The following is a 56938-nucleotide window of genomic DNA, read 5'->3' as shown; positions in this document are numbered from 1 at the left end:
AAGAACGCAGCATTCGCTATGGCTCTGCATATGTTGGTGGCAAACGCGAAGTCAAATCTTCCACTTTTGGCAAAAATAAAATAGTACTGATATCATATCTCAAATCTTCCACTTTTGGCAAAAATAAAATAGTACTGATATCATATCTCAAATCTTCCACTTTTGGCAAAAATAAAATAGTACTGATATCATATCTCAAAGGCCTCGTAAGCTCGACGTGGAGACTACGCTTTTTGGAAATAGTACTGATATCATATCTCAAAAATCTGATTCGATAGAAAAAGTCTGAGTTCAGATTTGGATTCAGCAGTCAGCATCCTCAAAATAACCAACATCAGTTCTTAAAACCGCAGCATTTTTTTTGTAGATCTGTGTAATGTTGTATTTGACTGGTTGTTTGGTGCTTGTTAATTTGGTGATTACCACTGGTGGGTTTACATGCAACGACAGAACAGTCTTTCCAGACCACGTGAGATGTTCAGGTACTTATGAGTGCGAAGACGGGAAGGATGAAATTAGTTGCCATATTTCTCAGGGGATACTTGAGAGTGTGTTCAACAACACATGTTACAATGAACGTTCATTTCGATTCACAGAAGGCCAGAGATGCGATGGTGTGTCAAATTGTGACAATTGCTTCGACGAACTCGATTGTCCTGACACAGTGAACAAGAAGTATTTTCGCTGTGATAATGACAAATCCAAGTGCTTACCTGTAAATTTCTTATGTGATGGAATAAAACTTTGTGATGATGGATCAGATGAAAAACAAATTGGATTTGGATTCAAGTGCAATGGTATTCCTGTTGACCGCGTAACAGGCAATCGAATTGAAATTTCTTCAGCAGTTCCGTATCGCTGCGTTGTTCCACAACCGTTTATACTTCCGCCTCCAAGCAACTTTGCTAAAAAACATTCAGTTTGTTTCAATGATGAAGATCATTGTTACACGTTAAATGAAGATGGGAAGTCAATCTTAAACATTTCCAAATGCTGGCCTTGTCTTGACGGAACAATTATACAACGTCAGCAAATGTGCGATACTGTATTTGATTGCGCTGACTTATCGGACGAATGTTTATGCGAAAGACAATTTACCAGCGAGATTTGTGATCCTTTGCTTCGTGATAACAATTGCTCCAGAAACAAAGTTCCATGTGCATTACAAAACAAATGCATTGATGTTCATCAAATATGTGATGGCTCAAGCGACTGTTCTGAAGGAACTGATGAAATGCGATGCAAAAATACTCCAGACTGCCCGACTGCTACAATGGAATGCATAAGGTAAGAAAATCATTTTAAAACTTTATTGGAAACGGTTACAAATATCTAATTCAATCATCAAAATCACACTGACTCATGAGGTATCCTGCGTTGGATTATGGGATCATTAATTTTGCTTCCTCTATTAGGCATGTACCGGTATTGTTTTTGCTGTGATGATCAGAGATAAAAACAAACTGCACTGATTTTCCGGATTGTCACTGACACCGCTTTGTTTTCAAAGTACCCAAAACTACCAGACCTTGCAATTGACGCATCAACTGGACATAAAGTTTGAGAACAGTGTGAAAAATTTTCAATACGTTTCAAATCTTTATTAAACAACATGTTAAATAATTCAAAAAGTGTGTAACTACTATGTGTCATTGCGTCACAGTTAAAATCAAAACGCTAAATAAACAGATGACAGGAGTCTGTATATGATGTTCGCTACTAACCTACTCTGGCCTATTTATGAGTAAACAGCTTTATTAAAAAGTTATTTTGCTATAGCTTTCTAGTGACCAGCAGCGATCACTACAAAAAATACTGTCATTAATGACGTAGTTTATTGGGATGTCAAACGTAAAACAGTCAAATAAATAGTCGAATAGTTCTACTTGTGGGATGATAAATGAAAATTCTTGAAGGACTCTAAGGAACGGTTAAGCACTTCCAACAAATAATCAAAATAACTGTGAACAGCAATAAATTCCAACACCTATAACTCTTATATAATCGACTTCAACATACTTCACTCACAGCTTCTCATACAACTCTACTCTGGATCACAACTTCTAATAGCACCAACTCTCATTTACTCGTATTCAATAATTTCAGCTTCAATTCAATTCTCTATCTCAACAATAATCTCAATACTCAATTACGTAAATTACGCCACTATTTATAGTCGGTTTGTTTTGACCAGTAACTTCGAGACAGTGTGATATTGTTACGTCATAAGAACTTATTGTTCTGGTCAGGGCCGGAATTAGCTGATGGGGGGGCCCGGGGCACTTTTAGATCTGGGGCCCCCGTGCAAAAACCACCTCCACGTCTACAGTAGCATAAATCCAGCAGTGCACTGCACAGTATTTTGCAGAAACTTCAAAGGCTGAAAGAAAAAAAAGAGTAACACAAAATCACATTTTTTTACAAATGAGGACCCTTCAAAAGTCGGGGGGCCCGGGGCACCTGCACCCTCTGCCCCCCTAAATCTGGGCCTGGTTCTGGTCAAGTTTTACTATCCGTAAACATCTTTGTGACGTTATAACAACCCACTGCCTGACAAATTGCTCGATTAAGTCGGAGAACCTTCTAGTTTTGCACGTATGCAGATTCTTCTACAAGTACAGACAGTAACAACCGTACAGACAGTAACCAGTAACCGATAACAACATTTCGTAAAAATTATACAATTAAAACAGTACGCTTGGTCAAGACATATAATGTAGTTTGTCGTGTGGGCTATCTACCTATTGATTGTGACAAATGCAATCGCTTTAATATTGATCGCAGTTTGATTTGTGACTTCCAAATGAGTAGGCTCGTGACTCGCTACCTACTATAGTATCTAATTAATGTCTTATAACTGCATATGCAGCAATTCAACAGTGTACAGAAAACAGCACAAATGGAACTAATAGCAAGCACAGATCTGGCAAGTTGTAGCTACAATTTTGTTCGAAAGAAAAGTATAAAGCACTAGGTACGGAAAACACGTTGATACTAAAACAAAATAGTCTGTTGTCTGTAGGCCCTCTGAGACTGTGGGCCCGAGGGCTGTACCGCTCTTGCCTCCCCTTGAGACAGCACTGTCTGTGTCAAGCTCTCTTTCTATCTCTTACTAGGAAAAAGACTTGGAAAGGTTCAATGACGTAGTTTAATGGGTTATAACCGAAAAGCAGTCAATTAAATTCACGGATAATTCTACTAGTGAAATGATATATATGAAAACGCGTGAAAGACTCCAACGAATGGTTCACCACTTCCAGCAATTAATCAAAGTAACAGTAAACAGCAATAGATTTCAACGCTTGCGGCTTTTGATCGAGTCTAACGTGATCCACTCAAAGCTTCTCATACAATTCTAATTTCAATCAGAAATTATATTAGCATCAACTTTGCTTTACTCGTAATTAATAACTTCAGCTCTCGATCAACAATAATCTTTGCATCTACTACCAACTGCTACTACTACTACAACAATGATCTCTCATCACCAACTCATCATAATAATCAACTCATCATAATACAACTCCCATAATAATCATTACGCAAATTACACCACTATTTATAGAAGGTTTTTCGGTATAGTAACTTCGAGAAGGTTACGTAATGTTACGTCATAGGACTAATGGTTCTGTCAAGTTGCATTAAGTCGTAAACAAGCAGAAGTTTCTAGATTGTCACGTAGGGAAAATGATTCTAGAAAATACATTCCATAACAAAGATTCGCAATCAAAGGTTACTTCAGGTCATAACCGATAATAACACATCGCACCAGAATTTTACAATCAAAACAACACGCTTGTTGAAGACACAAAGCAGCCCATCGCGAGGCCTTGCACATTGATTGTGACAGTCTGCATACAGAGTGTGGAGAGATAGCGTTACAGAATCATCAATGACTGTACCATCTTCAAGCCACCTAACGGAGTGGAAGGTCAGCGCGTTATGGATGATGAAACCAAAGACTGGCTGCTCTCTTGTAGCCTTCCAGTGTAGTCCGGGAACATCGTGAATCTGGGGTGGTAAAAGGATAGACCCTCTGGCCCAGAGGCTCACACGACGACGACGACTTGTATCAAGTTGATGCAAGCTTGAGAATTGGAAAAATTCTTGTTTAGCTAAATTTCGCTGATACAACACGAGCTTATTACTGAATCCAGGGAGTGCCGATTTCACCTTGATTAGATTTACTTCGTTACCGGTACCCTGCGTAATTGCAGTGCTTCAAAATTAGTCATGCGTTACGACCTCAACAAACTAGTAGGCTAAGGCACTGCTAAGCGATGTTGCCAACATAATTGCCACAATATCTGCCACAGAGCTCTTATAGTCACCGTATTCTTTTGTATTCCTTTGAAGCGAAACATGACAAAAAATGCTTTGCAATCCTCTTCTTGTAACTGCCCCGATTTACTCTCAGCGCCCTCCAATCACCCACTTTATAGCCAGCACCCCCTTCATGGTCGCAAACATCCCCAGGGGGGCGCTGGCGCCCACTTTGGGAACCACTGCCTTAGTTTGTTTAGAGAAAGTCCAGAATTATGCTTGGACGGCCCTGACTTGTTTTCTCAGCGGCTTTCAATGAAGCTACTGTAATCTATTATCCAGACAACAAATCAGTTCTTTTTTACATTGTTTCAACGTTTGTGAATCAGTGTAAAAAGAGTTGATTTGCTGAGTAGGCAAGCCTATTTTGAACCGATAGTAGAGCGTTCGATCGTGTTGATGAGTTTCAACTAAAGCTTCACTCAGTGCAATGTGCCTGCTTGATTACACCAAAGTTTTGCAAAAAATGTAATAATATCAAGCTCTTGTCACTGCTTTGCAACTGTAAGTTGGTATTTCCAGATGAGCTCATCAAACTTGCGGTTTTAATGCATCAGAGCGATTCTCTCGTTTATTTTCTTGTAAAGTATAGACCTGCAGTTCGTACCACAATATTCAAAACACACAAACATGTTTATTCCAAGAAAGATAACTTAACAAACGTAAAAAAATCTGCAAGAAAAAGAAAGTTCTTCTCCACCTTTAAGACTACGCCCTCGGGGACTGTTTAGTTCGCCTGATGCACGCGTCGACCTTGACGACAATGATCATCGAATGAGTTTTTTGAAACTCCCAAGAGGTGTACTGAATTATAAAATGGTTGAGAACCAATGGTCTACTTGCATAACACGTTATCTCTTCAATAGCATTTCAAACCTTAAACCATATCGTATCTTTGCTTGTTTACAGTCTCTTAACACTCAATCAAATCAACGCCACAAAATGCGATGGACGTTTCGAATGCTTCAGCGGTGCGGACGAATGTGGAGCTGGTTGTCCTGGTGAGCTGCTAGGAGTGACTGATTCAATACAAGATCAAAACCAATTGGTTTATTTTTCTTGTTGAATTTTTAAAACATTTGAAAAAGTGAAATACTATCGTTGAAGTGGACTAAACTAATACAAGGTGACACATTTTGCTTTAAGCTTCAGATATTCCTATGATTTTACTTTTTTTATTTTAATTCAACAAAAGTTGTTAATAGTTGTTAACAATTTATAATTCAAAATCAAAATCAAGACGCCCATTTGCGCCCGCCGCACGACAGCTTCTGAACAACGCTGAAGATCTTGGAATAAGTGCGACACACTGGACGAACTACACATGGAACATGGAGTGGCAAAACAACACCTCCCGACTCCGTGATTTCCTACCCGACGTCGAGCCTCACCCTCCGGGAATGTCCCTCGCAAGACTTGCGTGGGTCCGGCTTAACCGCCTATGAACAGGCATCGGTCGCTTTCGTTCAGGCATGTGCAGATGGGGCCTGGCTCCCTCACCAGGATGCGAGTGTGGTGCCACAGACCAGACAGTATACCATGTCGTCCATGACTGCCCAATCCATCAACCACCCCATGGAACGCAGGGACTGAAAGCCCTGGATGATGAGACTGTCGAGTGGCTGATGACCTCATGCCCAAGCATATAGTCCGGAAGAAAGCTCATACGACGAAGAAGAACAATTTATACATTTTATCTTGCTGTTGTGTTGGATCATTCTTACACTGTTTATTTTTTGTAATGTTTGTTGAAATTATGATCTACAATAAAATGGTTAGCATGGTTCTTATCAGCAAAGCGCATATCATTACCAAGCTTAATGCTGTAGTATAGACAAATTTGGAAAGGAAACCTATTAATTCTTTAATGTTGATTATAAAATACACCATGGCCACCTGGAGATTATCTTTAGGTAGCCATGAATACACCAAACAAAACTCACTTATTCAACTATTTGCTATTGCTTGCATGGACTGGGTAGCCTAATATTTAATATTAGACTGTTGAAATTTTTCTGTGGCCTGTTTCTTTATTTATTAGGCTACAAATGCAATGAAGAAAAGAAAAAAGAACAAAAAAAGAAAATGGAGGTCTTGAACAATTATTATTGATTTTTATAAAATTTAAAATGTAATTATTTGTTCGTTTCGATCTAGTGGTACTGATGAGTCCTAATGGATGAAACATAAAGTTTATTGAAGTAGGTACATACTGTAGTGAGTGATGGCATAGCTAAATGATTGTGAGGTTTAGACTTTAGAAAAAAAAAACTATTGATTTGTTTTCAACCTTATTGTGTGTTTCAGAGAAATCGCTTTCTTGTGAAGCTTTCGGTTGTGGGCCACGAAGCAAACAAGTCTGCGGTCAATCTTGCTTATTAAAATCAATGTATTTATGCGACAAAGTTGTAGACTGTGAGGACAAAAGTGATGAAGCATTTTGTCGTTTTATGAAGCATTGTGACGAAAACGATCCTTCATCAAGACTTTATCATGATCATTGTTCTGACGACAGGTGAATGAGGTAACAATTAAATAAACATGTAAAAGGTTAAATTAAGCAGTAACAGGTTAAAAGGCAAAAACAAAACATTTATATGGTTGCTAAGGGCTTTGCTAGAGAATTTTTGCATTGGTAGGCGTACGTGTTTGTAAACAACAGCGCTTCTACCCTGAAAACGTTAGTCTTTCATTTTGAATTTTGCACACTTGTGGTTGTCTATTTCATAAAAATATAAGAAAACTTTCTGAACAAATAAGTGAAAAGGATAAGGTGATTCACGGAAGATCCTCCAGCCAATACAGCTTTCCAGACAGCCACTTTATGTGGTGCAGATCTGGTAAAGATTTGGTCAAATCTGATAAAAATCTAGACCTGATAAAGTGGCTGTCTGGGTTGTTCCTTCAGGAAGAGAAGGTCAAGGAACGGATGAAACGTTCAAGGAATGAATATCATTGGTTTTTGTTTGGTGCTGTCACTTATTAAGCATTTTCAGAAAAACGACGCCAAATTTTTAAACTATAATTTGTGGTCAGCAAAAGGGATTGATTTTAAAACAAATGTGTAACATTGTTTAAAACAAGCGTCACTTTGTGGTTACCATTGAAGGGTATATGGAAAGTGGTTTGTTTGCTTAACACTAAATTCAGTATTTTGTCATAACGAAGTGTTATTCTTGGAGACATTCTTAAAATAGCAGCATAAAGTCTGGCTCAGAGACGCATTTGAGTTGAATTCAGCCGCTCAAAAGTTAAACTTCAACTCTCTGAACAATACATTTATGTAAAACAATTTTTGCTTTTCAGATGCAATTTAGTAGCAGATTGCGAGAATATTGTGGATGAGTTGAATTGTTCATCTCTGACTCATTTTTATTGCGACAACAACAAAAAGTTTTTTCCAACTTACAAAGTGTTTGATGGAGTTTTTGATTGTGACGATTACACAGACGAATGCTTTGTCACAAGCTCAAGTATTTCATCACATACCGAACTTATTGGAAACAAATTCTTTTATGTTGCTTTGTGGATCATAATGCTATCAGCGGTGGTAGGAAACTTGATTGTAATCATTAAAACATCCGTGGACATTGGTAAAGCCAATCGAAACGCAAACGCTTCTTCAAGTGGACTCTGTTTCAACATCATGCTCTTCAACTTAGCGGTTTCTGATTTTCTGATGGGTTTCTATCTTTTATTAATTGCTTCAAAATCGCTTGAATATTCTGGAACTTATTGTCAGCAGAAAAGAAATTGGCTGCTCAGCAACCAATGTGTGTTTTCCGGTGTCCTTGCTGTAGCTTCAAGTCAAATGTCAGTTTGCATGTTGGTAGTGATGGCATCTTATCGATTGTATGTTGTAAGAAAACCATTTGAATCAATACTTATGAGTTGGAAGCGTCTCAGTCTCATAATTGCATGCTTGTGGATCTTGTCAATACTACTTGCTGCCATTCCTACTTTCCCACCAGCTACCAACAACCTGGCAATTGGAATAGTCATAGATCAACCTTATATACCACAATCTGTCAGCACAAGACAATTAGTGACCTTAGTGGAAACTGCAAACAAGCTTCCAGGTGAAAGACAAGCCATTCCAAAAGTCACATCGCTGTCCATTTCAAGCTTTTGCAGTATATTCAACAAGTCTTCGGTTGTTCCTTATTATTGTGAGGAGTCCTCCCAAACCACTTTTGGATCATTTGGATACTATAGCACAGATGGAGTTTGCTTGCCAAGGTGAACGTCAAGTTTCAAAAAGTATCGACAAAGTGTCAACATGTGTTTAACTTTCAAACCTTTTCATTTGTAACTTTGTAATTTCATTTCAATTACTTTTGCGCCGCAGCTGCGTGTATACTACTGTAGTAGCCTATGCCTTTAATTTTGTATTTTTCTTTTTTTTGTGTGATTTGAATATGGAAATTTTTGTCTGACACAAATAAATAATAATAATAATAGAAAATAGTCTACATGCAAACATTGTTTACAAGATGAAACTGTCTTTCGGATTTCATCTTTGGGTGTTGCTCTCCAATTCTGTTTGATTCTACCATTTAGTTATCTTTTAAAAAGATTAGTGTTCTTCTCGGTGAACTTTCTTTATAGCCTACTGTAGGCCTAAGCGAATCCCTAGCAGGACAACTGAAAACCATCAAACTGCAATCCGAAGGATGGTGAAACTATTTATCTTTTTAATGAAACGTGGAGTACCACCGTATCTTTAAGATACCTGTAAGTTGCACGTCTTCATGAGAGACACGTGACCACCACATGTAGGCTACGATCATTTTACTTTGCCCAACCTCGGGACTTGCCCAACCAATACAAATTACCTTCGCCACTGCATCTTTTGACTGTATGGATATTAAAAATAATGGCGTTCGTTTGTTATTCCATTCATAGCATTGAGATCTTTTGAAAAGATGTTGTTTTTGAACTTCCAAACCACGACACACACCACTGCCTGAGAATCACTACTAGCCTAATATTATGCTTTTTAAATCATTCAAAAGTGAAAAATGTTTATAGTTTTTTTATTTGCTCCACCCGATCAGGAATCGGGATAGATGAATTCAATATAGCTTTCTGAGTAAGGATGTTTGTTCATATACAAAAAATGCAGTTTAATTCCATTTTTTGTGAACATGCAACTACATGCCATCACAAATATTACCTTTCTTCTTTTTTAGCCACCATTTCTTTAGCAACCAGTTTTTGTTATTTCATATCTGATTACAAAGTTAGGAATGAAAACTACCCTCAAAAACAAGTTTTGAAAGGTTGTATTATATTTACACATTTTCTATTTCTATCAGGTACTTCGGCGCTTCAAATGAGCAAGCATTCATCTACTCATTTGTGATTGTATTGATGGATTTTGCAGCATTCTTTTATATGCTCGTAGTCTATCTAGTCCTTTTCTATACTGCAAGGACTAGGAGCCAAGGTGAAGTGTTTTCAGATGTGAACTTGGTTGTTGTGTGAGACTCACTTAATGAATATTAATTGATAAAACGTAACCAATGCACATTCTAATATAAGTTACTGTACAAAGTAAGTTTAGCCTCGCTAGCTTAGTTTGGCCGCCCCTTTAGCTCACTAGTTGCCCAGCTCAAGATCACTCGGCGCTGATTCGGCTCTGGTGGTGTGCGCTTCAGCAAATCATTTGAGAACTGCTCTCCGTTCAGCGGTACCTAGTGGATGGAATAATTCCCCGGCAACAACATTTCAACAATCGAAAACTTCACTCTGCTAAACTAGGTAACCGGCCCTGCGTCAAAAGCCTCTACAAGTGTGCGAAACTATCAGGAACTTATCAAAGGCTTTCCCAGTCCAAGAATATAGATTCAAAACCAACTAACCAAATGATATTGATAGGCTATTTACGGAAGACCACTTAACGCTAAATGCACTGTGCACATTGGAACAAACTCTAGTAAATTAAATCCCTTTTACCAAAATAACCTAAACAGTTTCATTTGAAGTATTATATTGAAAAGATTGTGAATAGACGTAGTAGGCTACGTAGTAGACTATACATAGCTGACTGTCATACACATTGCAAAAACTTTTGTATTTTAACCTGTTGGCTATATCAATTATTGCAGGCATCCCGGGGAGTGCCAACACTGCCTCTCGAAAACACGCTAAAATAAGCGATGTACTATCGGGAACAATCATGCGAATTATCATCTCAGACTTTTTATGTTGGGTTCCTATTTGTATTATGTCCTTCTTGTCGTTTGGTGGATTTGAAATACCAGGCATGGCGTACCCGATAACTGCCATCTTTCTCATCCCGATCAACAGCGCAGTGAACCCGTGGATATACTCGTCGTTTCTAGCAAGAAAGGTAAAGGAGATTCCGTCATTGATACGCATCCAAATGCAGCAAATACAAAGTTCATGAGCAACAAATCACATGAGCATGTTGATGACATAGTAAATAAAAATATGGTTTTTGGTCGTGTTTACTTGGTATATGCGTAATCAATGACATTCTGTGAAGTAATAGCGATGTTTTGTATTTGCTTATGATTTATTTCCTGGAATCATCATCATCAAGTTCCTTCCACTCGTCGAGGGTTGGAGGCAATGAGACGCCAAGTTTCTCTGTTGTGAGATTTTTCTACTGCAGTATTGTAATTGTGTCCTGACCAGTCTTCAATATGATTATTCCAAATTCTTGGTGGTCTGCCCCAATTTCGTTTGCCGTTCATGTTTCCTTCTAGTAGTTGTCTTTGAATAGAATTATTGCGAATCATTTGGTCAAAATATTTCAATTTTCTTGATTTAATATTGTTTGTAGAATTTCCATGTTGGTTTGTATTCTGGATAGTACATCTTTGTTTGTGATTTTATTCTTCCATGAAATTTTAAGCATTCTTCTATAACTCCACATTTCAAATGCCTCCAGTCGTTTAACCATTTGTGATGATAGTGTCCATGTTTCTGCATTGAAAAGTAACGTAGTACATATGTAGCATTTCATAATTCGTTTTCGAGTGTTTAAGTTTTTTATCTGTGAAATGTTTGGATAAAAAGAACACTGCTTTGAGTTTAAGTAGGTCTACCATCAGGGGCGTAACATGTCTACCATCAGGGGCGTAACATGTCTACCATCAGGGGCGTATCAGGTCTACCATCAGGGCGTATCAGGTCTACCATCAGGGCGTATCAGGTCTACCATCAGGGGCGTAACATGTCTACCATCAGGGGCGTAACATGTCTACCATCAGGGGCGTAACAGACCTACCATCAGGGCGTATCAGGTCTACCATCAGGGGCGTAACAGACCTACCATCAGGGCGTATCAGGTCTACTATCAGGGGCGTAACATGTCTACTATCAGGGGCGTAACGCCGTAACAGGTCTACCATCAGGGGAGCCACCTGTCTACCATTAGCAGTAACAGTTATACTATCAGGGGCATAACATGTCTACTATCAGGGGCGTAACAGGTCTACCACCAGGGGCGTAACAAGTCGATCATCAGGGGCGCAACAGGTCTACCATCAGGAGCGAAACAGTTCTACTATCAGGGGCATAACATGTCTACTATCAGGGGCGAAACAGGTCTACCACCAGGGACGTAACAGGTTTAACACCAGGGGCGTATCAGGTCTACCATCAGGGGCATATCAGGTCTACCATCAGGGGCGTATCAGGTCTATTATCAGGGGCATAACAGGCCTAACACCAGTGGCGTATCAGGTCTACCATCAGGGCGTAACAGATCTACCATCAGGGGCGTAACAGGTCTACCATTAGGGTCGTATCAGGTCTACTATCAGGGTTGTAATATATTTCTGGTGAAGAAAAAGCGACGCAAATGGTAGTTTATAATCAACGAACATGCTGAATCTAGATAAAGCATTGTCAATTGTGATCACTGTAGTGCCATATTTTGTTCAACTGGGTTGAGGAAAACAAATATATTTAGCTGAATCTGGTTAAAGTAAGCGAACTGCTGTAGGTTAGTGCACTAATGAGATGCACAATTCTCATCAACAACAATTCTTCCGGATTAACGTCTCGCTAGCTGCATTTTACAGAGTGGAAAGAGGGGGCAAAGAATTTTACAGGGGGGGCAATTTCTTCTCCTTGCCCCCTTGATTACGCCACTGCCTACCATATTTTTATCGCCTAAAACAGGGGTTGGCAGCCTTTTTCTAACAGCGGGCCAAAGCCAAACTTTACATGGTTTTGGCGGGCCGTAGCCTACTACCAGTTTTGATAGATTTAAATTCATGGCTTCAAGGCGTTGACGTAATGCTTTCACAATATCGGCTTTTGTAGTAATACTCTTGACAGCAATCAGCTGAACAAATTCTTCGACATCAAAATCTTTGTTTACTCCACGCACAAATGATGCAAGCTCAGCTGTAGGCCAATCTATCGAGTCTGTGCTTTCATCTATCGCCAATGAGAAGAACTGTAAATCTTCCAGATTCTTTTTGCTAGATTTTACGTTCTCAGATATCTCTTTTTTTCGTCGAGTTACGGTTCTTGCTTCTTCTTCTTCTTCTTCTTCTTCTTCTTCTTTTTCTTCTTCTTCTCTCGTTTGACTTGTAGTAGCTTAGGTTGGCAATCCCTCCTCGTGCAGCCAAGATACGGTAGTTGGGTCCAGTTGTCGAATACTAATGATTCCACTTGGGGGCCGTAAGATGGAACATTCGCGGAATATGTGTTGCATTGTTTGTTCTACCGCTCCGCAGACACATATCGGCGTATTATGCAACCCCCACCTAAACAGATTAGCTCCAGTTCCTGCTGAAAGACTTATATCTGAAAAATAGTTTGCTTTTTATCTCTAGACATGTTTTCAATAACCTCCATTATACATCTTTCTCAAATTCACCATCAGTAGGCTATACGATTTCTTGTCTTTTGCTATTTAATTGTGCTACCTTGTAATAGCTAGCAAAAGAATTTTATGATTCATTGGTTTTCCTTCCTTTGTAAAGAGAATTTAGAGAAATTTGCGGTTTTAAGCTATTTTTGAGTAGATTAAGTTTGTCGTTCTTCGTTTGATCTATTAATTTGGATAAAATAATATGTTGCTATCATTATGGCCCTTTGTGTGGAATTACAAAAACAGAAATGTTGCAAATCAAAGACCTGGGCCTACCAAAATAATTAATCAAAAAACTTACTTGTTCTTCCATTCGATTATAATATATCACTGGCCGGGCCGCGAAATTTTTTCTCACGAACTTTCTGTCTTATTTACAACTGTAGCTATTATTAGTTACCGCGTGCGTTAAAAATTTGTTGACGCTGATGCTGTTATTTTAGCCAGGGTCTCACAAAACGGAAGTATTTCAACCAAGTTTAGGCTAACAATAGCTATAAATACAGAGCAGGTATTGTGTTTTGGGACTGTATTATAATTAGCTGCTTAGCCTATTAGTTATTTACTTGTTGCAACACAAGCATTTCAAAACGTTGACCTGACAATCTGCTGAGCTTGGGACGCATAATGTCCTTTCCAAGTGAAAACATGCGTTCCACAGCAGCGCTGGATGGTATTGGTGTATTGTAGCCTATTTCAAAAACAAGCCTTGAAAACGTTTACTCGGAAAGGTATCACTGTTCCAAGCGTGCTGTGATGGTTTAGCATTATATAAATCTTTTAACGAGGTCCACTGCACTAACATCGCTCTCTTTAGGGGCATAGAGCTCTTAAAATAAAGTATCTTCAACCTCCGCAATGACATTTATTGATTTTTTGCTTTCTCTCTCTGATCCCTCGTTCTCGATACTGTTCACAATATGAGTGATCACCATTTGGCAAACTTCTTCCGCTTGTATTCCAGGTAGCCATTCCAACCAACGCGAAAGCCGGTAATTCGGATGAGTCGAGCTGGCCAAAATACATTGTGAAACTCTCATTGTGAAACGAGATTTTCCATGAAAACAAAAAATGACGCATAGCTCGTGACGCTTAAAATTGGTAAAATAGTTGACGGCGCTATCACTTCCGTCAACTAAAAAATATACTGACCGCGCTAGCCTCAGCGTCAACAAAAAGTTGACACCGACAAATGACGCTGTCAAATTGACGGCGTCAACGTTCAACACTGAACTCAAACTCGTGCATTTCTAGGCTAATTGTAACTATAGTTTTAAAATTAATGAGAGACTATTAGTTTATTTACATAAGTAATTCAAAGATTAACACGATAAGATTCAAAATTCTAAAGATTCAAAGATAAAACCCTAATCCATAAATAATACAAATTTCTCCCGTTTTTAATGCCGCAAAATTCGAATTCATATCTTAAATATGTTCTTCTAAACAAAAACTCTTGCATTGGACAAAATTGACAACTTACTTTTTCCTATATAGATCCTTGTCTAACTGGATGGCTGATTTGTCACATTTTGCAGATTTGGACTATCGCTCTGCTAGGCTGCTGTCTGAATGAAATTTTCTAAGATTTTTTACTTTTTGCTGACTAGTAGCCTAATGATATCAAATAAAAAGCATTTTGTTGCCTTTAGGAACACATTAAAAAATGAAAAGAAAAAGTTGAAACAGGTTCAATCAGATTGTTAGCAAACGGCTCACAGTCTGACTGAAATATTATGAATCAAATTGTTTTAAGTTACTAGGCCTACTAGGCCTACTCTGTGCAATGCTAAGTACAAAAATCATAGCTTTATTGACTTTTGATATTATGCAACATGTTAGCTTACTTTGTTTTTATGGTTTGTTAATCCTTTTTAACTGCCACATACAATTCTATTTGAGTTCACCGTTTGTGACCTTTCTGCTTCATACAATTGAAGCTTTGGATTGGAAAAGCAAAGATGAAAATGATCTGGGAAGCCCGAGAAGTTAAAAAGGCCGCAAAATTTTAGCCATGATATATTTGTATCAAGTCCGTTTCATTGCAATAGCAACTCCTGTTTTGTATGGGGCAAAAGCTCGAGATTATTTTACTAGTATTTATTACTTGTTTGGTATTTCTTAAGAAGTATCTTGTTTTTTTGCTGTATTATATTTCGATGCTGGGGAATGCCATTGGCAACAGGTCTAAATTAGCCCTGGGTCTAACCACCACCAGTGTTATAACCTACTCTATTCTTCTTGTTCAACGTTGCCATATCAACCAATCAAATACAGAAACCGTCAAGTTTAATCTGGAGTACTTGATATGATATGCCATTATAAACATGTTATGATACAGGAAAGTCGTACAACAGTTTTGAAGGTACAACTGAGTAATTTTGTGTGATTGTTCATCACTTTGCATCGTATTACCAAAATATACAACTAAAAAATACACGCTAATCAGGAAAACACACCTTTTTTAACATTTACTTTTAAGTATAGCTTGTATGTAATTTGCAAGCAATATAGCACTCGTTTATTGAATTATTGGAGAACGCAGTGAGAGCATAATTACAAGGTAGGCATAAAATTAAACAAAAAGTATCAAATCAATCGTTAAAATCAATTACTTTTCTAGTTTGTTTCCTTGAAAACGAATTTCATTGTAAAATGCGACAACTGCGATCTTGCCAAGTAAAATTGAACTTTGATGTCATTTGGCCATACGATAACAATTGAAGAGCTGTCTTTGAAATGTGCCAAGTTCACATTTGATAGAGCCAACAATGAGAAAGCTTTCATGACAAACTAATTGTAGACTGACTAAGTCTTTCAGCACGTAAATAGAAGTCACAGACACCTTTTTCACAAAAAGTTAGAATTTATATATCTTAGACTTTTGGGTTCTTTTGAAACTACACTCCATTTTTAACTACGGAATGCCGATTAAAAAAACTATACACTCATCGGACTTCCTCAAAAACCAGCTCCTTGGAATACATTGCATTAAGTTACAAACAATTTGTACAAAAACAACGAAGAATGTTTTCTGCGTTCACAGACACGAGGGGCACGATTGTGTTTGATTAATCAGGTGTCCAACTGCCACACGGTGGTGAAATGTTTTTCCTGGGTTTAACAACTTTCTATGGAGTTTATTGTTTGAGAAGTTTTGTTAAGTCAAAGATTGTTGCATAAATTTGTCCAACAGCTCCATGTGGCGATAGGAATGTTGTTGGTAAATAGAAATATTTTAAAATCACAACATGAATGAAAATGGGATGAGTAGGCTACAAAAAGGTCCGAGTAAGCCTGCAACGATGCTAAAAGTTTCAAAGACATTCCAAAAAATACAATAGCAGTTACCAGAATCACTGTTTTAACATAGCAGCCATACGAGAACCCCCAGATGGGTCATTAACATTATTGTACTGGACGCTCCAATCTGACTGGCAGAAGAACAAGTGGTTGTGAGACCAGCAGCACACGCTGTCTGCTTCTCGAAGCAAAGATTTCCAGGTCCGTAGAAGTTGTTGGCGCACGTGCAGGCGTAGTTGAAGGTTTCAGCTGTGCAGATCGCGTTTTCGTCGCAAGGGTTGTTGGCGCCACATTCATCACCAACAGATACACAAAAGTATCTATCCAGTCGGCGACCAGGCCCACAATCACAATAGTAGCCTGAATCCGTGTTCCGGCACGTTGCTCCCATCCACAGGCACACGGCCGAGTTATCAGCTGAACATTCATTAATGTCGTTGCACTTTCCGGTGGAACTTTGGGTGAGCCCTGCATTGCAGACACATTCATAGCTTCCGTGGTTGTTCACGCATCGCGATTCTGCATCTTTGCAAATATTTTCATCGTTACATTCGTCAACGTCAACGCAGGCGCCAACCACCGAGTCCCAAAGAAAGCCGCTAACACAATCGCATGTGTATCCCCCCACTCTGTTTCTGCAAGCTACTCCTCGAGGGCATCGGTCCCTTCCAGTGGCACACTCGTCTATGTCTTCACAATTGCCTCCATTCCCAATGATGTAGCCATCCAAGCAACTACAGGCGTAAGATCCTATGGTGTTGGTGCACATTCCTCTTTGACCACAGATTGCTGTAAACCACAATATAGGCTAGATTACGTCCAAGTGTCGTTCATATTGATATTATTTCCACAAATATCGACAAAATGAAGAGTTGATTGAGACGTTTGAGCTTGATGGAGCTCCACTTTAAATTTTTTTTCAACTCTAAAAAACTCTAGGAAAGCCAGTTCAATTTTCAATGATAAGATTTTATCTTGCAAAAAGTTGGTCAACTCCCACCAGTCACCAAAAAATCAAATTAACTAGGTTTTCACTTTTCCAAAGTGTCAAATTTTACTTTAAATTTATGAAAGTTAAGTGCATGTTATTGAAAATTGCTAAAGAGGCCTTTAGCTGCCTAAAATATCCTAAATTTTTATTTGTTTTCGCTTTCTAGACAGGTAATTGATTTTTCTTTATTAGCTAACTGGGTCGGTATTGAAATTCATAAAAACTTTATCTGTTGCTGTCGTTGCGATTGTAGTTTATGGTAAGGTTGTATAAATCAAAAGTAAGTTGGAGTCAAATCTGTTTATTCGGACCCATCTCTTTTGGTTTTGAAGTGGTTTTGAAGGTGGACTATTTAAAAATGTAGTACCCCAAGTAGTATTCAAAGTGTCTATAAATTAAAATTTCAATAATCTCCCGTAGTTAAAACACTCTCGAAAGAATTTCAAGTAATCTGGCAACCTTCCTACCTTGTGAGCATTCGTCAATGTCCTCACATTGCAAACCATCTCCGCTGAACCCTGCCTGGCATTGACAAGAAAATGATCCAACGGCGTTGATGCACCTTGCTTGACTGTCGCAGTTGCCTGTAACCAACATTATGATATATCGTAACTTTGAGGACAGAATTTTCAACTGCATGATTGATATAATAATATAGATTGAGAATATAGTAGATAATCCTATATAATAATATATTATATACATATATATATACTAAAACAATGAAAACTATTAATACTACAAAAAGTGCTCAATGCCAAGCAAAAAGGCAAAGCAGAGCGAATTAAATCAAATATAGTTATTACTTATATTAAATATAGTTATAGTTATTATACATATACTATATACTAAAAACAATGAAAACTATTAATTCTACAAACTATTAATACTTTTATACTATATACTATTATAATAATATAGTAGATCAGATGAGATGTACAACTTGGGTAGAGAGGTAACTTTTTTGAACCATAAGCAGACATAACTCAGCAAAAACACTACATTTAACATTATAAAAACAATAAGCGAAAGTTTTCGTTTTCTAGCCGAAAACTTTCGCTTATTGTTTTTAATCAATCAATCAATCATTTTATTTTTTGTCATTTAACGCGTCCGGGACGAAAAAGATACTAACTACAAAAATCGATATAAACCTACCAGCACGTTAATGAACAGGAAAAGGTGGCAAAACTTTGAAATGTTTAGATGTTAAATGTAGTGTTGTTGCTGAGTTATGTCTGTTTACAGATAAGATGTAGAATCAAGCTGTGGATCAGAAACAAAAGTAAACTTTCTCACTTTCTCCATTGGTGCATTCGTCAACATCAAAACAAGACAGTCCGTTTCCATAATAACCAAGCTTGCATTCGCATCTGAAACTTCCTACGTTATTTTGGCATGTTGCTTCTGGACCACAAGGTGGCGGTGACAAGCCACACTCATTGATGTCGATACATGAACTCGACCTGTACTGAAATCCTTCGTTACACCGGCAACTGAAGCTACCTGTGAATAATCAGAATCGACCAAATGTTGAACCATGAACAATAAAAACTTAAAGCAAACAAAACCTCTACGTAGAATTTCACAAAAATTATTATTATTGAAATTTCAACCTCAAACAATTCCATTTAATTTATTTTTCTTTGTCAGAATGCAAAAGAAATGATATTGTGAAAAAGAAATACAGTAACAAAACCAACAAAAGGAAAAGGTGGCAAAACCATAATGGTTTAAGACGTGCATAAAAAGATCTAATATTGCGGTATATGCATCGATAAATATAGTTAAGTACGGCCACCAAACCTCACCAAACCTCAGTCGCATATTATCCTCACTTGCTGATCTACATTATCTCTTTGAAACCTATATACATACTACTTTCAAAGACAAATTTTTTTCTCACCTTGGGAATTAATGCAAACACCATTCGCTGGGCATGCAGAATTGTCCAGGCATTCATCTATGTCTGTGCATACAAACTGTGCATTCAATTGAAATCCAGAGAGGCACTGGCAGCTGAAACTCCCAGCGGTGTTAGAACAGGCCGAGTTTGTTCCGCAAGCTGACGTTAGACATTCATCGATATCCGAACAAATGTTTGAATCTTTGGAATAGCCTGGTTTGAAAAATCAAAATAATCCGCATTTAAATAGCTGGGAGATATTTAATTATAACGTAGCTATGGTTTTTTATACCTATGTTATATTGACAAACGTTACACTGCGGTGTCCATTCTCAATATTCTTTTTGCAGTGGTTGTGTTTACTTCAAAGGTTGCTAGGCCTTCACTACTGTACGACATTCTGCAGCAGATAGACATTCTGGGCCGTTGATACGACATCTTGGCCAGGGCTTGATTTAGCTGATGGGGGGGCCAGGGGAACTTTTAGATCGGGGGGCCTCCGTGCAAAAATTTTTTCGCGCCCAGCACTGCGCGAAAAATCACCACTACAGTAGCATTAACTCGGCACTGCACTACACAGCATTTTGCAGAAACTTCAAAGGCTCAAAGAAAAAAATAATAATAACACAAAATCGCATTTTTTCCACGTTGGGGGCCCTTCAAAAGGGGGGCCCGGGGCACCTACACCCTCTGCGCCCCTAAATCCGGGCCTGATCTTGGCCCAGTAGCAATGAGTTTTTTAGGCCCCGAATCAAGAAATTTTGTAAGAAAACGCATTGTACCCAAATAATACGCGGTGGTTCCTTCAAGATCCCGTGCCCTTTGAAAAGGTTCCTGACTCCTACAATTATCCCTGGTCCGAAAAGTACCCATCGCCCCCCCTGTCAACATTGCCCCCCCTGTCAACATCGGCTCCCCCTGTCAACGTCGCCCCCCCCCCTGACAACGCTACTGTAGATTCTTCTGAATAATCTATTTTCTATGAGATTTTCTGTTCAAGGATTTCATCTAAAAACTGAAAAAGTTTTTGGTGTTTCAAACCTTATGGCTTAGAAACATAACATGTCGGACATCCCAGGACTATTCAAACCGCTTTCACGACAGAAGTTTCCAGTAGCCTATCGAGTGATTCATGGGATGAGATTTCACCAACACCACATCTATTATGGATGTAGAGACAAAAGTTAATCAAAAGTTAAAAGACACGTTAATCATCGATTAAAGTGTCCTCTGGTGAAGGAACCACGTGCTGTAGCTGGCTTGACGAAATACAATGAAAAGGTCAAGCAACTCAATAAACTCAATTTTACTGGAAGATTAAAATGCATATGTCTATAAACGTTGCTTTCTGAAGCAACACGGAAGATGGTGTGAATTTCTCTATTACAAATTGATTGAGATTCTTCATGTGTGGACCTTCTTCACTAGTCCAAGGGCGTGTTTCACTGCCCATCATTGCCCTTGTCATCACCAATATGACCCGAATTACTAGTTAGGATGTGCACACTGCTTGATAAACGCATTGCATCGATTAGATTTTGCATTTTTAAAAGGTTCATCACGGCCGAGGAAATATAACACACGGTGACGCTCACCTAGAATGCATCCGCACTGGCCTGAAGATAGGCACGTTTCTTGTTGCGCAGCCTGACACTGTTCTTGGCATGTATTCGGATCTACTTTTGTACAGTCAGCAGCATTTGCGATGATTTCGTATCCAGGCAAGCACGTACATCTGTATGAACCCTAAACAATATTATGTTACTCCCGACAGTGATTAATGAAAAGTTGAAAGGTTTCGTGACCATGAGTGATGCTTCACTAGCACTTCGCATTCGCATGCACTCTCTCATGCAACGAGTTGTCTAAATACCACAAACATATCGGATCTGGTTCGGTTACAGAGTCTATCACATTCCCATACCACGGTTTAACCACCTATCCTTCTTGTGTATGGGCAAATTGCTAACTGGATGCAATGCAATGACTTTTAGATCTTAGTGAAAAGAACAATGAACCATATCATTAAACACATAAATTTTCCTGATTCCATGACGTTTCAAAACAAGATGAAAACAATTCGCTCGTGTGTCTGAAGTGCTCTGCACACAAAGCATGCTGATAGTTGAAGCATGATTGTAAACTCGAAATGAACTTTCGAAAAATAGCCTTGCTTTCGAAAAATATTTTCATCATATTTTTATACTTTCAAAGACAAATCGAAACCCGGAACTTGAACTCAGATATTGTTCCATCATGGCTACGTAGAGATATCATCTCCATGTGGCCATGGTTCCATATACTTCGAATATTTGTGGTAGGTATATATCGAATACTTCAACCAACCAACCTATTTAACTTATACAAAGCTATTAAAACCATGCTACTGTTCAAACTGATCCGAACTTACTTTAACAATTCCACATTTGACATGCAGTGAACTAAAGTGATCTCACATCATAAAGTGATCTCACCTCATTGTTCATGCAGCTTGTACCAGACCCAACACAGGGACTACCGGTGCATTCGTTTATATCTTGACATGTAGTACCGTCGCTATAGTAACCAGTTGGACATGAGCACGTGTAGCTTCCTTCGCTGTTGACGCATGTTGACCCAATGTGACATGCCAGAGATGTCTCACATTCGTTAATGTCCATACATTGACCGACGCCATTCACTTGTCTCTGTCACGTGACACAGAAAGATGTCATTTTATTTGCATCTGTTGTGACTACCCCAAGCAGCTGCGTAGCGTTTAAGGGTCACGTGAGGGCAAGTGGTCCCCAATTATTTTGAAGTTGTACATTGTTTTTATTAATATTTAAAAAATATTTTAATGAAGATTGGTTGAAAATTTTCTATAAGAAATAAAATAAAGCTAAAAAGTATCAAGGGTCAAGGGGGTGAAGGGCCACAGGACTAGTAAAACGTTTAACTTTATTTCAACCAGAAAATAGCACGATGGCCTTGTCATTGCTATGACTCTTCAAAAGCATCAATTTTAAACATGATCGATGAAAACAAGATATCAGATGGTGTTATCTGCTTACTTCCTGAAATCCTTCCCGGCACTCGCATGCAAACGAACCCGGAGTGTTGGTACACACCGAATCCACAACACGTGTGCATCTGGTCGTGTCCGAGCACTCATTGATGTCCGAACACCATCGTCCATTCCCTGTAAATCCACTTCGGCATGCACACGTATGGCTTCCTGTTAAAATAAAACTGGTTCAAGGTATTTCCTATAGACATAGAGTTTGCACTTTCTCGGGCTTAGACGAAGGAATTGTTACAAACTCGTCTAAGTTAATGTATTCATCAGTCGTCATCTTCGCCTGCAGCAGATTGCGCATCAACATGGGTTATTTGCTTCCAAGAGTGGCAATTTTGAGCCAACTCGCCCAGTGTCGCCAATCCATGATTGGATGTTGTCTTGCCATCGGTTTGGTTGTCCGCCACGTTTTCTTTTTCCTTCTACTTTGCCTTTTGTGCAAACTTTGCTGATTCCAAATTGTGATCTTTTAGTGTGGCCGAACAGTTTTAAAACTTTTGATTTTATTATTGCTGCAATTGGATGTAGTTTTGTCATAGTTAAAAGATCTTCTGTTTTCGTGTGGTCAAGTAGCCTTTTGTTGGTCATGCTTCTCATGATGTGATTCTGATTAGGCTAATGTATTCTGATTTAAATTGAAGTAAATCACTTGTATGTTGAGCGATCTTTACCATAAAACAGACATTTTGCATAGGCTAATATACTACTTCCACACTTCTTCGGTTGCTACTTATTTTGTAAGGGACCGTGATACTGCGTCATGACTTATATCAGTAACCCTTCGTAAGATTTAGTGATTATAATAATATTCTACTCATAAACGTTTGCTTTCAGCTAACAGCAAATTATTTCTATTCAAAAGTCAAAACTACTTTCGAAATGTAATTTGCAAGTCTTTGGTCTCAGCTTCAATCTCATTAATTGGTGTTAACATTTTCCTTTAATCTTTGTATATTCGCTTTCTTACCCTCTGATTACACATGGATTTTGCTTCTGTCTTTTTCATTTTGATTAAAATCTTTCTTTTTCTGGTTAACTTGTTTGAAATGTTTTGCAATAAACTTGTTTTCTGTTAGCTCTCCTGACCACACAACCCGTCGTCGATCTTATACTTGAAATTATTGAAGGACTGAATATATTTTACTGTGAACACAAATAGTCTCAATAGTCCAGACCTTATGTGTGCTGCTTCATTCTACTGATCCCAATTAAATTATTATAACGTTGCAACTATGTTGTTTGATCCTTTGTGGTGCAAACCTGAAAATGTAACTTATGATCTTTCTGTCATTTATCAATATTTTTTCCCTTTGGATCTTTTATATGATCTTTCTTTTTTTTTAATTGATGCATTTGAGGCATTCGAGCCCTGAAGTCAACACTTTTTTCTTATTTTTTGTCGGTGTTACATTTGCTACTGTAAGACGTGCTTTTCCGGTTATAATTGCATTTGTTAGTTACTTGGGATAAAATTTTCTCAATATTTCCTAATTATCTCTATTGCTGCTTTTCAATGACTATTAGATGTGTCGATCCCTACTTCTCTACGCTTTCTCCAGCATGACTTTAGCTTCAGTTTTGATCTCTTCTTTCCGAGCCTTGGCTAGGCTTCCAACTTTCTGAGCTCTCTTAAATGCTGTTGCTTATCTACTCGGCATTTTCATCCAAATGTTTTTGTCATTTCTAAAAATTTCGAAACAGTTTTTCAGCTCGACAAAGATCATCTACTTTCTAAATCAATATCTTATTTTCAATCCTCCATCTACCTTACTTTATTTTTAGTCACAGTGTAGTGGACCATCTTGCAGATAAATAATGATGGTGCTAATAAATAAGTTTGATATTGCTTCCAGCGATTTTCAACCAAGGCCCTCAACCATTCTTCCTGCGACCCTCATCAATGCGGAAAAAAATATTATTGTTCTAAAAGAACTGCCTAAACTGGCGAAAATACAAATTTGTCAAATAACTTACGTGCTATCAAAAATGCCTTATAATAACGTTTCTCCACACTACCAATACACAGCAATTAGCAGTATTTATCAGGGGATTTACGCCAGACTTTAACATTCGAGAGCAATTTCTTGCTGTGCGTTCCATTCACGGCACAACAAAAGGGATAGGCTATATAGTGCATTTCGTGCAAGTCTTCTGATGCATATTTGGACCGGTTAAAAATGTGCTCAGTTACAACAGATGAGTGTCCTTCCATGTTAGGGAAGAATCAAGGTCTTCATGGACTCGTATCAGTAGGCTTGAAAAGGATAATCTTACCCCTGTGATGTGGCACAAATGCATCTTGGCACCTCAAAATGCAACAACAGCAACAGCAACAGCAGCAGCAGCAGCAGCAGCAGCAGCAGCAGCAGCAGCAGCAGCAGCAGCAGCAGCAGCAGCAGCAGCAGCAGCAGCAGCAGCAGCAGCAGCAGCAGCAGCAGCAGCAGCAGCAGCAGCAGCAGCAGCAGCAGCAGCAGCAGCAGCAGCAGCAGCAGCAGCAACAACAACAACAACAGTAAATTCAACTTGGGAGATGATGACGATTGCTGATGGTTACTGCCGTTCTGTGGTTAAACCAGAGAAACAAGTCAACAAATCATTCGAAAGCACTCATGATTGGATTAATGGTAGGCCTATCAATGTTCTCCTTCCCCCAATGAAAATATTTGCAACACCAAGGCAATAAACGCAGCCACAGCCCTTCAATAATTTATTTTCTACTAAAGCTGCTAGATTTGCAGTCATACGTGATGCCGACCCAAGCATTTAAATGTGACCATCTCCTTCACTTTTAGAGTCGAGTCACAGAGGGAAAGCATTCTAACTTGATAGTCAAATGCATTGAAAAATACCTCTATATGTGTGGAAAAGTAAAAGACTTGTCAGCAAAACGGTTGGAATAAACCCAAGTATCACAACCGATAGATGGAACATCATTTTAACATTAATTTAACATTTTAGCTTTGGAGTAAGCCTACTGCATCTTTCAACATTACTCCTCGTTTAGGAAAACTTATTAAAAGTCAAAGCCAACATCAAGCTTCACATTAAATTGAATTTCTTCTGTTGCAGCCCTGAACAAAATTTAAATTATGAATTTGAATCCTGTGCTGAAAAAGGTTGATAACCACTGGTTAGACGGTGAAAAGCTGTGATCTAAAAGTACGTCACAAATTTATTTAGCTGAAATTTGTTTCAAGCTAAACTGTATGTGTTTTAAATGATAGAAAAATTTCATGATTGGTATAAACTTGGATGGGGCAAATAGTTATGTTAGTTTCGGAATTAAACCACATAAACCACAAACTGCAGAGACCAAACGTGAGAAGATCAAGTTAAAATTCATCACATTGTTTCATTTTCATTTCGGCTAATACCTTCAGTGTTTATGCACTCCGCATCTTCATCACATGTGTTGCTTCCAGTGGAGCATTCGTTAATGTCAGTGCAGACTCTTCCAGTCCCGGTAAAGCCCGACCTGCAGAGGCATTCGAAAGAGCCAACAGTATTGCTACATATCGCGAATTCGCTGCAATCGCTTGTGGCTGCAAACAAAGACGTAAAATTATACTTTCTTAACAAATATGGGGCATGAGCAACAGATCAAATGCTTGTTCTCCAAAGTTGTGTTGATTGATCATAATTTTACAAATCTGACTGTGAAGCTTCCCTTATAAAGCCTACACAAACAAGTAGGCTGATGTAGGATGCGTAGGGTAGTTCGGGGCAAAACAAGTCGTCGGGTAAAACCGGTCAGTTCGATTTTAATCAAGCATAACTTTTTTTGGGGAAATAATACACTCAAAAAAATGCTTTAGCTCACTTAGTGGTTCTTTTGTGATGCGACAACAGCAACTGCTGTGCAGTTTTTGCTTGCTGTCTTGGTCTAGGCTGCGAAACGCAAGTTGGTGTAAAATTTTACCTTCATATTTTGGACTAACTTTTTTTTTGTGGTTTCGACTAAACAGAGCATTACACTATGAAAATTGTTAATTAAACCAAGACTTTCTAGTTTAAACGAAATTACAATTATTGTACTTTGTCTCAAAACTACTCATCTTGTAGTTCTTCCTTGGAAATTAGTTTTATTGGGTATTTATTTTTGTTCAGTCATGGCTATTTTGGTTGGGGCAACACAAGTCAGTCATGAAATGCTGTGCCAAATTTTTGCCTTAATTGATGAAAATGCTAAATTCTTTAACCAAAGAATTTAGCATTTGGTTCATAGGGTATTATTTGCCTATTAAATTAAAAATCAGCTTATCCTAGTGTGAGCAAAGCATTTAGTTTGGGGGGGTCTGCCAAGGGGGCACGATTTTTTTGATTTTTGGCTATGTTTGAGGCCCTATCACTGCTAAACCAAATTAGTTAACAACCTAAATGTTTTACATGTGATAGTACTTCTGCCAAATATTGAAAACATCGTTTACATTGTCACTCTAAAAGGTCAAAGGTCATAGACATCCAAAGTTGGCCGTTTCCAGCTCTCGGCTGACTTTCCAAAATTTTAAAACCTTGCCAAGACCCCATTTTTGATTGGTTTTGACTAACATCTCCTTTCTCAATTGAAGAACTGAAGAAGGGCATTGAATTTCTGAAACAAGGTAAATCTGCTGGATTAGATGGAATTCGGACTGAACAAATTAAACATTTTGGTTCAATCGCTCTGGGATGGCTGCTAAAGTTTTACAACAACTGCCTCAGCTCTTACCAAATTCCTAAGCTATGGAGAAAAGCCAAAATTATTGCATTGTTGAAACCAGGAAAAGACCCAACTGACCCTAAAAACTTTCGTCCTATATCTTTGCTGTGTCATTTGTTCAAGTTGTTTGAACGGCTGATACTAAACCGATTGCAACCTCTCATAGAAGACCAACTCATTAATGAACAAGCAGGTTTCCGACCTGGTAAATCCTGCACAGGACAACTCTTGAATCTAACACAGCACATAGAGAATGGGTTTGAAGAGGGTTCCGTCACTGGAGCCGTCTTTGTAGATCTATCTGCAGCGTATGACACTGTCAACCATCGTCTCCTTATATCAAAGATCCTCAATATCACCGAGAACTTTCGATTCACTAAGCTGATACAATCATTGCTTAGCAATCGCCGTTTCTATGTTTATTTTTGTGGCAAAAATAGCAGATGGAGACAGCAGAAAAATGGTCTACCACAAGGAAGTGTTTTAGCCCCCATCTTGTACAACATTTATACAAACGACCAACCAATCCATCCTGGTACAAGAAGCTTCATATACGCTGACGATTTGTGTATAACAACACAACACAAACACTTCACTTCCGCGGAAACAGTACTCAGTGATGCTCTGGATGGGCTGACGACATACTACACGGACAACCACCTGCGTGCCAACCCCAATAAAACCCAAGTCTGCGCATTCCACCTTAGATCCCGGGATGCATCACGCCAACTAAACATTTCCTGGAATGGAACCAAACTGGCACACTGTATCAATCCCACATACCTCGGTGTCAAATTAGATAGGTCCCTCACATACAAATCCCATATCGAAAAAGTAAGAGCTAAGGTGGCTTCTAGAAATAATATTTTGCAAAAACTCGGAAACTCTGATTGGGGTGCCCTCCCTGACACAATACGGTCAACTGCTTTAGCCTTATGCTATTCGGTTGCAGAATATGCTTGCCCAGTGTGGGAACGCTCAGCACATGCCAAGAAAATTGACCCCATATTGAACCAAAGCTGCCGTCTGATTACAGGTTGTCTCAAACCAACCAACATCACGTCGCTGCACATTCTGTCTGGAATTGCTCCCCCCAACATCAGAAGAAGCGTGACCAGCAGAAAGGAAAGATCTTGTCAGGACATAGATTTGAGACACCCACTGTATGGCCAAACTCCAGCACACAGGCGTCTGAAGTCAAGAAAAAGTTTCCTTGCTTCAGTTGTCCCATTAGGTCATGACGATGTCGCCGCCAATGTGCGGGTTCAACTATGGCAGGAGGGACTGGCAGCCGGACCGACATTGGCCAATATGGAGCTCACACCCATGGAGAGCCTTCCTCCCGGAAAACGTGAACCGTGGAAGTATTGGCGATGCCTCAACCGCTTAAGAACTGGTATTGGCAGGTGTAAAACCTCGATGAGACACTGGGGGTATTCCATGGGGAGCACAAGTTGCAAATGCGGACAGGAGCAAACGATGCAACATCTACTCGAATGCCCTGACCTAAAAGCAAGGTGCTCTGCACAGGATTTGGCCGAGTTCAACGATAGAGCAAGAGCCTGCGTGATGCTCTGGGCTACGGCCGTGTGACACACGATGAAGAAGAAGATTGGTTTTGACTGAAATTTGGTAGAAATGTTGTTTATAAAATTCTCGATGAACTGAGAAAATATCAGTAGGCTACAAAATATTAAAGGGTTTGGGAGTTTATTTAATGTGAAACGTGGGTCGAAATGAAAAAAAAGCAAAAAGTGGGGTCCTTTTAATATCTTGGTTGCCCATGACCCCAGTAAAAATTTGGACTAAAATTAATTTTGTCCACTTATTCACTAAGATATGGTAAGTCTACCATGCAAAATTTATCAATGGTTCTCAATGTTTTTTTATAGAAAGTGTGCGTCAAAGTTTGGACAAAAATGCAAAAAATTACAAATGAAAGATTTAAAAAAAATGAAACAATATTGAACTATAGGCTAATAGAAAACATTTGAAGTGTATTTTTGATTGTGTTTCTATCAATTGTTCACAAAGCCATTGTTCTAACATTTGACAAAGTCTGTAATGTACCATGTGGACCTCATTGTCAGTGAACAAAATGGCAAGTTTTGTCATAATCTTTCTTGCTCAGTTTGTTTTGTCGTCAAGAAGAACCATGGATACTGGGCACAGCAATTGAACAAATAATGTCATAAAATAGAATCCAGCATGTTTGCTGATGTCTGTTCTGAACAAATGTGCTGCAGTAGTGCACTTTGTATGTGTAACTGCACTTTTTATGTGTAAATATACTCTTTCTTTCATCAAAAAAACACTGACCGGTTTTACCCTTACTTCGGGGCAAAACCAGTCATTTGACTCTGTCGTAAAAATGATGTTGTATTAACATAACTTAAAAATAAATTTCACTTTTTTTTTTTGCTATCTTGTTTATAGAAGCCTTAGTACAACTGTTTAACACTAAAAATTGAAACATTTTTAACTTTATGTGAAGATATACACAATAATACCAAAATGTGACTAGTCTTGCCCCGCACTACCCTATAATAGCTTCAATAGAAGTCATGTTAAACAAAAATTAAATCCGTTACTGCAATTAAACCTTTTTTCTTCTTGAAAGTGACTTTGGCATCAATATTATTTACTTAAACTTAAGAATCAAATAATTCACAACAATCGATTCGTCTCTTACTCGCTGTCATGCGGACATGGCTGTGGTTTTACTTTAAAATAAATATAAAACAATCACAAACTTTAAAAATATTTTTATAAAACCATAGCCATGTCCGCATTACAGCGATTAAGAGACGAATCGATTATGAATTATTTGATTCTTTAGTTTAAGTAAATAATGTTGAGTAAATAAGTGAATAAGCACTCATTGTTTGTCGTCTTGTGAGCCTCTGGGGCCGAGGGTCTATCATTTTACCAACTCAGACTCACGATGTTTCCAGACTACACTAGAAGGCTACTAAAAAGCACCCAGTGTTTAGTTTAATCATCTAAGACGAGCAGATTTTCCATTCCACTAAGTGGTTTGAAGATGGGTCTATCTTTGATGATGTGGTCTGCAATCAGTTTCTCAGACCACAATCACTAAGATGAAGAGGCCGTTCTCGATCGGTGCAAGGTTAAGCGAAAAAGTCCGACGCCAGTACGAAGATGTTTGAGGCGTACCCACGCTTGTCTGTGTAGTGTCAGGCTGGTGGAATAAGTGTCAGGCTGGTAGGGATGAGCAAATGGAGTCTGATGATACTTGACTTCCTTTGAGAGTTCCACTTATAGTCCGCCGAATTAGCCGCAGAAAAGTTTTTGTCCAGGATCAAATTTGTCGGTGGTTAAAAATAGAGCTACTAAATAAAACGTCAATGAGACATGTATGAAACGTCATTTATCGTGTGATGTCATTGTCATTAAAACGTTGTAATTGCATTAAAAATTATTTTTGAGGGAAAGGTAAGGTACAATTTCTGGGTGGGCGATTGCTCTCAAGCCCCTTGCTTGAAGGTGAACACAAGGATTGGTATTAGTATCTTCCCACCAACATAATCTAAAGTTGGAGCCAGTCCAGGCAACATAACAAAGGTCTAGAAAAAGGTAAATGCGACAAAACAGAAACGTTAGAGTTTATATTACCTTGGATGCTACCACGACAGTTATTTTAGGGTAACAGATATCACGTGGCTGCGAGAGCTAAATATTGCAAGCTAAAGAAAAATTTGTGTTTGAAAAGTGCCCGAGGACACGAAGAAGGATGCAATTAGTGTGCCAGAAAAAAAAGGAAAATAAATAAACAAGTTAGGTGAAAAATAAAAGAATTGGAAAAGGAAAATTTGCTAAATATCAATGCCAAATTTACCAACCTTTTAAGCAGTGCTAGAAAATGCTCTTCAGCAGGGGCTATATAAAACAATAAAATGAAAACTGGAGACAAATAGCCCACAATGGGTAGATAGTAATGTTTGATGAACTGACTATAAACAGTGAGAGAATATGCGAATAGCAGAAAAGCCTAATAATTAAAAAAAACAATAAAGGTTAAACGCAAATGAATTGACGTTTAAGAAAAGTCTTGTGGTTATTAGTGTTCCGTCGGATTAGGAGTGTTTAGAGGAAGTGAAAAATCAAGGGAACAAACAAAAGCTGCTACAGAGAGTTTATTGAACTGAAAGTAATTGCAATGTTGATTTTATTTGGCACATTTGTAGCATAGATTTTGTTTCTTTAAAGAATTGAAGCTTTCGTGTGCACTATAAAACTGGGCTACTTCATTAGAGTTGTAGAAATCATTTAATTTTTGGCCTCAATTCCAAAAACACACACACTTTATGCTCCATTAGTAAGCTGAGAGTGTTACAAGTTAAAACAAAAATAGCATGGAATTTATGCTTCCCATATCTATAAATGACTGTAGAGAAACTGCTCGTATATGTATGTATGTATGTCTGTCTGTGTGTGTGTGTGTGTGTGTATGTGTGTATGTCTGTGTGTGTGTGTGTCTGTGTGTATGTCTGTGTGTATGTATGTATGTATGTATGTATGTATGTATGTATGTATGTATGTATGTATGTATGTATGTATGTATGTATGTATGTATGTATGTATGTATGCATGCATGTATGCATGCATGTATGTATGCATGTATGTATGCATGTATGTATGCATGTATGTATGCATGTATGTATGCATGTATGTATGCATGTATGTATGCATGTATGTATGCATGTATGTATGCATGTATGTATGCATGTATGTATGTATGTATGTATGTATGTATGTATGTATGTATGTATGTATGTATGTATGTATGTATGTATGTATGTATGTATGTATGTATGTATGTATGTATGTATGTATGTATGTATGTATGTATGTATGTATGTATGTATGTATGTATGTATGTATGTATGTATGTATGTATGTATGTATGTATGTATGTATGTATGTATGTATGTATGTATGTATGTATGTATGTATGTATGTATGTATGTATGTATGTATGTATGTATGTATGTATGTATGTATGTATGTATGTATGTATGTATGTATGTATGCGTGTGTGTGTGTGTGTGTATAGAATTCCAAAGTTAGATACCGCTAGAAAGGTAGATAGATGATAATAATAATAGAAATTAGATACCGCTGTGTAGAATTCCAAAGCTTATCAGACTTGAAAACTAACCTTCTTGACATTCGTCCACGTCCTGACATACTTGACCATCCGCTCTGTATCCAGGTTTGCAGAGACACACAAATGATCCGAAGGTGTTGAGGCATTCCAAATCAGCACTGATGCAATTGTGAATGTTTTCAGAGCACTCGTTGATATCTATGAGCAACTATACCGTCTTACATTTCTGCTTCAAAAAGTGGTCGACTGTTTATGTACCAACACGTTTAACAGTGGCCATTGGACCGACTTAAAATAGTGCAATGAACCATAAACAAAGTGATAACAAGTTTTTTTTCAGATACCTTGTCTCTGATGTGTTGTTAGAACGACCCCGTGTGGGTTTTGTGAAGGAAACTTTAAGTTAGTCTACGATTGACTATGATTTGGTCTAGGCCTACTTTATTTTCATTGTGAATCGAATGCTTTCAATAGGAGGCTAATCATTAACACAGGCTTGCATCACATCACTAGAAGACTGCAAACTGCATATAATCAATTTATAATTTTGTAAGTTTTGAAAACGTTTATGTTGGTTCTTTCAATTATGTATCAAGGTGCAGGTTATATTAACACACGTGTTAAAAGACCGAATTTTGTGAGGTTGGTTTACAACTACAAAGAGAAACTACAATACATCATCAACTTTTGACGTGTTCTTTCAGTTGGTCAAAATGTACTTTGTCTTGTAGATAATTAATGTTTCTAAACTATAAGATAACGTTGTTTGTCTGAGTATACAAACTTTGGGTCGCATTAGTGTAACAGGGGGGTCGCAACAGTGTAACAGGGGGTCGCAACAGTGTATCAGGGGGTCGCAACAGTGTAACAGGGGGTCGCAACGTAACATCGGGTTGCAACAGCAACAGGAGGGCCCAACATGGACTTGTAACCGTGCAACACCAATGCTCAATAATTTACATACATAAATCTAATACAAAGATGTACAAATTATGCCCCTAAACATTATTTTCATACAAATGTTACCTCGGCAATTAGTTCCTGGTGCAGCAGAATCATCTTGGTCTCTGAAGCCTGCTCTACACGTACAGAAGTATCCTCCTAGTGTGTTCACACAGTTTGCGTTTTCATCGCAATCATTGAGGCTGTCCACCAAACATTCGTTCAAATCTAATGATAAGTTTACTGCTTGAAAAAATACTTCTCAAAACCGGTGATGAAGTAGTGAGAGCACTGGTGCAGTAGACGCCTGTTCGACACCAATCAGGAGCATGTGGTGTTCATGGAGACGGCCTCTCTGCGCACCTGTTAGCTCAATGTATACGAACCGGCCATTAGCCTTGACATTGCAAAAACATCTAAGATACTGTTGACAGCAAGCTACCATGTGCTTAAATTAAAAAAAAAATAGAATTAACTTCTCGGGTTTGAAAGCAGAGTCACAACATTTTTCCCAAGTCGTTACAAAGAAGTAGATTCCAAATTTCGTATATTTTTTTGTACATAGTTTTGCTGTTATGAAAGCAGTTTGATACATTATGACGGTAATCTATGACGTAGCATGGTGAATCAGCTAGTGAGTTGCATCTTTATGACATCCAACAACTACATCCCTCTAAGGGAAACACTTATGCTGAGGATCAGAGCGCAAACGTTGTTTCGGTTTTTCATTTTGTCAAAACTTGTTCTTTTTCAACACAAGTTTGGGAAATGCAGAAATAATTTTCTTGGCCGTTTTTTATTTGATTATGTAATTCATTTCATCTGTAATATTTCAACCGGTCTTAATAAAAAATTGTTTACTGTGTATTATAATAAACATGCCAAGCCATAAAAAGTAGTTAAAAGTAGAAACTTGCAATTAAGTACAAAAAGATTGAGCTTATTGACACTTGTGCTTACAAATTTGTTTTTTCACAAAACCAGTAAAGATACCGCCCACATAGCCATCAATACTTGAAAGTCTAACCTCCAATAGTTGGTGGGTATGACGTTTCAACGGTTCTCAAAGCTTCTTTGAGGGCTTCCAATACTTGCCGGAAGCAATTCAAATCACAGGTGGAAAGAAAGTTTGTCAGAGCAATTGTGGGATTCTCGCTTGACACCTCACCAAGTAAGTCTTCAGCCGAGAACTGGCTTTGATCTTCCATCATAGAAAAGCTGAGGTCTAAGAGAGGTTTTGGACGTTATTTGATATTATATTATTTTATATTGACTAGTTGCATGCCAAGTTTTAACAATTTATCTTTTAATTTGAAGTTAAAATTAAAGGGATAACCCAAACCATTGCTATCTGTCCTGGTACTGGAGTTATAAAGTGAAAACGGTTTAAAAAATGTATTGCGAAAGCAAGCAGTTTTGCATTATAACCCATAGAACGAGCCATAACTATCAGAATCTGCAATAAGTTTTTGCATGCGTTGCGCATATCTTATTGGCGTAACAATATTGTTCACCATGAGAGTTAAATTTATTGCATTAATCCAGTGCCATTGAACTGGTTGTTTCTCCACATCAACCGTTTAAAAAAATTTAAAGCCAATTTGTAAATTTTGCTGAAATAAATTAACTTTGTATATTTGCAAAGACAGAATTAAACGATTGGAATAAATATCCTTGCATGTTATCATCTCAACTGAAATGGAGGACATTAGCTATGTTTAATAGGCCTGTGACTGATGCTTTGTAAAGACTGATGCTTAGGCTACTGAAGCCAAACTTACATTTAACTTCACTTACCTTGGGAATGAACACCTTGAAACGCCAAAGCAAGTACAAAAAGCCAAAGCCTCATCTTTGTTGGTTTCTATCCGGTTTAAAAATTGCAGTTATATTTTATAAACATCAGTTAACCATAAAACTTGATTTCTTCAAAAGCAATTACATACACTTAGTACAGTGCAATTGCTCCAATTCAACCTGCTGTGAAAATGTAGCCTACTGCGGCCACTTTTCAAGATTTTAAAAGTAACACTTCTTCGGTATGCCCGGATGTTTGTTGGAAAAACAGAATTGTTCAAACCACAGAAACAGGAACATTACCGGTATTGAATTTCTGTTTGTGTCCCGCTACTGGGGCCCGTTACAGGTTACTTCCCGTGCACAGGGAAATGTACAAAAATCATTATATTCATTTACAGTAGACTCGTTCATAATCTTTTCGTAAACTACATGCCAACGACTACCCGGCAGTTGACAAGTCTGGCAAAAAGTTGAATTTTCGTTTGAAGAAGTAAAATAACCTATTGCCTTAGCTTTGCTGCTGGACGATGTGTGCCGATTGGTTAGCAGTGGATCGGGGTGAAATAAATTAAGTAAATTTTAATAAAAATTGTGGTTCACCCCAATGAAATATAGTCTAAAAATAACTTCTCACAAGACAGAAGAAGAAGAAGAAGCAATGGATGTTCGCCTAGATATACTAAAAAATTGATTAGGTTGTGTCAAAGACATAATGTAGTAATATTGACGGGACAAGTTAGACCAAAAGCATCCTCAAAAACGGTTTCCAGTCCAGACTCATCAAACATCTTTCGTTTTCTTCCACACAGCTTTGGCGCATCACTGGTCATCATTCATGGCCAGTTACGTCGCAAGAAGTAGCATAATATAAATGAAAGTACCTTATTTCTGTGCTTTTTCCAACTAAACTGAATACTGAAAAGTTTGCGTGTTAACACCCAAACACCCAAAGTTTTCAGCATGGTGTTAACACCTAAAGTTTTCAGTATTTAGAAACAAAATGGTTAAAATTCAACAACTTAGCGCCAGCTAGCGAAGAAAACCGTTGACTTTTGCTTCGTTAACGTTTCTCAAAGTATTGTGGAAGCAACAAAAACTCTTTCATTTCCAACAATTATGGTTTAAGCAATAAGTTGAAGCTAGGTATCTGCATATAGAATGTTTGCGACAAAGCAAAGCTTGTAACTTTTCCATAAAAAGTATTTGATTTTCTGCATAAAAATAAGAGATACCCTTGTCCTGTAGAGCCAAAGTTATAGATTTAGTTGTCTGCAGTTTTTCGATGCGTTTTAGACTTAAATATGTTGCTGTATTATTGTCTCAAAAAATTCTTATCTTAGTTAAGACAAGCTGTTGTGTAACTTTAAATACGCATCAAAAGCAAAAAATGTTAAAATTTTGTCAAGACTTTTTAATTAAATTTTTAACTTAAAACCTGAAACCGTGTCTCCGTTAAATATAGCTTGGATCTATCAACGAAGAACCCCAAATGCAGCAAAATTTTATGTCTGCCTGAATTTTTTTTCTATGTTTTTCTAACCTTTCCTTGATCAATTTAGCTCTAGCTCACTACTTGTTCTGTTTTGTTGTTACAATTTTTTTGCGTTTCTTAAAATGAAATTCTATCAGGCGTATAAGTTTATGCTAAAATACCAATCTTAATTAATGCAGGCAGGTTCCAAACGTACTTTGTCGACTTGTTACTTTGTTTCAAAGTGGTCTTTGAGAAATTAATGAAGTGAAAGCTGCATAAAGCAACGATTGAGACAAGCAATGCCAACATTTACCATGCAATCCGTCTGATAAGGTTTAGCAGCATACTGTATATTTCTATCAAATGTTTATACGGGAAATGAGATGAGGTAGGTTTCGCCTATTATGATTGCCGTGGTGTGGGAGATATAACTTCCAAAGTTACAGAGTAACAATGCCATAGTAGTGATACTGTTAAAGTTTGGAACGAACATACTTGCTTTAGCAAGACCACCTGAGCACATAGGCTACAAATATGAGGAAGTGCAAGAGAGAAAACAAATAAAGATCATACGACAACATAAAAGCAACATTAACCCAAAATTGTGCCGCTTCTACTTTTTTGAGTTTCTGCTGCCTTGCTTTACTCATTCCACTGCACTGACCGCTATGAGTGAATTGGTTAGGCACAAAATCAAACCGAAATGATACTAAAACCTCGACAATTCCAGATAAATCAAATATAGATTGCAGTGAAGCAATTTAAAGGAAAATAAAAAGGTTAGTTCTTGGTTGAAGCTGGTTTATTTCGTCATGCAAAATTCTCTGAAGATTAAGGGAGTATAAGATACCTGTCAAATGTTCTCAGTATCAAACATAGCGATAATTAAAGTCAGTATTTTCTTTAACTCCTTTTTTGTCATTTTTCCAAGCAAATGCCTGTTTGCAATGGATATACTCCGCTACAGCCACATTATACAACTAACTCTGTTGCAAGTAAACGTTTACACAGTGATCGTTATCAAAAAGAAACTCACAAAATCTTTAAAAATCACATTACCAAATGACAACTAAGTAAAAGCACATAACTCTCTTAGGCATGGATCTCCGGTGGTATTTTCTTTGTCACTAATACTAGACACTTAGTTACCATTCCGCACATATTATTTTAGTACGAACATAAATGAAATAATCTCAAGCGGAAATTATCTCGTTGTCCCTATTGTGACACATGAGTCATCTGGTGCGCATTGTTTTCCGCTTGTATGCCCATCTGTATACCTACGCTCTAGCTTGTCGGTTCTGCTGCACTTATACTACAATCAAATCTTACTGCGAGGGAATACGAATTTCGATATCGCGTGATCTTACAACTTACAATCTGTCTGGTCAGTTTCACACGAGCAAAAGTTCTGCTCAATGAAGATAACAGAATGCCCAATGCTCCAAGAACACAAGACTTTCTCACAAGGAATCCCAACAACGGTTGTTGGTGCAAATGCGTGTGCAATGATTGCTCGCAATTGGTTAATATTTCTGATTGAGAAATGAATCAACTCAACAACCTTTGCGAATACTTCCCCAAAGTTGCCTGAGGTTACAACTTGCAACTCCCATTGAATGAGTATCAAGTGACGGTATCCAACACTAGAGGTTAAGAGCACTTACTTGTAACACTCTACTCCGGTCGTGCTCAAGATACTGTACATCTCTGAGTTCATCCTAATACGTCATATGTTACTGCAACCGTTACCGGGTGAGCTGCTGTAACGTTTGATGAAGTTGAGTGTTGCCTACCAATATGCGACGTGCTCTATACATAAACTATAAGGTTCAGTTACAAGTGATCATAAATTTTGTAAGAAAACGAGAAATTGAAATGTGGTTTGAAGTATTGGGTAATGCAAATTGAAATATTTAAAATTTTGGGTGTTAGGTGTTGACTTGACTTCTTGAGTTGAGCATGGAGTGGATTCGGAGTCTGGTTTAGCAACTTTGCATTTCAGTCAAATCCTATAAGTTCTGTAGCTTTTCTGTTTGTAGCAAAACAAATACAAGTTGTTTCTACGATTTTCCACCTATTGGTAGTAGTTGTAAATGTGCACCACTAAAAACATTTACATGCTGCCAAAAATGACAAAAATTGTTACACCCCTGAGCTATTTCGTGTTGTTCGTATTGGCTGGTATTACAGCTGTAAGCAGTTCTAATGAGCATTTGTTGCTGAAAAAGTGAGCTATGTATTAATGTAAGCAAAATTACTAAAGTTACTCACTTGGGATTACTGAAAACAACATTTTGGTGATTTGGATATATGTGTGCAAGTGGGCAGCGTTACCATGTTAAAAGTCTGACTTTAGTTCCAGTACTTTAGATCCACATACAGGTCATAGCAAAAGACAACAAAACAAACTTTAATTGCCTTTTGTGAGATAAACAAATGATCGTTTGCAGCACAATTAAAAACATATAAAGAGCTGTTTGGATGAAAGCAATCACAAACGTTAGATCAGATGACAGTTTGGATAACTCGTCTTTATCGCGTCCTGACAGATCCGTTTTTCCAACGAAGAAAATGTTTAAATCTTCTCAAACTTTCAAATATATTTTTTTGCAAAGTGTTTTTGAAATGCCTAGAGATAAGAGCAAACAAAACCAACCGTCCTAAAGATGACCGCTGAAAGAGCCTATCCCACTATCTCAATAGTAGTTTCTCGTCTGGTTTAGACCAAGGGTCTCCAACCACCAGGCCACGAAAAGGTTGCTACCGGGTCACAAGAACACACGCCCAAAGTGGCCGTCAATAGAATTAATAGTTGAAAGTAGATTATGTTCTTAATCATAGAATAAATTGATTAGGCCTACAATGAAAACAAGAGCAGCCATGCACTAAATACGCACAAAAGAATTTTACCTAGAACATGTTGCAAGTCTATCAAAGTAGTGACGTATCCAAGGAGGGGGAATTTGGTCACGTACCTCCCTCAAAATCGAAAAAAAAGTAAACTACATTTTTTGCATAATTTTCTTACTATCATAAACCTAACGGGTGGCATAGGGAGCGCATGGTTTGAGCAGTGAATTTAAAGAACAGTGCCGGTGTAGTGTTGAAGGATCCTCAAACACCATGATACTAATGAAATATTTCCAAGTAAACACCTTGCTCACCAACCACCTAACAAATAAATTGACCTATCCCAGGTATGAAGTGAAACGTGCCTTGTACAAGCTATATGAGTAATTGAGTACGCATACGAAAGGTGGGGTTGGGGAACCTCAGATTAATTTCGAAAATTTACTTTAGGTTCACACAATATTATACAAACCTTCAACAAATAAATTAAACAAGCCAACACACTTTTGTGTCAGCATAGTAAATGCCATTCTAGGGTATATTTTGAGTGCTGAACTCAAAAATCACATCAGGATTTTATGATATCTGAATGCTGTTTTGGTAAAAATTGGTAAAATCGACTCCTGATCTATATTGGTAGACTATGGCGAACTCTTTTTTGTCAACAAGGTCTGCGATAAAGTCTAAATTCATCACGACAAAGTCTAAAGTCTACACAAGAGATACAAACATAATACTAATGAAGACATTGAGGTATTTCAAGACCTGTTTTTTTTTTTGAATTTATTGTAGTATGGTAACTTGAACCCAATTTTTCAAAGTTTATATGCTAACACTAAACGTTCAACGTCCTCTTTTTTACAAGAGTAGGCTACATTGTTATTTTTTCGTGTTAAGAAGTAAAGGTTTGGTGGCTGTGCAAATCTCCAATGCATTTTAAACCTTTTGGTTTTGCTATCTTTTACTACAGTTGTGTGTTTGTAATGTCATTCGCAATAATTATGTTTGCGCCGGCAATAAAAAATAAAATTGAAGAAATTGAATAGAATAGACACATAAAAATACGTTCAATTCTACAGAAAAAAGGATATTCACATGCACATTTGAGAAACGTTACTCTGGGACAATCTTTCGCTTGCATGATTTTGTGAATGTTGTGAGTGGATTTAGGATTTCCATTGATCTATCGTCTTAGGTTTCCACACAAGCTTTACATGCAGTATGTGGAGGCAGTGGAGCCCATGATTTATCCTGATCACCCAGCAAATTTTAAAGTATGCAAGATATGCTTGTTTCACAAAACTTGTTATGGTTTGCCTTTGGTTAGGAACAGTATAATTGCCACATATGTAACAAAAAACATCAGGGTCATTTTCACACTTTCTCCTTGAAGATGCTATCCTGCTACTTATTCACACCACAAACAGAATTAACACCTTGCCAGTATGAAAAAATCTGAATATATGAAAATTTAAACTAGATTGAGTGAAAGACAACTAAAATTGAGTTATAGACAAGATTCACATAAGCTTAAATCTCCATGTTCAGCAGTAGCTATGGTGTACTCTTCACAAAACGAAAATGATAAAACCGATGTTATATATCAAAAAGTGGAGTGGTACCAAGCATTCAGGCGAAAGTGAATGTAACCCTGCCTGTAAGGGGTGGTTTATGGACAGTTCTCAGAAGGTGCATAAGTTGGATGGTCTACCATAGACAGATAGTCCACTAGCCACATGGTCTAGGTGACCTTTTTGACCAGTGGACCATCTGTTACAAAATAAAATCCTTTCCATGATTATGACAAGTTTTCAAACACTATTGGATCATAAGGTCTTTATGAAACGGTAACAGTAAGAGAAAATTCGGCCAAAAAGCCAATATTATGAGAAAAAATATCATGCAAAATCTCAAAAACCTGATGTGATGGGTAGGCTAAAATCTGATGTGATTTTTGAAATCAGCAGCCTCAATATACCCCAAATCACATCTTACATTGCAGACACAATTTTTTTCTCTTTTTTGTTGGCCTGTGTTATTGAAATACTTCTGTAGTCGTGAAAGAAAATAATATTTAATAAAGCATTTTCTATTTTAAATCAAAACTTGTCTTTCAAACTTCTAAAGAAATCTAATTTTAATTTATGATATTGGTCTTTTAAACGCAAGATGTGCGTCTTCATTAAAAAATCATTATCAGGCTTAAAAGTGCAGAAAATCCAAGCAAAACACTGTTAAATTCTGATCGAGATCTGCTGATCGTGAGCTACACGTCCAGAACAACGAAAAATCTCTGTCCTTCTGCCCCAAACCAAGATTTGTTGGGGTGACACTGGACAGATCGCTCACGTACCGCCATCATTTGGTGTCACTGCGCAAGAAACTCACATCCCGCGCTGCGCTACTCAAGCGCCTGGCAGGCTCTAGCTGGGGGGAGGGGGCTGACCCTTTGCGTATAGCAGCCTTAGCCCTTGTCTACTCTTCAGCAGAGTACTGTGCACCTGTTTGGTGCCGCAGTGCTCACTGCCATAACATCGACACTGCCATAAACAGCGCCCTGCCCACAGTGACCGGATGCCTGCGTCCCACACCATTGGACAATCTCCCCATTCTCGCTGGCATCCAATCTCTGTTGCTGCTTGGGCGGACCATAAATGGAGTTCTGAATGGAGGTCAACCGCCACCAGACTCTATTCGTTCATCCCCGACGCCGACACACGCCCCATCGGTCTAACACTACCAAGACAGGCATGGGTGCGCATCAACCGTCTCCGTACGGGCTTTTCCGCTCAACAATGCACCAATGGGAAATGGTCTCTTCCTCCTCCTGTAAATGTGGTGCCGAGGAACAGACCACAGACCATATCATCAATGACTGCTCCATCTTCAAGCCACCTAACAGAGTGGAAGGTCTGCGTGTCATGGATGATGAAACCAAAGACTGGCTGCTATCTAGCAGCCTTCCAGTGTAGTCCGGAACATCGTGAATCTGGGGTGGTAAAAGGATAGACCCTCGGCCCCAGACGCTCACACGACGACGACGACGACGACTGTTAAATTAGTCAAAGTTTTCTTGGGCGCAATATTCCTAGATCTCCTTCTAAACTAGTTTTTTTCCAACCACGACTTTACATTGTCTATTTTATTTTAAGAAATCGTGCCAAAAGTGTGTTTTAACAACTATGAAAAAAATTAAACCTGAAAGTAGCCTAAATGTCAAATTTCATTTTTCCTATGGCCGATCCGCGACGATATGTTCATTTTAAAAACGGTCCGTGAAAGAAAAAAGATTGGTACTTTAGACCAGGGGTGACGAATCTTTTTTCGGTCGCGGGCCACTTTGTCAATTACACATGGGTTATCGGGCCACACAACTTTTTAATCGCAACCTACTATGAAATCTTTTAGAAGCGACTCAAGATATTATTCATGAAAAGTAACAAACGGCAGATGAAAGTAATAAAACCCACACAGTTGAAATTATCTTACGCAGAATCGAAACATACAACAGCAAAAAATAAAAACAAATCAACTTGAGCAAAAAGGATAGAGCAACAGTAGCCTACTTGCACTGATAATGAAGACAGTTTAATGTTCGGAGCGTTTGCTTTCATTATGATTTCTTCTTTTTTTGGCTCTATCATTTTTGCTCAAACTAACTAAATATTTCGACCATTATGCTCCGAAACAGCAAATCAGTTAATGAAATTTCTTTTTCAAACAACAAATAAAGGCCCATGCGAATCATACAGCTGAAGTTATCTAATGCAGCATTGAAGCATAAAATATTAAAAACTAACATAGGCTAGAAGCATTGAATTTTTTTGCATAATGGGATTTTTGGAAAGTTTTTTGCTTGACTAAGCGTTCAATATTAGGTCGAACAGGCGATGTGGCAACTCTCAACTGCATACTAAGATTTTCATCTGTCAACCTCGACCTGAAACGACTTAAGAAAATAGCAAATGACAGGTGTACCAGTGAAGGCATAAAACAGCTTTGAGATGTCTGCATGAGCGATTGTCAAATTTTTGCGGGCCGCACAAAATTCTTTGACGGCCCGCAGGTTCGTCACCTCTGGTTTAGACCATGGATCGGTAACCTTTTTCGCACTACGGCCCGGTTTGAGGCAGGCATTTATTTTGCGCAGCGGCCAACAAAAAAACACATATGTTTAGCCTAGTGTATGTTGTTGGGGCTGCATGTTTCGCGGCCCTGTGGCGTGTAGACAAGAGAACGAGTGCAAGATGTCGACACCTTTATAAAATGTGTTTTTTTACACCAACTGCAGTTCAGTTCAGTTGTTTTTAATTCTGACCATCATATCAAAAACAATACACGTCAACATAGCAAAGGTGTAGAAAAAGGTAGAAGCGACAAAATGCGAACGTTAAAACGTGCTAGTGACCGAAGTAAGTCATTGAGTTGAAAAAAATTTGGCACGGTTACAACACCTTCAGAAAAATTTAAGATATAAAGAGAAAATAAAAAAAAGAAAATGTTATATAAAAAACAAAAAACAAATAAACAACATATATTTAGGCTATAGATTTATTAGCCCACATAGCTTTAGCTGATATATTTAAGATTTGCATGGACAGTTGCTATGAAGATCGGCCATGGTGCGTTATCAAGAGCGCTGATGGTCGTGAGGGGAACACGTCTTGATGCGTTTAGCTCATAGGATGTGATGGATGTGATGTCGAGGATGTGATGTGTGAGCAGAATGATGTTTGTACTTAAATTTCGTATGTGTTTCACTTAGCTTAATTGCCCGTTCAAAAATGCTTCAGGGTAGTTGGTAAGTGGGCGTTTGAACTGCAAAGGATAAGCAATAACGCGGCCTTCTGAGTCTCTTACAAGTCAGCAGCAGTTGTGAACTGAGCAAGCGGCAACTGAGCAAGCAACATTTCAGCAAGTGTCTAAAGTTGATAAATGATAAAACTGAGCAAGTAACAACTGAACAAGCCATAACTTGGTACTTGTTATACAGTAAGTCAGCAAAATGAGTTTGGCAAGCGATAACCAAGCACGTCCAACGTAAATCTCATTTGCTGACTTGGCAGTAGCCTAGCTGAAATGTAATTGCTGAGTTGAAGCACTTGCTGATTTGTCGCATGTCGAGTTGTCCGACTACCGGAGCAGTTGCATAGTCAAAATCGACTTACATTTTTATATTAAAAAGTTAATGAAATGATCTAAAACGTAGAAAACCTTGCACAGACTAAAAGCTGAAGTCGCTTTCCAATGACAATTAATTTTAATAAAATTGTGTTGAGAGTGATATAAAACTTTTTGTTTGTCAGCTCTGCTCGTACATGTATAAACCTTCAAATCCTTTTTTCTTTTCTAAGTGATGAAAGTAAATTGCAAAACGGTCATCTTTTATTTCATTTACTGCATTGGCGTAGTGTCCATGATATTATTACCATGACTGCGTGAAACATAAATGACAGATATGTTCTAAAAATTACAAAGGCCTGATAAAAGGCGTAAGTGCATAAACGAGTAAATAAAACAATGAAAAACGTATAAAAATAAATTTTGAGAGAGCAACTTAAGTCAAACGGATACAATTAGCAACCAAACTGCATCGTAGATTCGTAGCCCTGTATTTCCATTATCTTGGTTGCAAATATATAATATAATTTAAAACCTTGGTTGAAAAGATCTTTATTTTTACAAATTTTTGTACATCGAGTCTCAATTTTTGTTTTTCAGCTATTCAGTTAAAATCTTGAAAACTGGAAAAACACAAAAACTTTGTGGTTTTGTAAAGTAGGCCAACATTACATCAACCTTATTCTAAATATTTGCATAAAAAGCTTTTGAACCAAGGTACAGTTTTCAAAGTTCAATTAAGTCAGAAATAAACCAGGCATCAGAACAGTATAAAAGTATGAATGTTATCGATGGTTCTAAAACGAGAAATAAGTTTCAACGTTTATTTCCAATTCATCATTTTAAGTTTCCGACAGAGTTGCTTGAATATACCAGAGGGCAAGACATCAGATGTTGAAGAGATACGCAGCAGATAAATATTTCAAATAATCCATGATAAAAATAATCCTTTTTCGAAGCATCTGTAGCTACCGCCAGCAATACCAGGAACACAGTCTACAGTTGACTCGAAATCTTCTCCTGCGAGATCTTTTGACGATATTGTGAGAAGCGCTTATGACGTCATAGTTCAACGAATCTGAATAAAATAACACTCCATTGAAAACCTGTGTTTTGCCTATTTTTTATACTTTGTTTTAGTAGGTTTAGAAATTATTAAATATGCGCATGCACTGTCTCACCAAATGATTGAGAGTGCTATTAGCTAAGACAGCATATTTATCTGTAATTAGAGCAAATAAACAAGTGATAAATTTAAAAAAATCAACTGTTATACAATATGCACCTGTAGAATCAATTACATAAGCCATTTCATTATGCAGATGGAAATAATTTAATTTAGTAAAAACTTTACACCTACTGCGTGACATATTATGGGATGTGCTGAGTGAGAAAAATTGCAATATAACATCAGAAAACTTACAAGTAGCGTCGATGCTTCTCTTCAATATTCGCGGGTTGCAATAAGACGATAATTTGTCGCATTTCCGCTGCATCTGTCCCTTGCATGACGTTACTTGATGACTGCAACCACATGAAAAGTTTGTTAATTTTCATTTCTAGTTTAAATTGTTATTTTCATTTAAGATTATTTTATAAGCGCTACAAAATTAAAGAGGCCATAACGTGGATACTAAACTCATGTTCAGCAAACGTTTCGAAAACTAAAGTGTCTTCATCTTCAGTGATATTGAGTTAATCAAATAATAAATTAAAAAATATTAAATTAATAATTAATAAAAATTATGATAATAATAGATATTGAATTGATTTAATAGCACTATAAAATAAATAGCACTATAAAATAAATAGCACTAATAAAAATAGTTTAGTTTTCGAAACCTTAGCTAACTATAAGTTTAGTATCTACATTTTGGGCTCTTTATTTTTTGATTAGATTGGTCTGGTGTTGTCCGAAGATCAGTTTTATCTTTGAACTACTTTAGATTTAATTATTTTTTTTATTTCTTTGTAGTATTTTTAGATGTAGACCCATGTGCTTGTTTTTTGTATTGATCAAATAACGTTATTAGATTGCATTGGTTCATGCATATAATTTCGTCTCTAATGCTTGCATATAATTTCGTCTCTAATGCTTGGCCTACGAATGTTTTCATCATTTGTCAAATTAATTATATTCCTTAACATTTAACTTACTAAAATAATCTTCTATAAGACAATGCGTCCGATGTCAAAAGCATTGCTGACAAAACAATGGCGGTGGCAAAAGTTGATGTATTTCTTCTCAAAGTGAATCTGTTACAAACGTTCAAAATCCTAACTAAAAAATCTAATCCAATGCTGGTTGTTTTGCTTTCGCTGATCATCGTTGTCAGAACCTCTTTATTCACTTGGTCCATAAACATTATGCCACTCCAAGCGCCGGTCTACAGCTTCTAATAGATCAACTTTTTTCTCTTTCACCAACCTTCTTTTCGAGTGATTGATAGCGTCTCAGTACAAACGCGATATTGGAAAATGAACATTTTCCCAGCTGACAGCTTGTGCGCCCCACAATGATGTTGATTCTGAAAGCAAATAAAACGCAAAGTAAAAATTCAGACACTCAGCACCAGTGGCATAGCGTAACTTATTTGGCTGAGGAGGGCACTCTAGGATGTTAAATCTTAAACGTGACATGCAAGTTTAGCTCAGACACGTTTTAGTTTGTAAAATTGGGAATTTTTATCTTTTTTTGATCAACGTGTTTGTAATACAACGTCCATTTTCACTTTTCTACTTATTAGCAAACTCGTGTGGTAGCCTGTACATACACGAAAAAGATTTACAACGGACAAAAATGAGGATCTGCGCAACTAAGAACTTTTAATGCTATAAACCGTGTTGGAAAGTGTTCATCAAAAATTTGCGCGTAATGATCGCGCTATTTCATTGTTTGTTGAAAGTTGTCAAGCCAACACAATCCACCATCACATGCAGCCATCACCTGGTCATTAATTAAAACTTGGTCTTCATGTGTGCTTGTATGTGTTGAACGGATGTTAGATAGTTTGAGAAACAGTTTTTCTTGCCCAGACTTTGACTAGGTCATACACGACTTATTAAATAAGATTACATGAAATTGCTATAATTAAATTTTATCACTTGACACTTTACCACAAGTCAGAACAAGGCTTTGCAAAGATGCAACCACAACAGATTGCTTGTTGCTGTTTATCATTTGCAGCATGACAAGTAACTACAAACAGAACACATCTTTTTATAAACACATCAACTAATCTTGAAAAGTGCTTTTCCAAGAAACTTCAAGATTTTTTCAACAAAAAATCTGAGTTTGTCCCATCAACCCCAATGCTATTTTTCTATACTTTGTCATCTTATCTCACCAAAACTGCACGAGAGACTTTTTAGTTTGCATTCGTAATATTTACTCAAATACATTCTATCTCAACAAAACGTGTCGTCGGGTCCAATTAGGATTTCAATTAGTTCACTACTTTCTGACAGCCTTTGTTGAAGTGGCGGTTTTGTCATTGCCTTGCAATTTTTGTTCAGGTTTTCTTTTCAATTTCACCGTTTAGCAAATCTCTTCCTTTGATTTAATAACTCCACCGTCAGTGAGCCAAGCCATCCCAGGGTGACAACCATCTGCTAACTTATTGTTGCGTTAGAAATCCTGGTTGGTTATATTTTGCTACAACTTCCCCTGAATCCCCAAGTGTCTTAAATATTATTGTTCAAACAATGAAGTAGCGTCAGATGCTTTAAAGTTTGGCATTTATTTTGAAAATCAACAAACTAGAGCCAACAATTATCACAAAGTGACAATTCACAAATGATCTCACAGCCCATTGTTTACTGCACTGTTTCCTTTCACATCGCATTATTAACCACTCAAGTTTCCTAATAGTTATCAAAGAAAATTTTGCAGAAATTCAAATATTAAAATCAACCGAATCTATTTGATGATTTAATGCAAGATAGCGGCATCGACATCGGCTCAATGGCAAGAAATGTTCCACTGCACTGGGATGTGAGGGTGGCTTTCAAATGATAAAATTCCTTGTCAAAATTTATCTACATTACAGCCAACTGTTGTTTTAGCTCATTGCGGAGCTGCATTTTTTGAAAAACATTTTTACCAATGATGGTGACAATCAACGCTTCATAAACGTACTTTCAATTTAACCAAAATCCCTTGCACATGTTTGAGTTTCCACTTGACCTTTCAAACGTACCCTATACGTCATAAAACACCAAAGCATTTTAAGCTCTTAATGCAATCTGCATTTGTTTTCTTAATCTTCTAAAGTATAATGCTCTAAAATGAGTGAATTTAATCGAAGATGCGAAGATGAATAGCTTCCAACGCTCCAGTGCTGTTAATCCTGAAATGCCTGATACAAATCACACTTAACCTGAACTCAGACCTCGGCGTCAAATCAATCATATCTTCTGCAATAATAAGGAAAATTCCTGCGGCGATTATAAAAGTTCACAAGTGACATTTTATTTAATCTTTTACAAAAAAAGAAGTTTGCATACCGTGCGGCATATCGGAAGCACATTGCTTGCGTCATTATTTAAATTCCTACGTGGAAAATTGATAATTTACAGCATATCATGCAGCAAATATGCTGCTGTACAATTGGTGTCAGACATGAAAAGACTTTTTTCTATTAACCACCAAAATTGAAGAATACATGACAGTCACATCACATAATTGTCGATCTAAATAGAGTTGGTTTAAGACCAAGATAAAACGAGGTGGGTTGGTTTGCGTTGCAATCAAATTTGTGTTGCACCCTCCTAGGGCGAAGTCCGCGACGATGACCAAAACCTAACGTTAAATAATGCATCTATGGGAAAGTCACAGCAAAATTTTCCAATTGAATAATTTCAGAAGGTGTATCATAATCTTGTGGTACCAATCATGCGCTAGTCTTCCGGTATCTTGTGACGTCATTCATTACTTTCAACACCTAGCTCTTTTAATTAAGTAAACAACAAATTGTTCGTCAAAGTTGCTGGAAAAAAAACGTAATTCGAATGAAACAAGTTTCATTATGAACAAATGTGAAATTCAAAACAAAACAAAATCCACACATTATTAAGTCATCGGCGAATATGACGTATAAATGCCTACGCACTAGGAAGTTTATGACAAGTTCTGGTATTGTCATGAAAAAAACAAGAGAAGCCAACTAAATGAAGCCGCTCGCAGATGAAATACCTGCGTTCATCAACTTTTCTGTGAAGACGTTGAACGTAAGTTGTGAAAGTGCAGTAAGTCACCTATTGGACAGACATCAGCAACAATTCAGCATCAGCAAGAATAATTTTGTCTCAGCCTTCGTTCAATAGGATGTCAGTAGGCTACTACACGAATTAACAGTGCGCAGATAAGGCTTGGCAAGACATGGGGCTTGACAGGTTTGGAAGTCGTTAGTCACAAAGCAATGACTTTCCGCTATCGATGCTTAAAAAAAGCAATGAATAGCATTACTAAAAATATTGTATTTTATTTTATTTGCATATGCCAGATTGTTTTTTTGAAAACAAGCAAGTGAATCTAACAAACAAGCCCAAAACAGGCAAATCAACGCAAAAAACAAGTCCAATAATTTTGCAACCAATACCAATTAGCATAAAGCACGCAGTTTAGCAGTTCAAAATTTCAATACAACCTTTGCAGTCCATACATCACGTTTATTTCAAGAATGACATTTGTTTACGCCAGGGCTTCCCAAACTTTTTTGCTCGCGACCCCTTTTAGTCTCCTAAAACGTTTCGCGCCCTTACGATTAAAAACGAAATTAAAACGAAAAACGATAACGACGAACAGTGCGAAATATACATTTGTGATATTTATTGAAACGCTTAAATCTAACGAAAACCAAAAACAATTTATCCACACTCAGTTCAGTTTGTTTTATTTATTTCTGATCATAACAACGAAGCCTATGGGCACTTGGGCAGCCTACTGGAAACAAACCAAAAAGCAAACACGTTTATTTATTGTGATGGGTGTGACTGCTTTCTGCCACAAAGCAAGTCCACCCGTGGCTTAGTGTTTGTTTAATGCAGCTCTCAAGGCGGTTTCAATGTTGCTTAGGTTGGAACGGTATAGGCGAAGTGAAAACATTTCAGATAAATCATTTTGATTTTCAGATGGTTTAATTTTTTGATGAACGCATCAATTTTAGAATCCAATGCAAAATATTGATGTTTTCTTCTAGGAGGGACAAATTAAATTCGTTGTTTTTCGAGCAAATCTGACATTTGGCATATTCCAAAAGCTAGATGCCATTGCAAAAATGATGGACCAAGACTGAAATTTTTTCTGTTGGAAAAATCACGATTTCGGTTTTCAACGTTAATTGGCTAGCCATTTTAAAGCTTTGACTTTTGAAAGCCACCTCACTTCACGATGTGGTAAAGGAGTTTTTAACTCCGATTCCATTTCACCTCATAAATTTTCAAAAATGCGGGCAGCCTATTGAGTGCGCGAATCTTAATAAAGTTAATAACTGCAACTGCATCTCGCACAGAAGTGTTAATGCAGTACCTTGTGCAAATTGGTATACTTTATGCGACCCCTGAAGTTCGTTTCGCCATCCTTTGGGGGTCTTGACCCCCAGTTTGGGAAGCCCTGGTTTACGCCATTCCAAGCAATAATTATCTTGAAAAGAAGGGATACAATGTTGACTACAATAAAAACCTCGCAATTTCAGTGTCAAAAACAAGTTAAAAAACGTTTGACTGGCCAAAAAATAAGTAACCCACAAACAAGCAGCCCGCAAACTAAAAAAAAATACGCAAACTCGATAAAACAAGCCCAAACTTGTGGGAAAACCGCAAGGTTGGCAACACTGTTAACAACTCTCCCTGACATGGTTTTTCTGAACTGCGTTGCCGCAAAATTTTCCTTAATCCTTCAAGTTCGAAAACCGGAAGGGGACTAGGTCGGATAGTAATCCGAAAACTAAATCTCATAAACTTGTTTTGACGACGAAGTAGTACGTGAACAACAAAAAATGATTCAGCAGTTCTCCTAAATATCGATTAATGAAAAACGAATAATGATTTCGTTGCTTGCATAAAAAAGCGGTGAATAACGCGCATCCGATATTTATTTTTAAAAGGAATGGGTATAAGCATTCGGTATTCAGAAAGCAACGAATAACGCTATCGAATAGTGACAACAAGTCGTTACTTCCAACCCTGGGACTTGATGGCATGTTAAAAAACTAAATTTCTTACTTTCTCATTTACATCATCCAAGTCTTCATCTTCAAGCATATGCTTGGACACGACAAAAGTAGTTATATTTTAAGCTTCATATCTATTAAGAGTATAATTAAAGCATCGTGCATGTAATGCCTTTATCCGTTGTGTTGTGCAATCTTCGGCGGAATTTCTTGTTATCGCAAAGCAATGTAAATCAGCTTTAAATACTCAACAACAACTACTGTATCTGTATGACAGAAAACACTCGCATATTATTGTATTACGTTGAATTGTAGTTTGATTTAATTTGGTAATGATTCGATGAGGCAACATGTCCATCAAAATGAAAATAGAAAATTAACTGCAAGTTTTACATGTTTTTCTTTCAGTTCGAAATCTCAACCAACCATGCTGATGTTCAAGCTTTTTATTTTCAAATTTTAGTGTGAGATTTTGTCACAATTTAAGGATATCCTGCTAAAATTGCAATCATTTCATTTCAGACAAAGCCTTTTTAAAGCGTTCTACTTGACGAGTTGAAATGTTGGGCAAAAGGAACCTAATGAAAAACACTCAATGTTCGACATCGGTTACTTGTCCAGTTGATTCCCATTTAATAATGTTGCGCTAGTATTGTAGATGGTACAGCTGTTGCACTTACGTCATCACCGTCGATTCTAAACCCTTGAACTTCTTCACTTTTTTGATTAAAAGTGGACCTCACCTATAAAGCTGAGAAGTGTTTCGAAAAATATGTGAAGCGCCTTGTCCGATTAGAAAATAACAATTTTTACTGAAACCAAAAGATGTTGAATGAAAGTAGATAACCTTTGATTGCCACTCGATAGTTTATAAAACTTACATTATTAAAAGTTGATGATAAGATTTCTATTCACTACACAGTATACATGTAATTGAAATAAGCTAAATGTCTTTTCAACGTAAAAATTTATTGTTTTAATGTCTTAGCTGCTGGCGCACACCCAGTACAATGACCATGTGATTGCTTCAAGCTAATAGCACACACTCAGTAGAGTGATATATCCATTTTATTGCTAAAAAAGGAATTGTTTGCAGACGATCAATTTCAGCAAAGTTGCAAATCGGAAAACCTGAAACTAAAAGATCTGGAAAGTTATTTCTGCTTTTGTGTCATTCGCTAATCCATTCGCAGTGCTAATGAATCGTGGAAGTGAAAAGAGTCAACATGTGGATAATTTTTTTAGTCAATCTATCGATTTCGCATCATTTCACTTATTGGATAGTTTTTCTTACTTTCCGCAAGGTCATGTTACTTGATGGATTCAATATCATTTGAATAGTTTAGCATGCTAACCACTGAGCGATGCGTGTTAAGCTTTAACTCACTGTATTGTTGACTTAGAGATTAGTATTACCTTCTGATACCCCAAGCAAAAGTGGTTAATGTTTTTAATTAGTTACAAAACGGTCGTTTGCCTCACTTCAAGTAACTTGACACGATAATTTGGCAAACGTACAGATCGCCTTCGACTCTTTATTTCAATTTGTGACGTCAAGCATTCTGCCCACAAAACCGTCACGCTTGAGGTAATTTCGTAAAGAAATTCATGAGTTTGTAGAATAAACAAGTGAGAGTTAATCTTTTGTTTGTCACTGGTTGAAAAAAATGTACGTTTGCTATCTGTGTTAATGTTCGAATCATTCGCACCCATGTCGAAACTACAATTAAATTCAGCAATTTAATCTTAGTTGATTGTTCCACTTTTCTTTTTGTTGATGTTAAATTCGAGTTATTATTATTTCGTTTTTTGAAAGCAATAAAAACGAAATACCAAATATTAAAGCAAACATATTGACGGAACAGTCATTTTGGTTGGAGGGCGAAGTTAACATTTAACACATCAGAAGAACCATGGCCACTGCTCCAACCTTTTAAATACATGTTTAAAAACTACCAGGGAATTAATCTGTTGATTTTAATTTTACTATAGCTTATGAATAATTTTGTTAAAGCAATTGGAAGCCTGAAATTGTTGCAATCATCATCATTAAGTTTGATTGATTGAATCTTTATCCTCGGACTGGGAAAGCTTCTTGCAGAGCTTAATCCTGGCAGTTTCGCATACTTGTAGAGGCTTTGAATCACTGACGCAGGCCCGGTCACCGAGATTGACAGAGTGAAGTTTCCGATTGTTGAAGTCTTGTTGCCGGGGAACTATTCCATCCATTAAATGCCGCTGAATCGAGAGCAGTCCTTAACGTGCGTTGCTCAAGCGCACACCCCGAGAGTCGAACCAGCGCCGCTTGATCTTGAAGCTTCCTCGTTCCAGAAGTGACGCGCTAACCAATTGAGCTATCGGGGCGACTATTGGGCTATCGGGGCGATAAAGTTCCTTCCTCGTATTGAGGGTTGGATACAATGCGCCATTGTTCTCGACCATGAGCTCTGTTCGTACTGCACTTTCATAACTTAATTTTGTCCTTGTGAAGAAAGGGGCGTTCTTCCCGGCTATCAGCACAAGGCTGAGCACTCACTAGTACAGCGAGCAGTTGCGATTCGCTAACCATAACGGTGTAGCTAATCAGAGCTTAATACCCTTGTGGCAGAATTAGTGGTGCGATACTGACGAGCCCAGCCTCATGGGCGAAACACGGTGTCTATCGCTGTCAATTCTTGCTACAAATCGGCTGCCGAGAAGCTTAATTTTGTCCATTTAGTGATGTTTGTTGTCCAAATCATTCTTGGTCTACCTTTGCTTCTTTTACCATTTATCTTTCCTTCTATTAATGATCTTTGTAACGAGTTTTGCCTTATTGTGTGTCCGAAATACTTCAATTTTCTTCTTTTGACTGTTTGTAAGAGCATTTTGCTTGAATTGAATTTGGAGAGTACTTCATCGTTGGTGATCTTTTGTTTCCATGAAATTTTTAACATTTGCCTGTAGGCTATATCCATTGTCCAGAGCTCGATAGCATCGAGCCGTTTTTCCATATTTTGTGAAACTGTCCAAGTTTCAGAATTGTATAAAAAGTTGACCAGATATAGCATTTTAATATCCTTTGACGAATTGATAAATTTACAGTTTGATTGATTACACTGGCCTACAAAAAAAGAATATTCTTTGCTCCATGAACTTTGAAGACTGATTTAGAGTAATTTTGTGGTACTGAATCTGAATTTCAGATTTATCCTATCACGTCAGGTTTGTGAGATATGATAACAACAAATTGTTAATTTTGTCAAAAGTGGAAGATTTGGCGTTGCGTTTACCACCAACATATGCAGTGCTATAACGAAAGGTTAGTGCACAGGCTAAAACAGCCTAAATAAGGTTACTGGACAAGCATTGCCATAGGCCTGCTTAAATCTTTGAGGTTTCATTCAAAGCATTGACGGGGGTGGGGGTCAGTTATACTTTTAGCCTCCTTTTTAGCTTTTATTACTGCCTTGTTAATAATGTTGCTTAGAAAACAAGTTGGTATCAAAATTATAGTTGGTGGGTGTATTTCAGCTACTTATGCACCACGTGGCCTCGATACAGCACAATGTGTATGTGCAATAAACGCGACATCAAATCTTCCACTTTTGACAAAAGTGACAATTTGTTGTTATCATATCTCACAAACCTGACGTGATAGGATAACTCTGAGGTCAGATTCGGATTTAGCACCCCAAAATTACTCTAAATCAGTTTTCAAAATTCATAGAGTAAAAACGTGTAGACCAGTCTTATGGATGTCCTGAAGGATGCAATAAGATAACTAGATAAAACTATCATTTACAAAAACTTACTTTTAAAGGCAGTATCCTATTAAACGTGTCACACTCACCCAGCTGCATCAATCCATCATTACATTAAACGTTTCGCACATTAATTATTAACTACAGAGTTACAGAATAAGTTAAATTTCTCGGACACGTAATCCGGAAGGAAAATTAAAACATCCTCTCTCCCTGCAACACCGAAGGCAAGGACTGAGATGTTTAAGACAACAAATCAGGATAAATAAAATCAGCTGGATCTCATACATACGGTATGAAGCCGAGGGAAACGTTTTTTGGACAATTTTACAGCAAATTTCAGATTTTTTTTGATAACTGAGAGCACCACAATAAATGTAATGGTGGTTCAAAGCAAAGAAGCTGCAATTCTCCAACATCGGTATTCAGCAACACGTAATAATGCCAAATTGTGACGTCATACTGGCGCAAGTCTACTACAATGCCAGCAGTTCAGTTCACTTGAGCCTTTGTGACGTCCATTATGACGTCACACGTGGCACTGTTGAACCCTGTTGAATATTGTGACGTCCATTATGACGTCACATGTGGCACTGTTAAATACCGATTGTGTAGAATGGCAGCTTATTTGCTTTGGGACACCATTACAATTATTTCCGAGCTCCCAGCTATCGGAAAAACAAAAAATTGAGACTTGCTGTAAAATTGTCCACAAAAAATCCATAATAAATTGTCCAGTGCTGTACAATACATGCAGTAGGCCTACACCAGCACTCGTGGCTCAGTGGTTACCGCCTTCGGCTCTGGTAGCCCTGGGTTCGATTCCAGGTCGGGTCATACCAAAGACTTTAAAAAGGGTACCGATTGTGTTCTTTCTTGCATAACGCAGTAAGGATAAATCGGGTAATAATCTGGTGACATATCACCCTCTTCCAATCTGCCTTGAGCCAGCATGGAAGCAGTACGGCTCATAAAATCACATGGAACCCTGTCAAGCAACCCATGTTGATGCGCAATCTGCTGCCAGCGGAGATAGCGAATGATTATTAGGCCTACAGTAGTAAACTCATTTCGGTGTAGTAATGTGCCGTAGACGGTTCAGATTGCCTTTCCAAAATCACTGAAGAAATCTCTTATCCTCAATCAGTTGTTGCGGTGTTTTCAGGAAGGTCCAGCAAAGCAACTTTCATCAAGAAAAGTAGCATAGGACCTTGTTTGCTTTGAACAGCCTACATAGTATCAGTTGAATCAGTGCACAAAGGAACCGCAAAATCAAGCGGCGCTGGTTCGACTCTCGGGGTGTGCGCTTGAGCAACGCATTTTAAAAACCGCTATCCATTCAGCGGCACCTAATGAATGGAGAAATTTGCAACAGTTCAGAAAGCAGAAACTACACTCTGCCAATCCTGATAACCGGGCCTGCGTCAGTGGATCAACGTCTCTACAAATATGCAAAACTGCCAGAAATAAGCTTACGAAGAAGCTTTCTCAGTCCAAAGATAATCATTCTCACATTCATACAACTGTACACTAGTCAGGAATTCTCAAACTTTTTGGGCTGCACC

General features: G+C 37.7%; 3 protein-coding genes across 3 annotated transcripts; 1 reads left to right on the top strand and 2 right to left on the bottom strand.

The window, feature by feature from the left end:
• Window positions 1-376: 376 nt before the first annotated feature.
• Window positions 377-11264, top strand: LOC145787257 (uncharacterized). Its single transcript, XM_082598971.1, has 6 exons — window positions 377-1287; window positions 5233-5324; window positions 6631-6838; window positions 7630-8562; window positions 9642-9772; window positions 10434-11264. Exons 1-6 carry the CDS (start codon window positions 377-379, stop codon window positions 10733-10735), a joined length of 2577 nt encoding a protein of 858 aa, XP_082455097.1. The 3' UTR covers window positions 10736-11264.
• Window positions 11265-15458: 4194 nt separating this feature from the next.
• On the bottom strand, window positions 15459-35139 carry LOC145787446 (uncharacterized). The gene is made up of 12 exons (XM_082599190.1): window positions 35008-35139; window positions 34238-34435; window positions 33295-33438; window positions 32320-32466; window positions 25813-25980; window positions 22434-22597; window positions 21855-22067; window positions 20976-21126; window positions 19381-19593; window positions 18774-18980; window positions 17942-18058; window positions 15459-17272 (listed from the first exon to the last, which is right to left on the bottom strand). The coding sequence occupies exons 1-12, from the start codon at window positions 35060-35062 to the stop codon at window positions 16545-16547; spliced, it is 2505 nt and encodes an 834-aa protein (XP_082455316.1). The 5' UTR covers window positions 35063-35139; the 3' UTR covers window positions 15459-16544.
• Window positions 35140-44720: 9581 nt separating this feature from the next.
• Window positions 44721-46786, bottom strand: LOC145787961 (uncharacterized). Its single transcript, XM_082599799.1, has 3 exons — window positions 46616-46786; window positions 45882-45982; window positions 44721-45536 (listed from the first exon to the last, which is right to left on the bottom strand). The coding sequence occupies exons 1-3, from the start codon at window positions 46783-46785 to the stop codon at window positions 45427-45429; spliced, it is 381 nt and encodes a 126-aa protein (XP_082455925.1). The 5' UTR covers window position 46786; the 3' UTR covers window positions 44721-45426.
• Between the last annotated feature and the right edge of the window lie 10152 nt (window positions 46787-56938).

This window comes from Aplidium turbinatum, chromosome 18 (genome assembly GCF_918807975.1).
Source record: "Aplidium turbinatum chromosome 18, kaAplTurb1.1, whole genome shotgun sequence".
Taxonomy (NCBI): domain Eukaryota; kingdom Metazoa; phylum Chordata; class Ascidiacea; order Aplousobranchia; family Polyclinidae; genus Aplidium; species Aplidium turbinatum.
Note: the sequence above shows the minus strand (reverse complement) of the source record. Positions and strands in the feature narration are given on the sequence as shown.

Bases quoted from the DNA above. Each gene is read 5' to 3' on its own strand.
- LOC145787961 (XM_082599799.1), bottom strand. From the start codon at position 46,785: ATGATCAGCGAAAGCAAAACAACCAGCATTGGATTAGATTTTTTAGTT. The intron at 45,983-46,615 runs GTAAGTTAAATG...ATGTGGTTGCAG, and splicing joins TCTTATAGAAGATTATTTTA to TCATCAAGTAACGTCATGCA. The intron at 45,537-45,881 runs GTAAGTTTTCTG...TATTTTATTCAG, and splicing joins GAGAAGCATCGACGCTACTT to ATTCGTTGAACTATGACGTC.
- LOC145787446 (XM_082599190.1), bottom strand. From the start codon at position 35,062: ATGAGGCTTTGGCTTTTTGTACTTGCTTTGGCGTTTCAAGGTGTTCAT. The intron at 32,467-33,294 runs GTAACATTTGTA...AGTTGCTCATAG, and splicing joins ACCAGGAACTAATTGCCGAG to ATATCAACGAGTGCTCTGAA. The intron at 25,981-32,319 runs GTTAGTTTTCAA...CTTTGTTTGCAG, and splicing joins CGTGGACGAATGTCAAGAAG to CCACAAGCGATTGCAGCGAA.
- LOC145787257 (XM_082598971.1), top strand. From the start codon at position 377: ATGTTGTATTTGACTGGTTGTTTGGTGCTTGTTAATTTGGTGATTACC. The intron at 5,325-6,630 runs GTGAGCTGCTAG...TGTGTGTTTCAG, and splicing joins ATGTGGAGCTGGTTGTCCTG to AGAAATCGCTTTCTTGTGAA. The intron at 8,563-9,641 runs GTGAACGTCAAG...TATTTCTATCAG, and splicing joins GATGGAGTTTGCTTGCCAAG to GTACTTCGGCGCTTCAAATG.